Source organism: Azolla caroliniana, unplaced genomic scaffold (assembly GCF_043228905.1).
Source record: "Azolla caroliniana isolate FFs.n. ecotype wild unplaced genomic scaffold, voAzoCaro1.0.p SCAF_11, whole genome shotgun sequence".
Classification (NCBI taxonomy): Eukaryota; Viridiplantae; Streptophyta; class Polypodiopsida; order Salviniales; family Salviniaceae; genus Azolla; species Azolla caroliniana.
This window is the reverse complement of record NW_028230446.1, coordinates 11,863,541-11,935,629: the sequence shown is the minus strand read 5'-3', so window position 1 is coordinate 11,935,629 and position 72,089 is coordinate 11,863,541. Positions and strand designations below refer to the sequence as shown.

The 72,089-nt window shown below is 41.9% G+C and overlaps 2 protein-coding genes across 5 annotated transcripts; both read right to left on the bottom strand.

The window, feature by feature from the left end:
- Positions 1-14,837: 14,837 nt before the first annotated feature.
- LOC147857795 (uncharacterized) lies at positions 14,838-17,738 on the bottom strand. The gene is made up of 3 exons (XM_087327755.1): positions 16,182-17,738; positions 15,494-15,619; positions 14,838-15,391 (listed from the first exon to the last, which is right to left on the bottom strand). The coding sequence occupies exons 1-3, from the start codon at positions 17,699-17,701 to the stop codon at positions 15,262-15,264; spliced, it is 1,776 nt and encodes a 591-aa protein (XP_087183881.1). The 5' UTR covers positions 17,702-17,738; the 3' UTR covers positions 14,838-15,261.
- A 14,119-nt stretch (positions 17,739-31,857) lies between these two features.
- Positions 31,858-43,629, bottom strand: SBI1 (Leucine carboxyl methyltransferase). 4 transcript variants are annotated; one of them, XM_087326888.1, is made up of 13 exons: positions 43,466-43,629; positions 42,562-42,650; positions 42,304-42,452; positions 38,280-38,327; positions 35,909-35,990; positions 35,321-35,423; positions 35,061-35,181; positions 34,916-34,963; positions 33,779-33,862; positions 32,618-32,682; positions 32,442-32,493; positions 32,276-32,339; positions 31,858-32,182 (listed from the first exon to the last, which is right to left on the bottom strand). In XM_087326888.1, exons 1-12 carry the CDS (start codon positions 43,546-43,548, stop codon positions 32,286-32,288), a joined length of 978 nt encoding a protein of 325 aa, XP_087183014.1. In that variant the 5' UTR covers positions 43,549-43,629; the 3' UTR covers positions 31,858-32,182; positions 32,276-32,285. The 4 variants fall into 4 exon arrangements, 2 of the variants coding, with proteins under 2 accessions (XP_087183014.1, XP_087183013.1); XM_087326887.1 differs by having other exon boundaries at positions 32,276-32,314; positions 43,466-43,628; XR_015530444.1 differs by lacking the exon at positions 31,858-32,182 and having other exon boundaries at positions 32,276-32,314; positions 32,618-32,693.
- Positions 43,630-72,089: the final 28,460 nt, after the last annotated feature.

Here is a 72,089-nt window from a genome sequence, read left to right as displayed (position 1 = left end):
GGCACAGCCGAACAATCCGCTTTCGGACCATCCGACCTCGATACCTGATGCGACCAGTCCAATCATGCCTCGACGATCCGAGAGACTGTCGCAACCTCCGGAGAGGTATTCTCCTGGAATTTTCTTCACCGACGCCGGCGAACCGACGTCTTACGAAGAAGCATCGACATCTGTCGATTCAGCCACCTAGCATCTGGCGATGGAGTCGGAAATGCACTCCATTCGGGCAAACAAGACTTGGGATCTGGTCGAATTACCTAGGAACCGACGTGCTCTTCCTTGCAAGTGGGTTTATCGACTAAAAGAGACGTCTGATTCGACCACCCCAAAGTACAAGGCCAGATTAGTTGCGAAGGGCTTCCGACAAGAATATGGCGTCGACTTCGACGAGATTTTTTCACCAGTGGTGAAAATGACAACCCTTCGTTTCCTACTCGGCGTAGTGGCAGCCGACAACTTGGAGCTGATTCAGCTAGATGTCAAAACAGCCTTCCTCCATGGTGATCTTGACGAGGAAATTTATATGGAGCAGCCAAAAGGCTTCGTGGCGACTGGCCAAGAACATCTAGTCTGCCGACTCAGGAAGAGTCTATACGGCCTCAAACAGGCACCGCGACAATGGTACAAGAAGTTCGACGACTTCATCCAATCGATCGGCTTCTCAAAAAGCGATGAGGACCATTGTCTTTTCACTAACACAGCTCAAGATGGATCACCCATCTTCCTCATCATTTACGTGGACGACATGCTACTTTCTGGACGCTACGCGGGCGAACTTGCCGATCTCATTCGGCAACTGCGGTTGAAGTTTGCCATGAAGGACCTCGGTCCGGCACGACACATACTCGGCATGAAGATTAGTCGGCATCGCGATAAACGACATCTTTTTCTGTCTCAGACCGACTATATCCGACGTGTCTTAGAACGCTTCAACATGCAATCAGCCAAATCTGCTTCAACCCCGCTCCCTATGAATCTTCGGCTCTCTCAGCGAGACTGCCCGACATCCGGTCCGGAGGGGGAAGATATGAAGTCGGTACCGTATGCACCGGCAGTCGGCTCCCTTATGTACCTGATGGTCGCGACACGGCCTGATATTTCTCACGCCGTAGGAGTCGTTAGCAGATTTATGCACAATCCTGGCCGATCGCATTGGAACGCAGTCAAGCATGTGTTCAGATATCTGGCTGGCACAAAAGACCACGGCATTCTTTTCGGTCCGAACCGAACCTCAGGCGTAGTCGGTTACACCGACTCGGATTTCGCCGGCTGTATAGACAGTCGGAAATCAACAACCGGATACTGCTTCAAATTCGGCAATGGAGCAATCTCGTGGAAGTCGAAACTTCAGGAGTGCACAGCGACCTCAACGACCGAAGCAGAATATGTAGCTGCGTCCGACGCAGCAAAAGAAGCTTTGTGGCTCGGTCGGCTGGCGCACACGTTTCGACAAGTCGACCATGACTCGGCTCCAGTTGTCTACAGCGACAGTCAAGGTGTTGTTGCCTTGTCGAAAAATCCGGTTCACCACAACGCCTCCAAACATATCGACGTTCGATATCACTTCGTTCGGGACTGCGTCATTTCAGGGAAAGTCGGTCTAGAGAAAATATCCACAACCGACAATGTCGCAGATGGAATGACCAAGTGTCTTTCGGCAGACCGCTTTCGGTCCCTTCGGCATCAGATGGGCGTAACGACAAACCAGTCCGGTTAGAGCCGGACACAGCACAGGATGGTTTCCGAAAACCGACATCAGTTCCTTAATGATCGACTTCAACACGTCCGACCCGACCAGTTCGGTCTTCTGCCTTCGGACCCTACCGACTCGAACAAAAACTGATATGTCCGAGAACCTAGGCTTATACCTGTAATCTTAGATAACCCATGTATACGCCCATTACGGGGGAGTGTCGAATACAAGTGTATAATGGACGTATTCACACTATCCCTTTGTATAGCCCAAGTTTGGGGCATTTGTGTAATTAGCATAAAGGGTAGTTGCCCTAAGTCGGTCACTATATATAGTGACCTTGTAACCCTTTTGTAAGGTTGGGTGTTGTATTATTGCTTTGAGAAATAGAAAGTCGTTTTGTGCCTCTCTCTCTCTCTCTCTCTCTCTCTCTCTCTCTCTCTCTCTCTCTCTCTCTCTCTCTCTCTCTCTCTCTGTGCACTATCTCAGAAACTGTAATACGCAGGTATTCAAACCTAATCGAATGCTTCTTGATCTTCCGCATTGACGACCTCTGTCATCAACACACGGTTCGGAAGTACAACAGTTTGGTGAAACACAGAAATCACAGAGAAAGAGAGGGAGAGACAGAGAGGGAGAGAGCGAGAGAGCAAAAAATACAAAACTATATTCAAAATAATTCTCTATATGTTCTCTGGTACATATTTCGTGCTCAATGGCACCTTTTATACAATCCCCGACAATTGGGCTGACACAAGTACTGACAATACTTGACCGCTCATAAATGAGCCTCCGACACTAACTCCCAAAACTATTCCTTACGAGGAATATCGTTCTAACGGCCTTATTTTGCGTACGGTTTTACGCACCTAGTCTACTTACTGGGTTACGCACCCGTTTACGCACCCAATGTTGAGCTTGTCTCTCAACAAGAAGGAGGGGATAATAGATCAAGCACAATGATTGTACAACAACATGGTTGAAAATACTTAATGGAAATATTACACTTAAATTTTCTCATTCTTCATGTGCTCAACACTTGGTTGTCTCATGGCATGAAGCACTCTCCATTTTTAGTTGTGTATCATCAACTAGTAGAGATCATGTAATTCATTGCTAAAGGAGTTACTCGTGTCTTCTATATTATTATCTTGGCATGCAAAAGAGGGATTGCACTCTCAATTTAATCTCTTGTTTCATTTGGGATGAAAGAGGTGGAGATGTAATTGATGTTTTATCTAAGAGAGTGTTGGAGTTTGTTAAGCTAACACAACACTTACTCATCTTACACAATTATGGGTTTATTTGGAAACAACTATAGAGTATTACATTGGTGAAAGGTCCTCTAGCTATAAAATTCAAAGAGAAACCATGGGTTGATTTGCATTTACAGGATGGGACTTAGCTTTTGCAAGTGACGACTAGTCTCTTATACCATTCCTCCAGTGAGTCTCTTTAGTACCTATCATCAAAGGTTGAAAAAGAATGGAAGGTATGTAGCCCTAACAATAGGTGGTGGCAAATCTTAAACATAGTTGGCATTCTATTTTCCATTTTTAGAAAAGGTATTGATTGGAAAGGTATTGATCAAGGGTTTACCTTTGGGATTACAATTAAAGAGACAAGAAGTAGCAACAGGAAATTGCGTCTTTTGCGTTGTTTAAGTAGGAAGATAGTATAGTATTGATTGATTCATACAATGTGACACAATAGGATTGTGTGATAATTGAGATATATGCAATGCATTTGTATTCAATGGTAGACAGAGTTAGAGGAGCTCTCTTAAAGTTGGAGTATTGATATGGTAGTTTTGTTTATTGGAAAGTCGAAATTCCTTCCTTCTTGGAGCATTCTTGCCTATTGTGGCGGTGACATCACCCAATTGTGGTACCATTGTTGTGTTTTCCACATACATGTATTAATATAATTGTGTGTTTTCACCAGAGAGAGAGAGAGAGAGATCATCAACATAATTTTGAGAGGAAGAGGATGAGGCACGATTACATCAACATAATTTGGAGAGGAAAAGGAGGAGGCACAACTACATCAACATAATTTGGAGAGTGTTGCAACATTTTTCTTCTACCAACAATTCGGATGTCATATTGTCGATTCCAGGTTAATTATCATCCTACTATTTTTCTTTTTGTTCTAATTGGAACATAGAATCTATGGAAGAGATGGATACATGTATAAATGCAAGGCAAATACAGAGCCAAAGGGAAGAAGGAGAAGATGATATTATTGTGAAGAAACAAAAGATTGGAACTAATAATATGCATGAGGAGGATATAGATATGTTATCAAAACCATCCTATGCACATGTTATGGGAAAAGGTGAGGAGAAGAGGAATGATCATTACTGGGAAGTGATGCATGTAGTTGCCAATGAAGCTCTCCATGAGATTTTACCAGATGATATAGAGATGGTGGCCAACATAGAAGAGGATGAGATCGTAGAGGTGGAGATGCCACGTAGGGAAATTTTAAAGGCGTTTTCCATGTTTCATGAGAGAGGCATTATTTGTTTCTTTACGGGAAAAATTCCTTTGGTACATTGGGTGGCTCAATGGTTAAATGCAATGGTAGGTAGGACCAGCGTGGAAGATGTGTATAAAGGTCCACGAGGTTTTTTTGAGGTGGTGTTTCGAACCGAAGAACAACGAGATAGATTATTATTACGTGAGCCAGTTTTTTATAATAGTAATTTAGTGTATATTGTCCCTTGGCGACCGCTAGCTGAATTTCAAGAAATTTTAAAACAAGAGTGTCCAATATGGGTGGGAGTGTAAATTTTCTTTTTTGTGGCCTATAATTCAAGGTGTAATGGAACAATTGGGAAAGGTGATAGTAGCCCCAAATGCCAAAGCATATAATAGATATAAGTTATGTATGTTGTGGAATACAACTAAAAAGAGACCTTTGTGGCTAAACATAAAAATTGAGGAGATGAGATCATTCCATTGCCAATTGCGTTGGGGATCATTTGCCGGTCATTGCTTCCGATGTGGTGGTTTGGGTCATTTCATGGCAGAATGTCCACAAACACCGGTAGTAGAGATGACTAATACTTCCCATGGTGATGTGTTGATTCCAAAGTATGTCACAAAGGACAATGAGGTGCCAAAAACTAAGGAACCAAATGTTGACAAAGGTAAAGGTGTCGCTATTTTGGAACATAAAGACAAATATATTGAAGAAACAAGACAAGAATTAATAGATGATGATGGGTCTTGGATTAAGGTGGCCTCTAAGGTCAATCATCCAAGGCACCAAAAAGAGAAGGTTCATGAACATTATGACCAAGAGAGGGGTAGCTCCTCTAAAGATCCTATGGGGGTGTCTATGCACCTAATTATGACCAATTGAGAAGAAGGTCAAAACCGTGGCAAGGTTCACTATATCAACAATCTAATCAAGGGACAAAACCTTTCAACCTTAGATTTGATAAGAATGGTAAAATCAATCTACCATTACACAAACAAAATTGGAAAAGAAATAGTTTGCGGGGTACAATGATATCCACCGATAGACATCAACCATTTGTGCAAAACGCATTTGCAGTTTTAAGTGATTATTTCGGGGATATACCCAACATATTGGCACAACGGGAACATGAACAGGCCAACAAACATCCTAATTAGTGATTGATGAAAATAGTCACATGGAATGTACGGGGAATTTGTTCTTCGTCTAAGGGATATAGTATGTGGAAAATTGTTTTTATTAGTCAATGGGATGTGTTGTGTGTAGTAGAACATAAGGAGCATGCTAGGTCCGGGTCTTCTCTTCAGTATAAGCAATATTGTGTGTTTTATGCTGGGGTCACTGGAGGGTTGTATTCATGCATAATGCTTATTGTAAGGGACAGCTTGAAACCAATAGTGGTTCAAAGAGATGTTCATGGTCGGTTCTTGGTGGTTGAAGTTAATTATGAAGGGAATAAGATTTTGGTGGTAGGTATCTATGCACCAAATGTTGTAGGACAACGTATCAATCTATGGAGAGCTTTACATCAAGTTTTACGCCATGGAAGAGCAGGTTTTTTGTTAGGTGATTTTAACATGTGTTCAGAGGTGGGTCAATCTACTTCGATGCATGGTCTCATGGATGCTCCTGAACGAGAGGTTTGGGATTTGTTTATGATGGAGTTCTTAAGGTATGATGCATGGACTTGGATTAATGGACATGAGGTTGGTTATACTTTTCAATCTGCACAATATAGATCGACTTGGAGTAGATTGGATCGAATCTACATTATGCATGATGAGACATTCTTGCCATCGCTTATGACTATGCAAGTGTATAGGGGGATTGGATTAATGGACATGAGGTTGGTTATACTTTTCAATCTGCACAATATAGATAGACTTGGAGTAGATTGGATCGAATCTACATTATGCATGATGAGACATTCTTGCCATCGCTTATGACTATGCAAGTGTATAGGGGGATTGGATTATCAGATCACTTCTCGATTGTGTTGGACTGCACACATCAAACTATGGATGATTTTAGATCATTATCGGGAAAACCACCATTGCGGTTTACTTCATCTTTTCTTGGACATAATAACTGTAAACATGCTATGGGACAATTGGTGGAAGAGTTAACTAGACAAGTCAATGTTCATGGTCTTTCATCATGGGATGTTTGTCTCTCTAATATTCAACGCTTTACACGATATTATGGAATTCATCAAGCTTCCATCTGTAAACAAAAGATGAGTTTAATCCAACAATTTCTAGACAGATGTAATGTGTTGTTGGTGAAATGTCCATTTGATGATGTGTTGTTGGATATTCAAGAGGCATTGTCACATGCTTTACATCAACAATCACGAGTGATGGCTATGAAAAGTGAAGTACATGATCACAATTGTCATTCACATAAGTTTTTCCATGGGTTGCATGCATCTCATGCTAGGATGAATGTGGTATGCGTAGAGATTGATGGAACTTTAAATACAAACCCAGAAGTGATTATTGATGAGTGTGTTAAGCATTTCAAGAATCTTTTTGGGCAAGAAGGTAATCTAAATGATGACATAACACAAGCGAGATCAATGTTCTTTAACTCAGTTACACATTTGGTGGGCAACATGACATGTGGACCATGGAGGAGGATATACAAGAGGAGGAGGTCGAAACTGTATTGTCACATCTCTCAGTTGATAAAAGCCCGGGTTGGGATGGCATTACGAATGAGTTTTTTAAACCGTTTGTACAAGAACTCAAAGGTCCTCTAACAATGTTATTCCAAGTGTGGAGTTCTAGTAAAATGCCTGATTCGTGGAAAATAGGCCTGGTTAAGCTTATATCAAAAGTGGCATCTCCTATGTCTTCTGCTCAATGGAGACCGATTCATTAATGGGTGGGTTGTATAAGATTTTTGCCAAAGTAATTGCAAATAGACTTCAAAAGGTATTGTCGTCTGTGGTTCATCCAATGCAATATGGGTTTATTAAAGGAAGGGATATCTTGCATAATATTTTGAATGTGCAAATGGCAGTGGATTATGCAAAAGATTCCAAACAGCAAATTGTAATGATACAACTAGATATCGAGAAGGCATATGATCATGTAAGTTGGTCTTTTATTCATCAACTCTTGTCCCATATGGGTTTTGGGGAAAGGATATCTTGCATCCCCTTGTTGGTGGGATTAGGTGCAGTGTCACACATTATGTTAAATGGTGGAGTAACTAAAGCAATACCATTGGCAAGATCACTTCGACCAGGATGCCCATTGAGTCCATTGTTATTTGCAATTGCTACACACCCGATTTTGGTGAAGATGCATGAGTTGGCAACATGTGGGGAAATAGTTGGACTAGCTCTGCAATCAGGAAAACAATTGATAGCACAAGCATTGGCCGATGATTCGTTGTTATTTCTCAAAGTGGTACTTGATAATATAACAAAAGCCATGGAGGTGTGGAATGTGTTTGCATTGGCGTCAGGATTACATATAAACATAGATTGACATATTCGCATTCGTCAGGTTTCCCATTCGAATGCAAATGAATACGAATACGAATGGGTGGTCAAGTATTCGTTTGAACCCCCCCCCCCCCCCCCCCCCAAAAAAAAAAGAGAACTCTTTCTTTTTTAATTTCCTAGGATAAAAAAAAAAGGAACTTGACAATAAACAGGGATAATAAAAGAGGAACTTGGGGACTTGACACTACTAAATATTTATAATAAATGTATAACTTATAAGTTATAAGTATTCATTTTATTTTTAATAAATAAATAAAATAAAATAAAGGCTCATTAATTTCTCACTTTTTATTCCCTCAAAATTTATGGATATTTTTATTTTGACATTAAAAATAGTACTTCAAACTAATCATGTCTTCAAAGTTCATACTAATCATATTTGTATAATAAATATAAAAATATTTGTATTTTAAAAATTAATTAATTGATTGATTAATTAAAATAAGTTTCATAAACTCTCTTGACACTATAATCTATTAATAAATAATTGTTCTTTTTTAGGCAAAATAAATTTATTTAAATACATAAATATTTTTTTTATATTTTTTTTGCAAAACGAATGGTTTTTTAATATTCTTGGGGCAATTTCGTATTCTCGAATATTGAGAATATTGCGCATGGAGAATATCACAAATATCGCGCATGTGTCAATCTATGCATATAAATATGTGAAAGTCGATGCTCATTAGATGCACTGAGAGTGATTTGGGGGATCTTGGATGGTGTGGCCAAATATTGGATCAAGGCAATGTGTGTCGGCACTTAGGTTACCCTATTGGTGTTGATATCTCAACATCTCAAAGTTTGAATTGGATATCGGGGACCATTTTAGACAAATTTATGTATTGGAAGTCTCAAGCATGGCCATTTAGTACTCGTCTCAAAGTGGTACAAGCTATAATGATTCCAATGATTTCTTATTTTTTGTCATTATTACCTTGGACAAAGAAATCACTTGATCAATTAGCTCATTCACTTAAATATACATTGTGGAAGAAAGAATCAAGATTGGGTATGAGTTGGGTATCATGGAACAATATTTGTACTCCAAAACGGTTAGGGGGAGTTGCATTACTAAATTTGGAGGATCATATGGTGGCTCAAAGATTCAATCTATTGAAAGGTATGTGCATAGGTACCCAACCTTGGGCAGAAATAATTCATTATTTTGTGGAAAAGGTTGGTATATACCATGGGAAAACTAGAATTAGAACATCGTGGTGGCATGTTGTTAATAGTACCCGTGCATTTAAATGTTCAAAATCTATTATGGTCCAACAATTAGTGCTTTATTGGCAGTGATGCTTGGAATTATTTCATTGGAGCCCCCCTAAGTGTAGAAAAGATATTAATTCCTTGGCAGCAGAGGTATTGGCATCTTAAAAGGCTACTACATTGGGATGGAAAAGAAAGCCTAAATACACAGTTTAATCGAATGGCTAGGCTGGGATTGGTAACGGTGGAAGATGGTATATTACAGTCATGTAAGAAAATGATGGCCTTTAGGACAGTTAGATATAAGTTTCATATACCATGGGGATATGGGTACATTTGGGAATCAATATTGGCATTGCCTAGATTAGTTTTCCCGATTCCAATGTTGCTGGTTGCGGACCCATGGAAAAATTGGTCGTTTGGTATTGGACAATCAATTTTTGTGGTGAACACTAATGGTGTATACCATAAGTTGGTTGAAGATAGAGCTTGGTTAGCAACCAAGGTTGCAAAGACATGGTATATTACTCGACATGCAAAGTGGTGGACTAGAGTTTTGGATGCAGGATGGCAGTCGCATCTTCCGTTTCATGCTAAGGTGTTTCTTTGGCGTGTGATTGTTAGTGGGTTGCCTTTGACGATCGCTTTAAAACGGAGAAATATTTCAAATGGGACATGTTTTTTTTGCACGGTGGTTGAGGAAGATTCCAGACATAGGTTCATTACATGTCCAATTGCTAAAGCCATTTGGGTGGTTATATCACAAATTTGGGAATCGATAACATGCAATATTTTGTCACCTTTTAACTGGGTTTTTATTGATGACGATAAAGGCATGCCTGCACCATCATATAAGGTCGTGTTTGACTACCTTAGGTATTGGGGGATGTGGTTTAATTGGACCACGAGAAATGGATTCTTGTTTGATGGACTTCATGGGATAACACAACAACTTCGTCGGATGAAAGGGAAATTGATGTGGCAATTTTCGCAACTATGTTGTTTGGGGACATTGTCCCGAGAGGAGATAGAGGTATGCCATCTAGTTTTGCAACACTTGAGAGGGTTTCCCATGCATTATTACTACTCATGATGTAGTGAAGGTAGCAAGGATTGTATTATCATCTTGTTTTAATAACAAAACATTGATTTACATGAAAAGAGAGAGAGAGAGAGAGAACACATTTATTATTGTTTACTAGAGGCCGAAATTGACCTATGAAATAAATCATGATTATGTTTATGGTTGTCTCATGTTATATATGTATATGGAGAAAAATAAAACCACACAATTTAGTAAATAAATAAGAATATATGAGAGAGAGAGAGAGAAATAATTAAATGAAATCATTGAATGCATATTTAAAACAAGACGCTACAAATGTCTAGAGAGCGAGATGAGGATGGAATAGTATGTATGGAGTTGAGAAGTGACTCTTGATGACCAAGAATTTTACTAACAAACATTACAATCAAGAGTGCACATTGTGATTGGAAGAGGAATGTTGTATAGTGAGAAAGAGTGAGGATCAAATCATTACATGAGTGGACTTCTGACATGGATCTTCAAAAGAGAAATAAAGAAAATATGAACTCCTACTTTTCATTATGAGAAATAATGGACTGCTTGTCAAACAGCCCTAGTCAAAGACTTGGGCATTGCCAAAAAATTAATAATGCATCAACAAATGAGGGGAAAAGCTTGCAAATGCATGTCCAACACTAAAGACACACATAATAAAATAGTCTTTTGGAATAAGAACGAGAATTTTAAATAAAGAATGGTAAATACTACATAGTACAAAAAATTACTATATCTTCAAGTGGCTCTCGTCTTTGGTCAAAAATAAATGAAGCCGTTGAAATATTTATGTAGTTAATGTTCATGTGTACTCTAGCATATTATTAAGGTAAGGGTGTATGCCTTTACTTTAAAATTATCGATTCAATGGACAATTACAAAGACATGATTACAATGAGTCATGATGGGCTTGAACAAAATTCAATGATTGCAAAAAGCAATAGTTGGCGCATAGGTCTTGAATTTCAGAGCAAAGGACAAATGGAGGCGTTTGGCATTATATATAACATTGAGAGCATTACAATATATATAACACAAACATGTGATTACTGAGACAAATGCCTAACATTGTACCAAAAAGTACAAAATAATACCATAGTTTTCTTCTTCAACCAATAGTCATAGAAATGAACCTTGTTGAGATCAGGACAATTATGTTTTAAAGAGGGGATTTCCTACTTTGGTGGATTTTATAAAAGCTTCATGATAAAGATTACTCGCAACTCATCGTAATGAGGTTCAAAGATACAAAATGGTCGCTTACAAGTGTTTATTTATGGGGATTTCCTTCTCCAGGGCATCTTTTAATACGTTGACGATAAATACTGACTATAATATCCAGCAATAGTGTCAAAAATTACAAGAGTTTCCCATATAAGTGTTCATCCATTAACTATATTTACAAATGTATGCAGTAAGCAATCATTAAATTAATAGAAATGTAAATTGTTCAACTTCTCATTCCACATCAATATGTAGCTAAATCACACTTCTTTCACATTGTAACTAAAGGCTAGTTGTGCCTCAACGCTTATAATTCATCTTGATATTATTGCCCATATTTATAGTCTTGCATCACATTTAATGGTGATGTTCAATGGCAATATAAGTACGGTCTTGGATCTTATGAGTTCACCTGCCCATGCATGAACCTTTGTTTATAGGTATGGTGAAGGAGTATATAGCAAAATCCAAAACATTAATGGTTAAACTTGGAATTTGTTAATGGGCAACGCGTTTTTCCCTTGTATTGGTAAACATTTTGATTGTCACAATGAATTTTTAATATTTAATTAACAAGACATTACATCCAAAACCACAAGATGAAATCATTACCTTTATACATCATATAATATAGTTTAGATTATAGAATGAACTATACGTATCATACGTGCATTCGCATTCGAGAATGATTCAATCAAACGTGTATGGTAAATCATTTCAAAGTTGGATTGGATTGACTATGGTCTATATTATATATTGATTCACTCTCATTCCCAATAAGTGGACTCTAATCCATTGTGAACCACCAACATAAGTATGGTTGCAACTTGCAATATTTGCATTGTATCACATGCATACTTTTGGGATGCTTCTTAAGAATCAAGACATCTCTATCATCCTCACTTTAGAACTTTACAAAAAATGAGTATGAATTATAGAGATTGAATCAAAATATATCATTATAAATTATAATCAAACGTTTAAAAACTCATAAAACGTATATTCGAGAATATGAAGAAAACATGACATAGGCAATAGTAGCATAACAACTTACCACTAGGGTGAGCTAATTTCTAATAACAAAGAAAGAAAGAAAAAGAAGAAAAAGGAACATGACACTAACATAAAATTTTGCCATGACACTAACAAGAGGATATGAGAAAGTTGGGAATTGAACCCAAGACACAAGTAATAGTAGCAAAGCAACTTACCACTAGATTGTGCTTAGTTCTAATAAAATAAAAAATAAAAAAACTATTATAAAACTAATAAGAGAAAGAGATGAGAAAATTCGAAATCGAACCCAAGACATAGACAACAATAGCATGACTCCCTACCACTAAGGTGAGCTGAATTGTAATGATTATAAATCCCATTTCAAATCTCTTCCTTTCTAAACATTTGAATGCTTGCACGAACACGAATATTACGTTCTATGGTTTAGATGGTCCTATGAATTCACACTTAACTATTAAGAAGTTAGCTTATTGAAGCTCTAAAATTCAAATAGCCATTGTCATCAGCAATGCAAGCAAGAGAAAAGCTTGTGCTTTGCAACGTTAAGCTTTTATGTTTGAACCCGTACAATAAATGTAATGTTGCATGTGTTGTAAAAACATTTTCATAATTTTCTAGTTTAAACAAAAATAAATTGCCCCTTAAGATCAGCCTTACAACATTGACATTGCTAAAAACATATTGAATAACAGGAGAATAGTGTGAATATACTATTATTGATTGAGATGTTTATCACGTAAAGATGTGAATAAGAAGAAAATAATATGCTCACTTGTGAGAACAAACTTAAGGTATTAGTTCAATAAATGAAAAGGTATAATTAAGATGCGATGAAGATTAGGATATAAATAGGGTAAACTAGAAAAATCAACTACAAAACAATCATTAAACTTTGAGATTCACAAAAGCTAACCCCTTGATGTAAATGACACTTGATACAAATTATGTGTTCACCAAATTAAAGCACGAGTGACATAAATGAGAACCTAGAGGGGTCCATATCGATTGTATGCTCTAACATGGGTTGTGCAAGGACAACCTAATGTATCTCGAATTTTGTTAACACTTTGTTGTTTTTGTCCCAAGGTGAGGCTTGACCTAAAAAGAGTTTAATGTTTGGAAAGGAAATCTACCCCCTCTTGATGACTTTGTACATATATTAAAGAATGTGCATGCATCACTCTAGCAAGAACTTCATCAAGTTGTTTCCTTTCCTAATTTTTGTAATAAATGAAACGAACTTGATCAATTTGTTGTTTTCGATAGGCATGAACTTTATGCTTCCTTTATGGCAGTTACAAGGAAAGGATTTGAGCAAGGAATTCTAAATCGTTTCTTATAGCTACTTAATGTTTTACTATATTGGATGTTATGAGTACAAGTATGCATGTAATTAAATGAAATAAGGACCTCCGGACTACCACAATACTAACCCAATCTAAAGCAATAACAATTGTCAACCGCTAAATATATATCGACCTGTCCAACACTTCCAAGTTGAGTACCACTCTATATGACTTGAAGCAAATGTAATACTAAGAAGACAACACTATTCAACCCATTTTGACAAATCTCCACAACCAACCATAAGATTCAAACAATTGACCTTTCCCATCATTGTAATCACAAGATTTTCTCATAAAGAAACTCGCAATAAAGTATCTTATGCACAGTTCCTAGGGTTTAGAGTTATATAAAGGTTGGCTAGATACCCTTGTGCAAAACATACTTTTAAAAAAAAGGAACATTTCCTATAGGATGTTTCACCTATGTTTAAGACTTTGTCGTAACCAGTATATGTATTTAATTTGTTATTACCAAACAAATCAAGACTTGAGATAGGCCCATGAACATTTAGGTAACCTTATGACCACCTACACTATCTAAACAAGAAAAAAACATAGTTTGTACACAACTATACTATATAGAAAACATGTCACAACCCATAGACATTACATCGACATTCCTTCCAAGTAGTGACCAACATATAGTTTTCCCCCTTCCCATGCCCTTCTTATGGGTTCCCTCCTCCTAGTACCTTACGTGATCTCTTAATAGGAGACAACATATTGACCCCTATGTTCCCTTACACACACGATGTGTTATGGTTGCATAAGCATGGCCTAATCCCCTTGTCATCTTCGCAAAATCCCAAGACCATGACTACTCACAAATGGGATTGCTTTCTTAGAGAGATGGTTGTAAACATGAAGAGTTCCAACCATTCCCTTATGCAATTAGAAAAAACTAACTAGTTGGACTACAATATGCATACATGTCAATATAGAAAAAGAAATATGCATTCCAATGTATTCTTTAGGCTACCACCCTATCCTAATGTATTCAAAATTCACTTAGAGACAAAATCATTACTCTCCCACAATAGAAACCCAAATGTCAAAAATAAAAGATCTATAAGTTACAAAATGGTCATAACGGCCATTTCGAAAATTTGATATTGAGTTACTTTTATCTTGTAATGAAGTATGGATCCAAGTTCATGAGAACATTCCATAATAGGAGCATTTAACTTGGCTACATGGAATTGATACAATTCATCCCATGGGCATGAGCAATATCCATCATTACCACAAGACTAATTGACGTAATCAATGGATTTATACATTAAATCCACTAGGGTAAATTGCACATGAAGTTCGAAAATCATACGATTATGAGAATCAAAAGACAATGAGAAATTTGGACAATGTGGTGTGGCACATGTAACATACTCTTCACCTAGCATAGGTACCTAGTGTTGAGCATCAAATCTTTTCCTTTAGGGTTTCCAAAACAAACCCTTCTTAGAATTTTACACACCTCGATGATGCCATTGAGAACAACAGTCAAGGAGGACGGAAGATTTACACTTATCACACTAGGCCCTTTGGAGAGATCACATTTTATAGTGTAAAGTTGATGGACCATGTATCAAAGACTAATATAATGTTGGTCATTATCATAAGAAAAAGGCTCAAATGTTGGCACTTGTTGACTCCCATCATTGTGCATTCACAATGTGGCCAAGCTTTATTTGAGGGTTTGTGAGTGATTGTGCTCGCCATCATAGGTGACAATCAACATGTTGGGATCATCGAGGGCGCGCTCCACATGTTTTCGTGCAGGGCATCCCCTAATTGTGCTACACCTATAATAACCCCTGAATCATCCAAGATACATCTATATATCATGATTATGATCATATTTTCAAAAGAACTATATCTCGTGACAATGAAGGTACTAAAACTATATTGTATAATACCTAGGATGCGGTGAACCCTTGATTGGTTTTTGTCCATACTTCCTCCACGAGTACTCATCCGTAGGTATATCGGCCATCTTTAGACTTATTGCTGGAACCCGCACTATGGTTATGTTCTTCAATTTCCTGGAAGGACATAGATACATAGATACAACACAATGTGTAAGCCATCTTGTATTGTAATTGCCTCTCATAGTAATAGGGACACAACACATAAAATCTGAAATGTACAATGTGGACATCATATAAGAGGACATAAATCCATGAGCCAAAATTCATTCACATAACATACTGAATCTATTAATGAGGACCATACATCCTAACGCCACTCAACCCATGTGTGAACATCATATAAGAGGACATAAATCCTTGAGTCAAAATGCATCACATAACATACTGGGTATATTAATGAGCACCATACATTCTACGGTTGCCCAACCCAGAAGCCAAAATCCATAGCACTATGTACATTATAATGAGGCCACCATCAGCTTAAGCTGGCAAGAATCCATTGGATATCCTAAAATGAAGGCATAACCCATGACCCAAAGTAAATGCAATGATTGGTCATAGGGATTTGGCAAAAGGTAAGCATAACAAACTGCAAAATGGGGTGTGTGTGTGTGTGTGTGTGTGTGTGTGTGTGTGTGGTTGGGTGATTTTTCTTCAAGGTCTCACTCCAACTAACCTTCTTTTGGGGCAATGGCATTTTCTGGGGCTATTGCATTCCGTTCCATCTACCAACTTTCCTCGACATTTCTTACCACCCAATGAAGCTGGAGGAGGTCGTCCACTCTCAAGACCGTAGTGATTATGTTGTTGGTGCCTTGCAACACTAGCATCCACACTAAGGGATGAGATGATGGAGTTGGTTGTTGTAGTGGCAATATTGGGAGGGATAGGGCTCAATGAAATGGTGGCTCCATTTGCTGTGGCCATATGTTTGGAGACCAGCCCTGAAGCTTTGGGCACCTTAATGGGCATGGGCACGGGCACTACTAGAGGGGATGTTGTTATAACAGATGGGTCCTGGCAATACAAGGATGGTTTGATATGAACACCTTGAGATGTATTATTGTTGGGCCTTATGACACCTGGACCACTAGAGAGTTGTGGTGTGGATGGTACCACACACTTCGATATGGGTTCACGCACATCGGTGCCATTCTTACTCTTAGTGGTGGCAAACATGCTTTGTGAGGCATTGGGATGTATTGAAGAAGACAATGGTGTTGATGATATGGGCATGCCCATTATTTGAGGCTGATGAGATGATGGTGATGACGATGATGTCCCGCGCCCTTGAAGACGATCATGTGGATGTGATGACACAACCGGGGAGAAAGTAGTGTTAGGCGAGGACCCGCTAGTGGGAGAAGAAGATGAAGAAGGGCTAGGCAATTGCTTGATGAAGGTGTGAGGAGGGGCCATGGATGTGGGTTGTGGACGGAATGTCAAGGTGTTTGGCATGGCGGCATGTGAACCGCTCCCAATCTCGTGGGACACATCCATAATTGCATTCGGTTGTGGTGGATCGACATGTCTACTACCACGAGAACCATCCCCGACACAATGTGAATTGTCCCTAATGGAACCATATGAATAATCCCCAACACTGTGAGGATTACTATGCCTTGTGACACAATCCCGGAGACCATGAGAACCATGTCTAGTGACACCATGTGAATCATCATCTTTCATAGGATCATGTGAGTCCCTATTCGTATGAATAACACCATGTGAGCTAGCCCTAAGGGTAGAAGGGTACTCTAGGAGATGATGGTCATGATAAGCCTCGGCAATGGGCGGCGAATAATCATCCGGCACCGGATTTGAAGCCGGAAGCGGAAGCGGCGACGGCTTGTGGCCTCGTCTGAAACGGGCATGCCCCAATCGGCCCCTCCTCATGAGACAAGTAATTTTCTGGAACTCGCATATAGTTGCATCCACCATAGGGGAGCATTCTAATCTGTCGCCTTCGCCTTCGTCTTGGTGTGAAGGATTCATGTTGCAGCCCTGTTTGCTCTCCTTGTCATGTGAGAGGAATCGGATGAGCCGATTCATGCTCTCAAGCCCGGCCATGGCGGCAACATGTACATCTCTGTCTCTGCCCACCATGATGCCGCTGGGAGAGTGGATGGACAAGGGGGCATGGGGCCGGTGGTGGTGGTGCTCAGGGTTGTTGAGTAGCTCTACTTCCATCACCATAGCTAAGTATGTGGAGGAATGTGGAGCAGCAGAGAACACAGAGAGAGAGAGAGAGAGAGAGAGAGAGAGAAGGAAGAAATGAGAGGGGGTTGGGAACGTAGAGCAAGGAAGAAGAAGAAGAAGAAGAAGAAGCAGAAGAAGGAGGAGGAGGTATGGAGACCTCGAGGGCTTTGAGGTAGAGAGAGAGAGAGAGAGACATGGCTGGCGTCCGTAGACCCAAATGCAATAAAATAAGAAGTCAACAATGTCACGCCACCAAAAATAAGTAAAAACACGGAAACTATTTAGTTCGTTCATTCATAAAATAAATTATGTAATTTGGGAACTTTTGACCTTTGTGATATCCGAAAGAGAGAGAGAGAGAGAGAGAGAGAGAGAGAGAGAGAGAGAGTGTGTGTGTGTGTGTGTGTGTGTGTGTGTGTGTGTGTGTGTGTGAAAGAGAGAGAGAGAGAGAGAGGGGAGGGCCCTAGGAATACGGGTCAACTTTGTCAGAGTAAAATTAGGCAGAGAGAAAGAATGAGAGAGAGAGAGAGAGAAGCTAGAGAGAGGAGGGAGGAGTCCTGTCAGCCTAGAGAGAGAGTGTGTGTGTGTGTGGATAGTGAGAGCCTTTGACTCATGGTTTAGGTCTCGTTGCCTCATCTCATTTGTTGTTGTTCGTCCGGCGTGCCCCACACCAGACAAAGAAGAACCACCCCCCCCCCCCCCCCCCCTCCTTGATAGACGTTCTTTCCGATCGGAACGGCACAAGGACACACACACAATGGACAATTGGACTGACGATGGAGGGACGAGTGCGGATGGAAAGAGAGAAGATTCTATTGAGAGAGTGCGCGTGTGTGTGATATGGGAAGGTGTGCATTGTGTAGAGAGAGAGAGAGAGAGACAGAGCTCAAATTCAAAGAGGACTATAGAGAGAGAGAAGGGGGGGGGATAGGGAAGGGCACCCGATTCATGGATAACCGTCCGATCTCCTCCCCCCCTCCAATCCAACGCCTCCCATTTACCCTTCCTCGTTGACCTCTACTCCTTTAATTATATAGTATACTCAATGATTAATAATAATAAAACTCCCTTTTCTCTCTCTTGCTTCTTTTCCTCTCTCATTGACATTTTGTTTTTTCTGTTAGTCTCTCTTCTCCCTTTTACTGTAACAACTTTGCTTTTAACACTTTTAACACGCATCCAGGTGTTCCTTTTAGACCACACATGTATGTATATATCATATATGTATCTAATGTATGTAAGTGTGTGTGTGTACGTATATAAATAATGTATGTATGTATGTAATGTGTGCTATATGGCACAAAGGCATCTACCCTTCTGGGCTCACATACACTCAAAGAACACATGAGGTAAACGATGGAGCTAAAACATATTCAATTAACTCATGACCTAGAGTTGTCCTGACTCCATATAGGCAACTAAGGTTGGGCACACAATTTCAACACAAAGCAATTGATTAACCATTCAAAATGTGGAGAATATGTCTTGAGTACATAGTTCGGGGTTGTGGCTATTGTCTCCATTTGCATTACAGGCAAATGAGGGCTGAGTTCACTTGCGTATTGAGATTTTGAATTGTCTGGGTTCCTAAAAATATGGGTAAAGAGGTCATGATCGAGGATGAAACGATGGACAATGGTTTGGCAAGCAAACAAAAACTCATGTAGGATGTTACCCTTCAAAACTTTGTGAACATTCATTCAAGTTATTGTTGGGATTACGGTCCCTTCGGATGGGATGGTCGGATCCGGTTTCGGTTCCGGATCCGGATGACGAAGACCCCGGTTTCGGTATCGGATGACGAATGTACCCGGAGAGCGATCCGGATGCAGGGACATATCCGTGAATATGTTCGCTATGGGCCCCTGAGGCTACAGTTGTAAATAGCCCAAAGTCATATGAGTATAAATATGACTTAGGGCAAACTGTTTTAGTGTTGCTTCTCATTTTTCTGTTTTTTCCACTCAAGAGGAGTGAAGTGTAAGCAGCCGTGAGAGAGAGAGAGAGTGAGATAGAGCGCGAGAGAGGAAGAGGACGACGCCTCTGTGTATTTCCGCCGCCTGTGGCGAGGACAGCGAGCTCAAGGTCATCGCCTTGGAGCTCGTCATTGTATACTTCTCTTTGTATAGTGTTGTTTGGAGTCTTGTACTCCCGTGGTTTTTCCCATCTAGGGTTTTCCACGTTAATCACTGTGTACTCGTGTATTTCTCTCTTTGGTTCCTATTTTCTGCTCCATTGATCCGCGATTACTCGGTTGTGGCCGGGTTGAAGAAGGTAAATCGAAGCGTTGATTCTCAACAAACTGGTATCAGAGCGACTGTTGCAGAAAATGGAAGGCGGCGGCAGCGGGCAGCCGGGGATGATGGTGCTGAATGCACAGAATTACGCCGACTGGAAGATCAAGATGGAGGATCTTCTGATTGTTCGGGACCTGTACGAACCGATTGACAGGTCGGAAATACCGAAGGGGGTACTTGAGTCGGAGTGGAAGCTCCTGAACCGGAAAGCCGTAGCGACGATCCGACAATATGTCGATGTAAGCGTCCTACAACATGTGGCGAACGACACCAACGCATATGAAATGTGGAAGAAGCTGTCGGGCCTCTACGAGAGGAAGAATGCGTTGAACCGGACCTCCCTGATGAGGAAGATTGTGAATCTCAAGTACCGGGACGGCGAGAGTATGGTGGAACACGTAAGCACGTTCATGGGATTCGTGAATCAGCTTGCGGCGATCAAGTTCCCGCTGGAGGATGCAATGCAAGCCATCATCCTGATGTGTACATTGCCGGACAACTGGGAGAACTTGGTGGTGACTCTCAGCACCTCCTGCACCGAAGATAACTTGTCCTTGCAAACGGTAAAGACAAGTATCTTGAACGAAGAAGCGTGTCGGAGAGACAAGGAACCGGCCTCCGAACCGAAGATGCTATTTACCGAATCGGATCGGGGAAGACAATGGAACCGGAGTCCGCAAAGACGGGAGAAGTCGGGGACCCGGTCGCAGTCAAGAGGAAGGCCCACATGCTTCCACTGTGGGAAGCCGGGGCACTTCCGAAAGAATTGTCGGCATTACCGAAAAGACAACGGAGCCGACGACACCGATTCGAAGAAGTCACCGGAGAGAAACGGTGCATACCGGGGAGCCACGGACCGTAGAGGTTCGGATCGGCGAGGGCAGGACCGGAAAGGAACGACGGCACTCGCGGCAAGTGAAGAAGAAATCATGCTCATCACAGAAGAAGGTGAGCTAAACATTGCCGGCGATGAGACGACCTGGGTGGTCGATTCCGGAGCATCGTTCCACCTGACCCCGGAGAGAAGATACTTCTCATCCTACACAGCCGGGGAGCATGGCTGCGTTCGGATGGGAAACGAAGGTACGTGCCGGATTGCCGGCATAGGAGACGTGTGGTTGACAACCCCGACCGGATGCAAAATGCTGCTGAAGAATGTCCGACACGTTCCGGAGGTCCGACTGAACCTGATTTCGGCCGGGAGGCTAGATGATGAAGGCTACACGGGTAGCATCCGGAACGGTGTCATGAAGTTCAGCAAGGGGAGCTTGATAGTGGCTCGGGCCCGGAAGGTCAACACACTGTACCTGATGAATGCCTGGTTGTGTCCGGAAGAGCTGAATGTGGCAGCCGACACTGCCGGTGAGCTGTGGCACAAAAGACTGTGCCACATGAGTGAGAAGGGGATGAAGAGGCTTGCAGAAGACAACCTTATCCCAGTGAAGCATGTGCACCTGGAGAAGTGCACCGATTGCCTGGCCGGTAAGCAGAACCGAACTTCCTTCCACTCAAGGCCACCGACGAGACGTAGCGCACCATTGGAGTTGGTGCACACTGATGTGTGTCAGGTAGAAACGAAGTCACATGGCGGAGCCCAGTACTTCGTAACATTCATCGATGATCATAGCCGAAAACTGTGGACGGCACCGATGAAGACAAAGGACCAAGTGTTGTGCGTCTTCAAAGAACTCCACGCGAGAGTGGAAAGGGAATCCGGCAAGAAGCTGAAAGCGATACGAGCGGATAACGGAGGGGAATACCGGGGGCAGTTCCAGGAGTACTGTCGCTCGAAGGGAATCCGACTCGAGTTTACTGTGCCGAAGACGCCGGAACTGAACGGGCTGGCCGAGAGGATGAACCGGACCATAATGGAGAGGGTCCGGAGTATGCTGGCGCATGCGAAATTACCCAAGGGATTTTGGGCTGAGGCAATGTCGACGGCGACGTATGTGATAAATAGATCACCCTCAGTACCTTTGGATGGAGACACGCCACAGAAAGTGTGGACCGGTAGGGAAGTGTCCTACCGGCATCTGAAGGTGTTCGGGTGTCTCGCATACGTGCATGTGGCGAAGGACCGGAGAGGAAAGCTAGATCCGAAGACCCGGCCATGCATATTCCTCGGTTACGGCGACGACGAGTTCGGCTACCGAGTATGGGACCCGGTCGACAAGAAGATATTCAGGAGTCGAGATATCGTCTTTATGGAGGACAAGACACTCGCCGACTGGGAGTCGGAGAAGAAGATGAAGAGCTCCAAGTCGACTGGTGAGGATAAACTCTACGAGGAGCAGTCCCGACCGGCAAGGGACCGGTTAGCACTCGAGGATCCGGCCGAAGACGGTGAAGAAAGAGAACCGGCCGAGGAAGATGAAAATGATACCGGAACCGTTCCCGATCCCGAAATGGATTCGGATGAAGAAGAAGAATCGGGAGAACCGGTTACCGAAGCTCCGGAACGGAGATATCCTCTAAGAGAGAGAAGGGCCCCCCGGAGATTTCCGGAACCAGAGCACGTGCTGCTAACCGACGAGGGGGAGCCGGAGAGCTTTGAAGAAGCAAAGCATGACACCCAGAGCCGCAGGTGGTTGAGTGCCATGCAGGACGAGATGGATTCCCTGCATGAGAACCACACATTTGAACTTGTGGAGTTGCCGAAAGGAAAACGGGCACTCCGTAACAAGTGGGTGTTCAAGCTGAAACCGGGAGATGCCGGAAACCCCCCGAGATACAAAGCCAGGATCGTGGTGAAGGGGTTTCAGCAGAAGAAGGGCGTCGACTTCGACGAGATATTTGCCCCGGTAGTGAAGATGACCTCCATCCGGACGGTGCTGAGCATAGCGGCAAGCATGGACCTCGAGGTAGAACAGATGGACGTGAAGACGGCATTCCTTCACGGTGACCTCGAAGAAGAGATCTACATGCAGCAACCGGAAGGATTCGAGAAGAAAGGGAAGGAGCACCTGGTATGCCGGTTGAAGAAGAGCCTTTACGGACTGAAGCAGGCTCCCCGGCAATGGTACCGGAAGTTCGACTCCTTCATGACCGACGAAGGGTACCTCAAAACGCAGTCCGACCACTGCGTGTTTGTGAAGAAGTTCGAAGGAGGAGACTCTCTAATACTTCTCCTGTACGTGGACGACATGTTGATCGTCGGACGGGACCAGGTCAAGATACGGATGCTGAAGAAGGCTCTTCACCGAACCTTCTCAATGAAGGACCTGGGTCCGGCGAGGCAAATACTAGGGATACACATCATCCGAGACCGGAAGAAGAAGCAGTTGTGGCTGTCACAGGAGAAGTACGTGACGAAGGTGCTTCGCCGGTTCAACATGTCGGAAGCGAGACCGGTCGGATCGTCCCTCCCGACAAACTGCAAGCTGTCCAGCAAGCAAAGTCCCAAGACAAAGGCTGAAAAGGAGGATATGATGAAAGTGCCGTATGCCTCAGCCGTCGGGAGCTTGATGTACGCCATGGTGTGTACGAGACCGGACATCGGATATGCAGTCGGAGTGGTGAGCCGGTACATGAGCAATCCCGGCAAAGAGCATTGGAACGCGGCTAAATGGATACTCCGATACCTGAAGGGCACAGCAAACGTGTGCCTCCGATTCGGCTCCGGAAAGCCCGAACTCGACGGCTTTACCGATTCGGATATGTCGGCTGATGCAGATACCAGCCGGTCCACATCAGGGTATGTGATGACGTATGCAGGGGGAGCTGTTTCATGGCAGTCGAGGCTGCAGAAGACGGTTGCGCTGTCAACCACGGAGGCGGAGTACATGGCGGCTGTCGAAGCCGGCAAGGAAATAATATGGATGAAGGACTTCATTAGAGAGCTCGGTATCCGGCAGGAGGAGTACCGACTCTACTGTGACAGTCAGAGTGCAATCCACCTTGCTAAGAACGCGGCCTATCACTCCCGGACGAAGCACATCCAGCGAAGATATCACTGGATCCGGGAAAGGATAGAAGACAAGGAGTTCGTGCTCACGAAGATCCACACGGACGAGAACGGGTCGGATATGCTGACCAAGGTGCTCACACCGGACAAGCTGGAAGCATGCCGGAAGAGGATCGGATTGGAGAGACATCCCATGCCGAAGTGAAGGGGGAGTTTGTTGGGATTACGGTCCCTTCGGATGGGATGGTCGGATCCGGTTTCGGTTCCGGATCCGGATGACGAAGACCCCGGTTTCGGTATCGGATGACGAATGTACCCGGAGAGCGATCCGGATGCAGGGACATATCCGTGAATATGTTCGCTATGGGCCCCTGAGGCTACAGTTGTAAATAGCCCAAAGTCATATGAGTATAAATATGACTTAGGGCAAACTGTTTTAGTGTTGCTTCTCATTTTTCTGTTTTTTCCACTCAAGAGGAGTGAAGTGTAAGCAGCCGTGAGAGAGAGAGAGAGTGAGATAGAGCGCGAGAGAGGAAGAGGACGACGCCTCTGTGTATTTCCGCCGCCTGTGGCGAGGACAGCGAGCTCAAGGTCATCGCCTTGGAGCTCGTCATTGTATACTTCTCTTTGTATAGTGTTGTTTGGAGTCTTGTACTCCCGTGGTTTTTCCCATCTAGGGTTTTCCACGTTAATCACTGTGTACTCGTGTATTTCTCTCTTTGGTTCCTATTTTCTGCTCCATTGATCCGCGATTACTCGGTTGTGGCCGGGTTGAAGAAGGTAAATCGAAGCGTTGATTCTCAACAGTTATAACACAGTTTTTTGTTTGTTGGGGGCTAAGGTTTCTAGTCATCATTGTTACAAGATTATATTGATTGTGTTATAAAGTAAGGTATATTTTCATTGGGGAGAGGTGGTGGAAGAAGAAATTTGGATTGAAGGGGCATACTTTTAATGTCTCCTTTCCAATGGAATTTTGTGGCAACAAAAATCCAAGCTCAAGTTGCCATGTTGATACAACACTTTATTGGTGATGCTCTAATTTGGAAGTACACTAAGATAAGAGTGTAGAATCTAGATAATAACACACTTTCCTTAACATGTTGGCCCATGTTTGAGCTTCATATATTGTGTCATAGACCCATCCAATTATCTTTGTTCAATGATCATGTGCAAATCCTCATATATGTATAGGTTTGACCCCAAATTTCTAAACTACTCTTTAATTACTGGAGCAACTCTTCACATATCACTAAAATGGCAACACTTTATGATGGGTGGGAATATAAAACTAGTTTTGAGAATAATCTTGTAAATAAATCTAGTCGGATCTCGTATGATGAATATATCATTTTACATCTTAATCCACTATAATTTTCCTAAGCAAAAGTATGATGGCTTAACTACAGGTATCATCCCTTTTACTTTACTGTGCATGTTCACATGTGTTTTCGTGTATTTCCCTTTTGACAAATTCCAAGAAAGTTGGACAATTGCTTAAGAAAAGCTTCTTTCACCATGTCTTGTCCATGTGGCAAATATAATTTATTTGAAATTCCATTTAGTATTCATCAACGTTGTAACATTTAAAATCACCATGTCATTTGCTCACTTGATGTTTATGAATATTATAGAGTTTTGGGGAAAAAAAATATCCGTAAGAGATCTAAGTTGTTGGGGAAAACATATAGAACATGCAACATCAACAATATAGATGAGTTATGCCATAGTGTCTTTAGCATTTGACACGAAACAAAGACATTCGAAGAAAGTAAGTTGTTGGAACTTCATAGACAACAACATAAACAATGGGGTAACTATTGCCGCTAAGAAATTGTGTGCCTCCATACTTATACATACGAAGACTTCACAATGAGTCAATTATTATTGCATTGAAAATTTGGCATATGACACTCGAGGAAATGTAAAATGCTTTGTCTGAGTTTTTTCAGCGAAATGACTTCTCAACACTACTTCTAGGAGTAGAAATGCGAATGACAGGTTAAAGCTTCCACTTGAAAATCAGACCTTTATCACATGCGCTTGGACTCTTCTTTATTCAAAAGAATAGCAAGAAATTAACAATACTTTATCTCGAGGGATGTTGAAGATTTATTATTGCTTCTACAACAATTCATCCATGGTGAGAGGAATATATATACATCCATGCATAAGTAAGGAAATTTACCTTTTCCATCAAATCCAAAAAGCCATTTCTATACAAAGTCACAAGAAAAATGCCTTTTTATTCATATGTGACAATCTTGTTTTTTTAACATCACATAACAAGACTAACAATGTGAAATATCCTTCAAGAGAGAGGAAGAAAGAGACCCGCCTATCAACTTCATACATGCCATATTAAAATGTTTTCACTTTGGTCCCACTAGTCATATTCAACTTCCCGTAACAAAAATAAAATTTGTCTATCTCTACCCTTAATATCTCTCTCGACCCCTACCCCCCAAAAAACCCAAATCTCTAATAACATTACACATCTAACTCCACAAGAGGGATACAACTAGAGTTGCAACAGAATATAGGCAACACATTGCACAAAGACGCGAGGGAAATTTTGTAGGGTGGTTTAACTTGAAGGTTCAAGTGTCATAATTTGTTATAGTTTCAAAAACTAGGAAACTTCCAATTTCAGGGGGAGTCTTGTAAGGTTCAACTCCCATTGTCATTAACCCTCTCTTTGTTAACTTGCATTGGGTCCTAAAATTCAAGTTGTGGAGTTGAATAACGAGGAAAATCAAATCAATAAATGATTTCTTCTACAAGATCTCCTAAATATACAAAACCCAAAAGTGTGGATTGCTTCTAGACTCATCTTTTAGATGTGTTTGAATTGTCCATTGACAAATTGTGAGACAAACAAATCGTTTATTTTAATTACGACCGGTGAGGCAATGATTTTTCAATTGCCATCTTGTAGTTTAATAATTAGAAAATTTCCGTACGATGCATCTTTTGTTGTGTGGTCCACTTAAGAAGGTTCTTTCATACAATTATGTAATTGAACATTATCCTCATCGATTTTCCATGGTAATGTTTTGCATGAAACATAGGCATGCCGCATTGGATTAGGGTATCCATAGCACAAACAAGTTCATTTTTATAGTAACTTTTAATTATGCTTTCATTTTAACAAGGATACAAAGTTTCACGTTGCCACAAATTGAATTGGTTGGAATATGCAAACATAACATGGCACACTTCCTTTAGCACAATAAAGTTTTAAGAAAAGAATGCATTCTACATACACACTATCTCTTGTGATGAATTCTTTAAAGGCTTTCTATATGAAGATGCAATTTAATTTTGGTTATAACCAATAAATGTTGCCATTAGTAATTACCCCCATCATTGTCAATGTGTGTGTCATATAATGGTTAGTTTTCCAAGGTCAAATGCTAGAAATTACTTGTTCTATTATATAATATATATACATAGAGTTGTTTATATAGTCAACTATATGCAAACACGATTTCGGTTATTGAAATGTAAACCTATAATAAAATATGAGTCAACTCATAGAAGATTATGGCTTGTGGAACACTTAACTTGCAAAGTCAAATTTGATTTCATGCAATTCAAAATGGAAAAAAATATAGTATTGTTTGTTAAACGTGTAATAAGATGGTATCAATTTTAAATGTTGCAAAGTTATATTCAAATCATGTTAAATTTCAAACAATTTCATTGTCTAGAATGCATGTATTGCTTAAGTTTGAAACAATGTTCTCATGGCCAGCCACTTCATATCCATGATATGCGCATTTGAGAAATTTACGGCTATTTTGTATAATATTATTATGTTTATTGGATGATCACACAAGATATAGGATACGTTTGGGTATTACTATGTATCCATGTCACATGAGTAGCAATTTTAGTTCATCTTTCAGGGATGTTTCATTTACAAATGTTAGATGTTTGTGTGTGTGTGTGTGTTCTACATGATGCTCTCATTTTTCAAATGTAATTATCTAGCAACTTCTTGTTCACGCCTATATAACAACCAACATTTTCATCGGAACCTAAGGTCTAACGATTACCTAGGATGCCTCCCACCACCACACACACACACCCCCAATAATCTCTTAAAAATACAACAATCGAGAACCAAATTCTCGCTATTGCTCATATTGGGACAATGCAATTCATGTCCCTCATTAAAAATGAATACTACAACTCTCCACATTTTTCCACACAACGGTGAATTTAGTTGATTCTATTCATTGTGAATAATAAGGTATCCTGAGTTCATATTGATGGTAGTGTTCATAGTGCAAAGTGCACACTATGATGGATATCTCTTGTTTTCAGGAGCATCAACACTCTAATTCAATTGTCTCTTACATGATAATTCGAATAATCGTAAATCCCCATTCCCTTGTTTACAAGATTATATTCCTTTATACCCCCTAATATTTCTCATAATATCAAAGCTACCCTTGGTCAAAATTGTTTTGAACATAATAAATTATTCTTGAGTTGTAAACATGAAACGTGTTGAAAACTAAAGGTGGCGTGTGTGAGTAAGGTTGGAACTCAAAACCATTATTGGAAAATAAAAAGCCTTAACAAAGTCTGAGAAAAATGAAGTTTTCTTATCATGAATTGGTTTGACCTAATAGATTGCTTGATAATCTCATTAGGTTGCATCGTAATTAATCCATTTCAACTATTTAGATGGCATCATAATTAGTTAGTTTGATCTGATTTAGTTACATTATAGATCAATTAGACTGCACAATGATTTCATCATGTTTCCGAAATTCAATTTAAATTTCTTTGCGCTTTTAAGGTATGTGTTTAAGAAAGTATCATTTAGTACAATATTTCTATGTGTACTTTGAACAAAGGGTTTATTTAATGTTTTTGAAATATCCTAGAGTATAATCGATATTACCTCGTTTTCTAGGGGTGTTTACACAACATGCAAACACGCATATACATATATAATCATGCATGCATATGTCGTTCAAGGCTCAAGCATTGACCTTTTTTTGTGTTCTTGTCATAACTCATGTGTTATAATTTATATATTCTCTCTCATCATGATTAACCTCTCATTGGAATTTGGGACCCTTACAAGCTCTTACTTTGTATACATATTTATGCATGCGTACTCACATAAATGTGTGTCATCTCCGCGCTTGTGCATGTTTTTAGAGCAAGAGCAAAGTAATGGGATTGTGCTTAGGCATATTGTTGTTCAGATATGAAAATTGTATTGCTTTCGATACATATAAGGGGTCATTTTACTAGTTATTGCTGCAACTACACGTTTCACACACATGTCCGACAATTTTGACACTATGTATTTTTGTTTTTCTTCATTGTTTGCAAGCAAGCAATGCCAAAACTTGATCAGCTTCATTTCATCAAAACATGTTCTCAAACTTATGCGCATCTATTGACATGTAGTATGTAATTTTACCTTGTTAATGAAGTTTGGTAAAGTGATGCCACTCTTTTTGGTATTGGCTTTTGATTATATATTCCAAGGAGTGATAATGACAATCTTAACATCGAGATCGAAGCTCAATGTACATGGCTTATTTCTTAGAGTTGAAATAATCTAGGGGTACGTGCCAATAACATCCATGGAAAGTCATGTGATCTTTATCATGTTGTGCTATAGTTTAATTTTGATACCATCTTTTTGTAAGTGTCGCATATCTAACTACAATATTATGCATTATCATGGCATGAGACCTATAACATTGCAATATGGGGTCCTCAATTAAAATAGTCATCCAATGGTCCTAGGTCCATATATCCATAAACCCTTCTTTAGTGCAAACTTCACCATGTTATAAAGTCAATCAATCTCTCGCTTTTTATTGTAATTACCTTGCCCCAACTAATAAATTGTAAGATTACTAGCCCTAGGTCTTGGGTTTGAGACCTAATTTCCTCAAATACTAGCACTACGTTTTGGGTTCAAAACCCAAATTTTCTCGCCTCTCTATTATTACTCCACACATATCTCTTAATTTACTTGATGCCACTATTGAAGCCATGATCCTCTTGTCTCCATTGAACAACCTTACCAGCTGAGCTACATCCATCTCAATAACTCTCTCTCTCTAACGTAATTACCTTATCCCTAAGATAAACTCTTAGATTACTAGCCCCAGGTCTTGGGTTTGAGACCTAAATTTCTCACCTCTCTATTACTCCAATCTCCATACTTATCCTCTAGCTTTTCTTTGGGTTGACCTTTTGGAAGTTGACAACAAAAAGAATTTCATACCAATATAATGATTGAAGTGTAGAATGAATCTTTACAAAAGCATTCCACATACACTAGTTGAATCATAACCTCTAGTAAAATAGAAAAACAAACACAAATTGAAACTCCGAATGTGGCATTCCAACAAACCACAAAACCTACCAAATCTCAAATAGAGTACAATGATACTCCATTTTGCTCCCAAAGTCTCAAATTCGGCCAACATGGGAGAAGAATGAGGCTTGTGCTCAACAATCGATAAGATATTGGGAAGCATTAAAGGCTAGAGTCAAGACATCTCGAGCACAACAAAATATTTGAGATTAGGGAACTCATGTCCAGATACGTTTTGGGTCAGAAACTAACTTGACAATCTGCACAAAAATTCATTGGCCACATTCAACTTTATTTGTTCCTAAAAGAGAGGAAAAAGATGAACAAAATCTTTCAAATATTGTTGCTATCTAATCCAATATACATATATACATAATACCCCATATAGGATATAGCCATACTAACCTTCCAATCCAATCCTCATACATAATATCCCATATAGGATATAGCCATTTGCCCTCTAACATTACAATTCTAAGAACTATCACATGTGAGTAGATTGCATAATATTAATAAGCAATGATGCATGATATTGAAACTAAACTTGTTTTGTTTACTATAATGACATCCAAACCATAATATACACCTTGCTTTTTTGTTTGACTATACACATATTTTGTCTATTATAAGAGCCAAACATAAGGCAACTTCTACCACATGGTACTCTTGCCAAACCACACCATAACAACTTATTATAATGTCTCTCAAGAAAATATCTCCCAATTTGCAATTCTCCATCTTCTATAGTGTAAGGTCGTAACAAGATGATCAGTTATATGAACTAAAATGCATTAATTTGTCCTCCTAATGAAGAATATAGGTCTTGCTGCTTACATATATGAAAGCATTCATTCTTTCAATAAGTTTGAGAAAGTAGCAATAAGTCATGAATATTATATGGTTAAGATACAAGAGTTGATTGAGATCTTCAAGGATTAAACAAAGCACTTATACCTTGTATGAAATAGCCAGTATTTAAGCATAAATTGATATAGAGTGGGAAGGGAAGAAATAAAGCAAAGGTAAGGGTACAGTAAAGAAAATCAAGAGTTACAACTCCTAGGTCTAAACCACTTCCCTATTGTGTTACAAGGTTGAGAGCTTGATTAAAAGCCATTTTAAGTTGGAGAGCAAAGCAATAAAAGAAATGAAGAGCAGCTGAACTTACTCACCCATAGTATGATTCTCTTAAAGAGGTGGTAGGTATCAAATTATAAATCATATGCATACCAAAACTTATCCTAATGCTACAGCACAATGTCTTGAGATTTATTCAAAATAAAAAAAAAGTAATCATGGCCGATGAAGTTTCATGTCACACATTTGTTTTTGAAAATTATCCATCCTCATCAAATCCCAAAAGAGAATGTCTTTTAAGGTTGTTGGTACATGAAAGATAAATCAAGTAAATATTTTTGTTCATAATTATGCCTTGCCCTGATATATCAACATCTCTTCTTCCTCTCCTTTGGAAAAAGCATTTGGCCATGGACACAATTAGACTGTCATTACATATGACTTGTAACAGTGATAACATAGGAAAGACATAGTAAGATGAGGCTGAGCACTTCCACAAGGAAAACATAGGTAAAAACATCAATAAAGTGAGCTAGAGCGCTTTTAGTTTTCCCTCGTAAAATAAGGAGCATATTTTATAGCCATGAAATTAATACAGATCCCATCTTGTATCTCACTAGAATTTGACATCTCTATTTCATACATTTTACTTAACATACACAAAAAAACTTCAACGTTCATAGAGGAAAAAGACCGTATCGTTTAATCCCAAATATCGGAAAGAAAATGTTGCAGTATTCCCATGTCTATATTTTCTTTGAGCAAAGGGTTATAAAATCCTATGAACTCTTCCCACCTTTCACAATTTCATCATGAAACCCAAAGTTTCCAAACATTCCCTGCATGGATATATTTGATAAAAAGTAACATTCTTAGAGTGCATACATACTTACAAGCATCGTGAGTTATAATCTGGATAACCATTTTCTTACCAGTTTGTCATTAATGCCATAAGAAATACAATAATGCTCCTGCAAAGAGAAAGGATGCAATAAACTACAAGATGACAAACTAAGTTATGAATTAAGAATTCCATACTATCCAGGAAGGTTTTTTCTCTATTTGCCCAAATCCAATAAGAGAATATAGTATAAATACCTGCAACATATGCCATTCTTCGAACTCATCAAATAACTCCAATCTCTCAATCCTGCCAAAGATAGTCATTTTCTGGATATTCTTATTGAAGAGCATCTCAAATCTTCCAAATAACAAAAGAAGGGAGAACTCAAGCACTTGAAAGTGATTTAAGTAAAAAAAAAGATAATACACACCTTTTCCGATCGTTTAGATCAACATGTTTATTGTAAATGACATCCATGTCTAGAGCTTCAGCTCTCTGTAAAAGCCCTTCAAAGCACATCAACTAGTCAAAGCCTAATAAATAAATCATGCTACTAATGCAACTTTAAATCCATATGACCTACGCTATATATGCACTATGGTATTCAAGAGGGATGCAATTAAGGATGATTCAAAATTTAACTGCTTTAACAAGGATTTGAGGAGCCTGAATAGAGGATATGTCTCATTTCATGCTTTTCAAGGACATTATATAGTGCTCTTTAAAGAAAAAAAGTATAAGCACTGGATAATTTACAGAAATGTGAGCACTACACATGAATGTGTAACTAGGAAAAGGTGGAGATAAATCACTGAAGTCTAACATCAACATAACATAAATTGTAATCTAGAAGACGCTATAAGGTGTACTTCTGACAAATGTCTCATAGGCCAACTTCAGCCTCTAGTAGATGTTAAAGTAACTTTCTTTCTCAGTAATCCTCTGCACCATATCAAGGAGTATATAAATCATTACCACCTGAGTAATTAAATCTTCTCAGAAATCTGGTCCATGACTGTAGCCATTCTACCCTATGGGCAAACAATATGGGTGAATTGAATTAATACACGTGAGAATTTGTTATAAATGAAAGTTGTGAACTTTTTATGAAATGGTGCATTCCCCATAAAATTATTTCCTACAAATGAGAATGGAGAATGTAGCCTAGGTTTATTCTGATCAAGCATTGGAACACCAGAACTGCAATATCTGGATTCTGTACAACATTGATGCAGTTTTCACTATTGTCTTAGAAAACACATTTCTCCGTCCCATTTACTGCATTTTTTAGGAAATATGAAATAACAGATTGTTCACACTGATTAAACAAATAGGCTCACATAAAATTAGTGCTATTCTAAACCACACGTCCAAGACTTAGAAAGTTTTCTATATGTGTTCATTTCTATATATGTGCTACCAACCAAAATGTGATTACTCTCATCAAAAATGCATTTGCTGGCAATTCACGATACTGAAGCAATGTTGCCCAGTCAAATAAATCATGGTTCTTAACGTGTTTGCAGGACATGCATTTTAGAATTCACGATTTAGAAGAAAAAAACAATGTTTCACATTTTAAGACACAAACCTGCCAACCAAAATCTGAAAATCTTCGCCTTTTAGCCTCTAATGTTGGCGTATCTTCAAGGCCTAGTAGAGGACATCCTCTCCTCTGCACAGAATATATAAACATAGAATTCCAATATATAGGCTATTTTTCACATAAGCAAAATTGCAATCCTATTCTCTCTGAATTATACTAAAAATGGAGTTGACAGATCTAATGTGGAATTTGTAAACTACACTCATAGGTACCATTCACAGTGCAAACAGAAAGATGTGAGCATAGGGTTCAAATCCCTATGACATCATAGAAAATCATACCATGATAAAGTTCAAATCCCTACTGCGACCTATTAATGCATTCTTATATATGCAATATGGACAAAATCCAAAACAGAAACAGTAGTCTAGGGGGAACCCCAAAAATTTGCAAAATGAATGTCACATTGGCAAAAACATCCCTTAACTAATATGAGTTTGCCTTGCATTAACTACTGATTTTCCAAATTTTGCATGATCTGATCACATTTCCCTGAAAGTTTTACCATTACAGGCGGCTCTAAATTTTCCAAAAAAAGCCTTATCCAATGGATCTTGCACACACGCCATCACAAGTACAGAAACAATTATTATCCTACTGTGTCATGGAAAAAACATTCTCCAGTTCTATCCTCATATTCGTAGTAAAATGCAATACTTAAAGTTTCTGAGTTAACTAGAGGTTGCATTAACTCATTTTCAGATCACCATCTTTTTAGAAATTCTAATACATAAGAATGCAACTGGAAACTATCCTTTGGACTAACTTGGACTCATGGGCTTAAAGTGCTTGGGCACAAATTTATAGGCTAAAGGTGTTCTATATGAAACCAATTACATTCATTGCCAGTCCTCTAATAGCTTCAAAATTCAACATGTTATGCTAGAAAGAAAAAGTTTACACAGTCTAAACAAGTCAGATTGTCATTGTATCCTAAAAGCAAATATGTGCATGATGAGGAAGTCAAAGTTTAGCATAAAGCGTCAAAAAAAACCCAAAAACATTCAAGATAAGAAACCTTCAGCCATGCATCACCCACACAAATAAGATGAAGGAAAGATCTACCCCAATTGTTGTTAATATAACTAGAAAAAAAGGCTTTACTTAGTAATTTGAGACAACCTCAAGGTTCCTCAGCATTTGCTGTCCAAACGCATCATCTGGGTGAATCTGTTGTGCAACATAAACTTGTGATATTCAATTAATCAATTGTTAATAGAGCATTGCCTAGAACTCCAGAGCTCAAGAGAATATAGCACAGCCCAACCTGCTCATACACCACAAAAATGGATGTAGGGAATTTGTGGCCTGTCCAGTCAATAACAGCACGGCTCACTTCAGGATCAAGGTAAATTAGCACACATTCTGCAAGGATCAGAGTTGGCAAACTGATAACCCAACAGAGGTCAGCAACTGTTACTAAAATCTTTTGATTTTTCTTTGCTTTTCTTTCCCAAGAAAAATATCCTTCCCATCAGATAAGATATTGCCCTGAGATATTTTTTCAGGAATATCACCTTTTCGTACCTGAGATCGACGTTTGCCTGCTCCAATATCATATTCAGTGAGTTAATATCACGTAGGTCTGCAGGTAGAAGCTTGTAATGGTCACTGAATACTTGCCCTTTTTCTGCATCCAGTGCATGTAGAAAGACCTTCAGTAGTTGTTTAGTAGGACAACCATGTACGTATATAATAAGCAGCTGCCCAAAGAAAGGATAATAGAATTATAATAAGAGTCTAAATATGTAGTTCCAAATCTTCAGAGGGTACTACAACCCCAATATTTTGGCATACTAAGGTGGAAACTCTTCATTTGTGAGTATTTTCCAATACCAGAACATTATGTTGCCTGAATAATCAATTATTCATCAGGGGAAGGAAAGAAGTATAATTTTCTAGAAATATATTTATACTGATTTATTCTTGTTCGTCAACCAGCATCCCACATGTATGTAATATATTTTTTAACCTTAACGCAATTGAACTAATAGATGTATGACAGAGCTTTAAATCCAAACTTTTGAACTTGATACTTTCACCAAATTTACTCAAGCTAGATATGTAATTATCATCAGTAAACAAACTAATGCACTGTAAGGATCGTTTGATTACCTTTACATATGATGGCGCCAGAACCAAGCTTACTATGCATTGCCTCATAAGCATCAATAATTGTTGCCTTCTTGCTCGTTACCTATTACAAGGTAGATAAATGCATATAGAGAGGTAAACACAATATGAACAATAAACAATAAGCAACATAAAAAATCACGATATGTTTTACATATGCTCTATATAATTCCAGATTAAAATATAGGATCCATAAACATAGACATATCATAACCAGCCTCTAGAGTCTTTGATAGATAAGTTTAGAAAGTTTGATCTAGCTTTATTATACAATCCACAATTGATTGATAGAGAAATAACATTGCTGTGTTATACTAATTAACTAACATTTGCCAAATACTAAATATTACAGAATGAGAGAATTTTACATAAAGTCAAATGAATTCCATGTGATAATCTCTAACAGCACATATAACCCAAAGAACAATAAACAAGGACTTCTCAAACACACAATCCACTTGACAAACCCATTGAGCTGTGTCAAGAAGAAGAGATTAAAAGAATTGTAAATGAAGATCCCTAATCAATCAAAAGCAGCCCAACCAACTATTTGAACAGGAAACAATTTCCAACTGAGATGCAAAAAACCTAGAGACACCATTTGCAAGCCCCTTTTCCCTGCAAAAGTTTCCTCTCCAGTTGCGACTTTCTTGCACACCCACTTGAGCCCATTGAACTATATTATGAACAAGAGATTAAAAGAACTGTTGGCGAAGTCCCCTAATCAATCAAAAACAGCCCAACTGTTTGAACAGGAAACACCTAATAATTGAGATGCCCAAAACCTAGAGACTCCATTTCCAAGACCGTTTCTCTGCAAACTTTAAACATGAGTTTCTTGCAATGATAAAATTAATTGCTTTTGCTCAACACAATTTGACTCCACCAAACATAATTAACTGGTCTGATTCTTAAACAAACTCAAATTAATTCTCATTTTAACATGCCAGATCGACACAGCCCCATAGAGTCCACATATTAAAAACATCCATTGTCCAACTGATCAGCGCACATTCTCTCGTTATATCTACCCAGCCTGCTTCTGCTTCTCTGTAACAGAGTTTGTCTTCACAATCTTATATTCTTTGAGCTGTAAGCCCAAATAGGTATTTCTGATTCAGCCCATAGATGGAATTTCTGATACATATTGCTTGAGTCAGTCTGAAACCCCATTCAGCAAGCTTTAAATTCAAAAACAATCATGCAAATCTAATGTGTTTCTGTGCTGCCCAATATTTAATAAATCTACCATGTTATCAATTTCTAATTCTTTTTGCACAAGTAGCAAAGTCCGCCAGCCTGTTCTATTGTTAATTTATCTATCTCACACTAAAATACCTACCAGCTGTTAAGTACAAAACCTAGAGCACTTCAGAAGAAACAAAACTTTTGTATGATATGATCATTTCTCTTGTGCTTTAGGTTTAGGATACAGTCTTGTTGCCCCTTTGTTCTACACCTGAAATTGTCCAATATAGCCAAACTAACCAATGGACAAACTCTTATATACCAAGTCTATTAGAATATCTGAATATAAAGCATGGAGAAGTATTTTGTTCTTTGGTAGCCTACTATCTATAGCTTGTAATGGGAGCTGTAGTTATTATAAGAAGATTAATAGTTTGCACAAGAATATCAAAAGTTTCACTTGGTCTTATATCTATTTCACATGTGTCACAAACTGAAGTTTCTATTAGACATTTATTTGACCTATAAAACACTTTTGAAAGAAAAAACATAATAAACAAGGAGATCAGGAACTCAATATCATGTTCCTATCTCAAAACAGTAATATTATCATAGAATTTCTATAAGCTGACACACTTGAGTCCTTCAAAAATCACTGTTAACAAGCATTGAATCCAATCCTCTCAAGGGGTTTTAAAGATTTGTAGACCAAGTTCAAATCATAAACAGAATTTGATGCAACTCCACCAAATACAAATTATATGAAACGGTTCAGCTTACCAGGTTCACAAGATTCATTTAAAGCTTTCGTTGTCTTGACATGCTGCAGGGGATTTATTTAAAATTCTAGGCATGTGCATTGTAGGAAGAGAATCTTATAGGGCTTCCCATGGCATAGGAGCTCTATCATCTATGTCAAGTCTCTGACTAAGGTTCATTCAAGATAAAATGATTGGAAGATTGTGATACCCTGATGCAAATCAGAAGAAGTCTCCTACATAATAGCAAATAAAAATACAAGTGCATGTGTATATTGCAATAAAATGTACTGATGTAACTGCCTATGACATAGAAAATCTATGCAAAAGTCTTAGACCCCCCATATCTAGCAAAAATATGAGATTTTTTCTTCGTGTTGGTATGACACACTAAAATCAGAAATTACCTCCTTGAAATCCAGCTCCACAAATAAATGAGGTGCCCTCCCCTCATCCTGCAAAAAGGTAGCAATTAGGCTCAATAGACTTTATTCTGTAGAAGAAAAAACCAACAGATGAGGTAACCAATTATTGAACAGCTAGAAAACATAAATAGACTCGGGCATGCATGAAATCCGAATTTTTACCTTCAAATATCTTGTCCTAAATAATGCATGGCCATTTCAGTCCTTCCTTTTGGAAGGTTGCAAGAAAATAATGATATGGAGTGCTGTGTACCAGTCAACTACAGGTCAGAAGAGTGAAAAAATTATTGCTACAGCAGAATTGAATTGGAAACAGAACACAAAATAAACTTTATGGCACACCCATACCATATTCCAAAGGGAACGTCACCGTGACAAACAAAACAATAGCTTGGAACAAGAAAAGATTCTCCAGCTTTGTTAAATGACATGATATAAAAGCCTCTTAGACCACTGACAATCCTTCCATTTCAAACTTACAAGTTTGAACATTAGTTTTTCTCTAATAACCAAAAAAACCTTGCATTCGACTATACCATACCCATAAATATTCCAAAGGGAACATCCCTGAGACAAACAAAACAATAGTTTGGAGCAAGAAAAGATTCCCCGGCTTTGTTAAATAACACACAAAGATACAAAATCCTTCTAGACCACCAAAAACTCTTCCATTTCAAAGTTCAAAGTTTGAACAATAGTTTTCCTCTAATGCCAAAAAATACTCGCGTTCAACTATCGAAGTAATTTTGTTTCTTCTAATTATTAATTGAAAGAAAACTTGTGTTAAGCAATCAAATGTGAGCTTCAAAAGTTTCAGAAAACACCACTTCTTTTTTACCAAAATACCACTACTTCTGTCATTAAGTCAAATTAACACTATTTTTTTATCTACACTTACACTTGGATTAACACTAATAATAAGATTATTATTACCTGTATTATGATCAATGATTAACAACCACAATAATAACACTTCTACTTTTATTTAGATCCCATAATACAACTTATCATCATATCATTGTAAGAGTTAAATAACGTTTATTTTGATGGGTGTTATTCAGGGCTCCAATTAACACTCATAATCTGGCAGTTGTCATGACAGCCAAGAGCTGCCACTCATAATGAGTGGCATCTGGGCTCTAATGAGCACTAATCAAGTTAATCTAACTAGTTAATAGCGTTGATTTGATATAATTGGAAAGTAGGGGTATTTGGTAATTTCTCAACAGCTATCAGCATTTTCATAATTTTAAGAAAAGTTGTGGAATTCTGATAGGCTATAAGCTAGGGGTGAGTCGGTGTTTTCTCTTTGTTTCCAAGAGTAAATAACAAGGGGGGGAAAAGACCTGCTGCTTTATCAGCATCGAAATTCAGAGTTTCGTTCATGATTGAGGAATATATACGTAGATGATGCCTGTGTGATCATGGATGCATCTATGCATGAATTATGGCGCAGTTATGCAAAAAAAAAAAAAATTGCTTTAACTTTCTCTTTATGACACTTCCTCTTTGTCTCTTTCTTCTGTTGTAGCTTATGATCTGTGTATGCTTCAAGCTAACAAAGCATTTGGCTTTTGGAGAACATGAACTGTCTTTAAGCCATTTTCCTCTCATGTTATGCATCAGATCCAGATTCCAGTGATGATGGTTGGATAGACGTTGAATTTTCAGTTTTTTTTATTTGACTCTCCTTTTCTTGTAGTTTTATGTGTATTTTTTATCTTTATTTGATGCTATTTTATGCCTATATGAACTCCATTTGATGATATCTTATGGCTAATTTATCTTTGTTTGATGTTATTTTATGTCCACCATATCTCCACTTGATGTTATATAATGTCTACTTGTTATTCATCTGATGTTATCTGGATGTAGTTGTATGTATATTTCTTTCATATGAATCTCACATTATTTCTTCTGCATTCTTCATTTGATGTTGTGCAAGCAATCCCTATGAACTAGTTTTCCAATGGAGAGTAACGACCTGTCCAGGGATTTAGGTTTGGAATAAGTATGAGGAGAATTGGATAATATATCCACTGTAGTCTACTTTATTTCATCTGATGTTATCTGGTTGTAGTTGTATGTCTATTTCTTTCATCACGAATCTCACATTATTGCAACCTGCACTATTCGTTTGATGTTGTGTGAGCAATCCCTATGGAATAATTGTGAGATGGAGTGTAAGAACTGTATAGGGATTTCGTCTGGAATGAGTATGAGAAAAATTGGCTAATATGTCTCCTGTAAGGGGAAGATACAATCTAGTTTCTGAGACACACTTTAGATTTTGAGATTTTGATTCAGTGATTCACAATAAATGAGATGTGTTTCATGCTCAATAATGTGAATAATATCTTGGTCCACTCATGCAAATGTATAATATCATGCCCGTGACACTTGTGTCACATTCCTTGACTTTTTGCATAGTTGTTGCCGAGTTTTATAGATATGTTCTGCATGTTCTACCACTCCTTCATTTGTTTCTCTCCTCCACATGCATGGGAGTTACGGTCCTTCGACATGTCATACTACAACCCTTACAGTGGGTGGGATCATTTTTGCATTTTAAGAACATATGGAGATTATAGATTAACATGTAAGCCAGGTGTACTAAGGATTAATGTTATTTTGGGTCTCCTTTATTTTTTAGTCTCCTTTGTCTTCTCACTTCTAGCATAAATATGGTATGAATACACCCTATTATAGGATTTCTTTTGGTTCATGCAATAAATGGGGAAGATGCACCAAATGGCTTGTGCTCAACTATTTTTGTCTCCATTAATCTTCACATTATAATTATCACTTTAATTCCCTGCACTCACTCATATGTATGAGTTTTGACCCATATACGAGTTTTGCCCCAAGAGGACATTAACACAATTTTCTCTGTCTCTCTTTCTCCTCTTGTTATAACCATTAAGTTATTGAGTTCCTTAATTGTGGTGATTGAAAAGTTATTCATCATCGGTGACTCTCATTCCATCAATATTTGCCCGATGCATACAGTTTTTGCTGCTTACTTATCCGAGTTTGGTGATTTTCAATTCTATTATGTTAAAGCCAAGAGAAAGCATATATATGGTCCTGGCTTCACCTTACCACAAGCAACTGTGTTTCCATGCAGTATTTGTAGAGGAGTTTCTGTACATTAACCGGAAACTATATGATGCAATTGCCTTGATGTCCTCATTGAGAATGTGTGATGCATTATCTGTACACTTAAGATTTGGTTTCTTTTTTTATAAAGCAAAACAGAAAATGTCCTTTGTTGTTCAGGGATGATGGTACTTTAAGATTGTGACGACTTCACTCAGTTTGCCTACATATGAATGGTTATGGAGAAGCTACTGAGAGTTATCCATAGACCTACATGAGTAATCTTTTCTGAGTGAATGACACACATGCAACCGCTGTACTGTTTTGCACATCATCGATATGGATTTTGGAGAGATGGCCCATTGGAACCAGATTTGAGAAGATCATGACAGATGCATGTCTTTTTTTTTTGCGAATAGGTATGAATGGTACAATTCTCTACATCTTTAAGCCTTAAGCTTACACTGCTCTACATTCTCAATATTTAAGTTTGAGGTTTAGACCTGTGTTATTACATTTTTGTAACTGAGGTTCTACGTTTTCAAATCTCATATTTAAATGTGGAGGTGCAGCCTTGCTCTCCAACTGAATGTTTGTATAATAGGGAATCTAGCTCAATTAACTCTGAAATTTATTTCTCATTAGTGACTACAAATTCATGTGGCAAAAAATATCATCTTCTGCCAGAGGCAAAATAAGTCAGGTATAGTATTCGTAAGCTTCATAGTGACCATGTATATATACATACACATTGCAAAATAAGCTGGGTACACTGTTTCTAAGCTTTATACAGAGGGAAAGATGCATTCATACATACATAAATGCATATATATCTACACACACATACACGGCCATGACTTTGGTATTATATATCTGCATATGTATCCAGGCCAAATACTCAACTTACCTGTAGTGTGAAGAAAGTTGTATCAAATCCTGCACCAAGAGATAAAATTTGTTTCTTGGAATGGATGGAGATTCCTTCAGAAGAAGATGGTTCAGCCTCTAGGAATTGTAATAAAAGCTTCCTGATGGCAGCCCACCGTGCATAATAACCTTTTGAAACAAAGAACATTTACAGGTTGATATTATTCTTTCAACATCTAATTCTTTGACATTGTCATTTTTACAAATTCTTCATTCGCAAGATCAAAACAGAACCTACCTCGATTTATGATCGGAGATCTTCTTGTCAAGCGACGAACAAAAAACTGTACATAATTATCTTCCATATAGCCTTTTTTTACACATGATCTGCTCAATAAGGATCAGATCAATTACAATAGCATATTGTGCATAAGTGCATATACCTCAATGACACTAGAAAAGGAAACTGGAAATATGTGAAATGGGAATCAATCATCCTTAAATCCAATGAATAATTCATTGCATTGACATAATTATATTCCAATGAAAATGCCTTCCCCACAGGTAATCTTGAAGTGGCTACATTCATTTATCATATACTCAAGTTAATCCAATAAAAAAGAAAAGGTTGACTTTCGAGCGTATCACTCATGTTACTGATACATCATTGATATATATGTTGGAATGAAAAGCTTTGTTTGATATATATGTTAGAATGAAAAGCCTTATCAGAAGCAATCCTGAATTATATGGCTGCCCATTCAAAACAGAAAACTAAAAATTGGTCCTCTGAATAATACCAGCAGTTGTCGCTCAAAGCCTCCCCCGATATTTTATTTATTTATTTATTCATTCATTCCTTTGTTATTTATTTATTGATTGATTTATTCATGATTTTATTGAGTTATTTATAATTTACTAATTTATGCTTATATAAATTTGTATGTAACCTGGAAATGCTTATTCTTCATATTATCCAAGAAAAACAAAAGAAATGAGCACGAACTCAAGTCTTTGGAACGCATCAGTACCCTATGAATAATAAAACATCATCATTGATGCGGCAGCTATAAAAGAAAGTCTCATTGTATGTAGGTATGTAGGTATGTATGTATGTATGTATGTATGTAGAGTTTCTAAACTGAGTAGAACGAGGAAAGCAAACCAGTGGAAGCAAAAGAAAAGATGAGCAGAAGACTCACAGTTTGCTGGAGGAGGCTTCATCGTTTGTAGATTGGACTGCTGCATCTGCGTTGAAGCTGCTCTGAGGAAGAGGATGTTCCATTAGAGCGCCCAGAACAGTGTGGTTACTCTCTCTCTCTCTCTCTCTCTCTCTCTCTCTCTCTCTGTATCTCTGTGTCTCCCTCTCTCTGTTTTCGACACCGCTGCTCTGCTGCTGCAGCTGCTGCGGTCACCATTTTCTGTAATTACTGCAATGCCCCTAACCCTAACCTTCCTCTTCTCACTTTCTGCAATTACCGGAATGCCCCTTAACCCTAAAACCCATCCTTCCCTCTACAACGTTTTCTATAATTTGCCGGAATGCCCCTAAACCCTAACCCCGATCTTCCTCCTCTGCAATCACCACCAGACCGCTCTATTGCTTCATCGACATTACACAATTTGATTAGCAATTTGTGTTGATAATACGAATTTGTGATAACTAACTTTTGTCAATCGTGACATTCCTTTCTCTATAGGCAGCATCCTCACACAAAAAGTCGTGACCATATGTGTAGCATTCGTCATCCATGCACATTCATAACCGACAACAAGTAGTCTAGCAAACTAGTAGAGCAACAGACAAAAAACAAGATGGTTACACATAGAGAGAGAGAGAGAGAGAGAGAGAGAGAGAGAAAGAGAGATGTGCTCAAAGAAGATTGTCTTTCATTAACCTTCAAACTCTTTTTATAAGAACAATTACCTACTTATATAGTTAGGTTAATTGTGTTCACACTAGAGATACAGAGTGGGTGGAGTGGGACTTTTATCCCAACACTTCCTAACGGAATTCAAAAAGACGATTGTCACAATGGATTGCTTGTGAGATCGCTTGGGATAATGAGGTGGGCTCCAGAAAGTTCAAGAGAAGATTCTTGACATTGCTCTGAAGGCCCCGCTGAAAGTGATAAGCTAAAGCTTGATCATCCCAATTGACGTTGCATGCTAGTTGTCGGAATTCTGAACCATAGACAGAAGTTGTGCGCAAACCTTGTTCTAGTGCATAAAGCTTGGTGAGGGTTGCACGTCACCGGTCTATCTCTCCAAACGTGGCCTCTAACTCACCGAGGAAGGTGGGAAAGTTCTCTAATAGAGATGATGAAGTTTCTACTAATGGTGCAAACCAATCTTGGGCCGGACCGGAGAGGAGGGTGCCCACAAGGCCGACTTTGTCGACGACCATTTGCATAACGTTGAGGTTGTAGTTGAATGATAAGTCGAATCTAGTTGATGAACCCTCAAAAACGTGACCTCGTTCCATCAAATTTTTCTAGGTGGCTAACCTTAGGCTCAAGAAAATGAGAAGAAGCTACGCTAGATGTCAGTAGAATATTGGGCTCTGTGCTAGGTTGCATTGGACAACTAGGCTCCGCAGGCTATGAGTATAGTGAGGTGTTGACTTGAAGTTCTCATAAAGAATGCCGAAGAGCTTCATTTTCAAACTGGAGTTGTTGTGAGGCTACCATTATCTAGGTTAATTCACTGGTTGGGTCGGACATGGCTACAACTAGAGGGAGAGCTACGAGAATGGGAAGGTGAGCAAATTGTCACAAGTAGATAATATGCACAAGAGACTAGAAGAAAATTGAATGGATGAGTTGATGAATTGAAAGACTCTGTAACTAGTGTTGTTTCACCTTGATTGTAATCTAGGTGAACACACGTATTTATACAAGTTCCGAGATTGAATATCTATGGAATATACTGGAGAAAAATCTCTAGAATATACTCGTCTAGAACCATAGAATATTTCTAGAATATACTAAAGACTAGAATATTCTGGAATGTATTGTATGTTAGACTTTACAATCTGAACCATATATAAATTCACATATAACTCAATAGTTTCCATATGGTTTATCTAACACAACACTATGTATTGGTTGTGTGATAGGTCAGAGGTTCGAGTTTAGAATGTGACAATGGTGCTGATAGCTGGAAAGAGAGTTGAGTGAACGTTTGACTCGACCTTTCGACTTCTAGGAGTATTGGACTCACGGGAGCCTTTGAGTTCCCAAACGTCCACACCCTCTTAGTCATTGCGTCCTTCGTAGTTCAAGACCCCCATGGTTCCATACACGGGAGCCTTTGAGTTCCCAAACGTCCACACCCTCTTAGTCATTGAGTCCTTCGTAGTCCAAGACCCCCATGGTTCCATACAGTAGCACGCACATGCATATACGATAACAAGGTCGTGATGGATACCTATAAAAGTGTGATGTGGAAGCTTACAAACAAAATGGTTTAGCCGACAACAGTAGACTATCAGGAATACACAGAGAATGGAAGTCGAGAGCAAGTACATAGTGAGAGAGAGTAAGTAGATAAAACAAATTCAATTATAAAACAACAACACTCAGTACATACAATGAGCACTAGGCTGACTCGAGTACTGACAAGTACTAAATGCTCACTTAAACATTTGAATAATATAGTTACACAGTTCAACTTTAATTTGTTCATCTTGTTAATCTATCATCAACTTCTTGATCTTCAACACCTAAGTGTTGTTTCTATTTTTGTTCATCTTGTTAATCTATCTTCATGTTGTATTCTGATTAAGTTGTCTTGCCACTCTCGACTTTAATCTGTTCATCTTGTTAATCTATCATCAACTTCTTGTTCTTCAACACCTAAGTGCTATTTCTATTTTTGTTCATCTTGTTAATCTATCATCAACTTCTTGTTGGGTGTTGTTTGTCTCTCTCTCTCTCTCTCTCTCTCTCTCTCTACAACCGTCGTGTGCCACACTGTCGTCGTTGTCGTCTGCGACGTTTGTCGCCGCCTGCTACCGAGCTGCACTCCCCCCCCCATCGTGTTGCTGTCATCTGTTGGCGCGCTGCCGCCTCTGACGTCCGTCGCCGTTTGTTGCCGTTTGTTGCCGTCCGTCGCCGTCTACTGCCGTCCGTCGCCGTCAACTGTCGTCAGCGTGCTGGACGACCTGCTGCAGTTCGCCATCATCCGTTGTAGTCGCCATTGCCGTTGCCGTGCTCTTCTCCTCCTTGTTTCTTGAGGTTGCCGAGTGTCGCGTTTCTTCTCTTGGCGGCGCATCCTTGTTCTTTTAGCGTGCTCGTCGTGTGCAAAATGCAGATGTGACTACGACATAACACAAACTCGGCTAAGTCTCGAACCCATTTATTTTATCCTTTTTTTCTTTCTACAATGTCTAAACGAAAGGAACACAAGGATACACAAGACGAGGCTATAAGTAAGGAGGACTTTTTGGATATGTTTAACCGTTTAACAAAAATAGAGATGGATATGAAAAAATGGGTGAAAGACGCCGAAACCCACAAGAAAAAAGATAGAGAGGAAAAAGACACCCTCAAGGCCGAAATAGAAAAACTTAAAGAGGAAAACACAAACCTCAAACAACAACTTAATGACATCAAGGTATCCCGAGAGGACGGTGAAATATCCTCCATTGAGGATATAAAAGATGAGATCAAAAAAGTTAAAGAGGAGGTTAAAAATAACATAGAGTTAGCAAAAACGGGTTGGGTAGATGTGGTTAAAAGAAACATTAAAAAAGAAATAAAGGATGAAAATATTGTTAATACCACCCTCGAAGAGGAGAAAATGCGTCAGGCCCGACGCCTAAATGTGCGTGTCACTGGGCTCAAGGAAGGTGCATCCCCAGACGAGGATGCACAAACACTCGGGAAAATGTTAGGGTACACAACGACCCTACCTATCTGTTGGGAAACAGGTCCCTCCGGATGGGAAGGAAGAAGAACAGTGCCGATGAACAAACTCGACCGAGGCCGAAACCGTATGAGGAGGACCCGGCTACGGAGAGCCGGATGGTACAGACCCGGTATGAACCGGATGAGGAGTACCCGGCTACGGAGAGCCGGATGGTGCAGGCCCGGTATGAACCGGATGAGGAGTACCCGGCTACGGAGAGCCGGATGGTGCAGGCCCGGTATGAACCGGATGAGGAGTACCCGGCTACGGAGAGCTGGATGGTACAGACCCGATGAGAACCGGATGAAGAGACATATTCGTAAATATGTTTCTGAGAGCCCATCGAGGCTATATTTGTAAATAGCCGAAAAGTCATATTAGTATAAATATGACTTAGGGCAAACTTTTAGTAACTGTTGTTGTTGTCATTCTTTTTCTTTGTTGGTGCAAGAAGAAGAGTGAGCACGTAATAGTGTACAGAGAGAGAGAGAAAGAGGTTGTTGCCTCAGTGAACTCACTGTTGTACATTCTCACATAATGACAGTTTGCAGCCTGTGGGCTGCCGTGGTTTTTCCCTTAGTTTGGGGTTTTCCACGTAAACCTCCTGTGTACTATTATTTTTCTTCTCCACTGTGTCGTGCATTTGTTTCCCGTTTTCTGCGTATGAAAAGAAGCTCGGTTGTGGCCGAGTGTTGGACATAAGGAGCCTTGAGTTCCCGTCACTATCACCAAAGCTTGGAGGGCCGGACGCGACACAACTAGGAAGAGAGCCTTAGTTCTTCAATTTAAAGACTTAGACTCTAGAATCACTTTCTTTAAGAAGAGACCAATTCTTCGAGGATTGGGTGGGGACCCTATCTATCTCGATGAAGACCTCACCAAGATGCAAATTGAGCATCGCAAGAGTTGTATGCCAAAGGTTATGCAAGCTCGCAAAGATGGGCATCACGCCTTTTATCGAGATGGGCGAGTGATCATAAATGATCGCACTACTAATTGACGGCGTGTGGCCCATGTGACAAAAAACACACTTAGGATGACCTTATGGAATTGTAACGGCGCACTCTGGACACACCCCGGCCGCCTAGAGGGGATATTAAAGGAATCAGATATAGTTTGCCTAGTAGAAACACACCAAAGCCCAAATAGGGGACTCCCACGAGTCGAAGGATTTCGTTGGGAGTTGGCTTTTAGACAAACCTCATGTCGATGCATTACCAGGGGATCTGGAGGTGTCGCAATATTGTTTCGGAGGGAGCTACATAATAGGATAGAAATACTGAGCACAGACCTAGAAGCTCGTTTTATGTGGGTGAAAGTCTCCACAAGCAAGGACAAGGCAGTAATTTTCGCCATTTGTTACTTCCCCCCGAAAGGCTCTCGTTATAATCTGGCTGGCGAGGCGAGATTAGTTGATGACGGAGTGCCACATGGGCCTTCCCCATATGAACCTCTATCGGATGACATAATCCGATATTCTTCCCAAGGCGAAGTATTCCTTGTAGGAGACTTTAATGCGAGAACCCAATCTCGACAATGCACAATATTTCAAATGAATAGAAACCTAGAAATGGTAAATGTCGATCCTTCAGACATAGACACCACACGTAGATCAAAGGATCAAGGTGCAGACGCCACGAGCTTTGGCCATCATTTGCTCGAACTCGGTAGTCGGCACCAGATGGTCATATATAATGGTTTAGCCAAGTGGCCAGATTCGGAAGAGCTCACATGTTTCCCACATGGAGGAGGGGAAAGCACAGTCGATTATCTAATAGGACGCCCTGAAGCTACCCACATGATTAACTCCTTCCGAGTGGCCCCATGTCCTATTGGCACGGACCATAGTTTCTTATACTTCGAGATAAAATGCGATATCTCTAACGTCACCAACTCTAGTCAACCACGCCATGACATCACAATACATTTCACACATGAGCTCTCTGACATATATGCTCGACATGTTCAAGCCCATCTCTCCTCCCTTGATCCCTCCCTACCTTTAGAGAGCCTTAGTACGAAACTCACACACATCCTTCATTCTGCAGCGGTTAGCAGTTTCCCATACACGAAACACTCCAATCAAGGTAAAGTAGGATCTATGCCACAAAATAGATGGTATGATGAGGATTGTAGGTGCTTACATCGACAACTTACAATATCGCAACTCAGTGGTAGTATTACCTCAGTACAAGCTCGTAAAGAAATGCGCAAGATGACACGTCGTAAGAGACGAGCATGGGAGGCATCCCAATATTGGGAACTCTACCACATGCTCATGAGTAGCGATTGTGCCACTGCATGGAAGAGATTACGGGAACCAAGACCACAAACACCCATCGAAGATCCCGAAACTTGGCACACTTATACAGAGAGACTTTACCACATCCCAAACCAACCACCCATTCCAATGCCTTCTACACCCCGACCTACTGTGGGGACACTCTTCACGACCTCTAGGGTCACGAAGGTCATAAAGAAATTACAACATAGGAAGTCCATGGACCACACAGGATTGCGAGCAGAACACATCATATATGCGAGAGTGCCTAGCTCCCTTGTTAACTCTAATCTTCAATCGTGCCCTTGCAGAGGGTTTTCCATCACAATGGACCATGAACACAGTGGCCCCCATACATAAGGGGGGGGACCCCATGGACCCAAATACTTATAGGACCATTATGATAGGTCATACCCTTGCTAAATTATATGGTGCAGTAATGGAGGCAGAGCTTAGCGAGTATATGGAGACCTTAAATCTTCGTGCACCTGAACAGGCTGGCTTTAGACGAGCCTTCTCCACTATTGACCATATCTTCACACTTAGATGCTTAATTGACCAGACTAAGGCTCGCAAGAAGAAACTATATCCGCAAAGCCTTTGACACGGTCCTTAGAGAGCGGTTGTTTGATAGGCTTAAGAGCTTGAGGATACCAGATGACATGGTTTGGGCCATCTACGCACTATATGAACAAGTGTCCGGGTGTGTTCGATGCCCAGGTGGCATATCTGATAGTTTCACTAGCACTATTGGTGTAAAACAAGGTTGCCCCTTATCTCCGACTCTTTTTGGGATCTACATTGATGAGATCACAGATTTTATTGCTCGTAAGGGAGGCAATGGAGTAGTCCTGGGGGATACGCAGGTGCGTATCTTGCTCTATGCAGACGACATAGTTTTGCTCTCTGAATCCGAACACGACCTACAAAGGCACCTTAATGCCTTAGATGACTTTTGCACACAACGAGGATTGGTAGTGAATCTAGGGAAAACTAAAGTCCTTATCTTCCACACGTCGGCCCAAGTTAGAGCTAAGTGTCACCTAACTATCTCCCATAGCCCAGTTGAGGTGGTTGGATCATATGTCTATCTCGGAGTCACTTTCAGTGCCCGCTCAGGTAAATTTTCGATGACACAAGCAGCGAAGGATAGACTTACAAGAGGACATGCATCCCTCTCACTCCTCGAGAGACAATGCCACTAAGCATACTTCCAAGAGCCACAAACTAAAGGGTGGCTCTTTGACTCATTAGTGACTCCCTCTCTCATGTATGCATCAGCGGTTTGGGCCCCAGGACTACCATCTTTCATGTGGACGCAATTAGAGAGACCATTGGTGATGATGTTATCACGCCAACTCCGAAGCAAATCGTCGGTCCCACATTATTAGGGCTGAGTTCACTCTACCCCCTATGTTAGTAGAAGCACTTTTTCAACTGGTAGTCTTTATACACAGGATACATAACCAACCACTTGATAGAATATCCCACCAAGCCTTTAAGGCTTCTCGAGCACTGTATGAGTCCGGCTATACTAGCTCATGGTATGGCATGATGGTGAGTTGGCTTCTTGCCAACGGTCTAGACATTACTAACCTCCCCCCCCTTAAGTACGACCACACGACTGATAACACTTTAATCTCTCATGAGGACCGTAATAAAGTAATACGCCAAGAAATATGGCAAATTTATACTCGGTATAAATGGATCACCCCACTAGAGCCACTCCCATCTAAAATGTCGTACTATAAGGAACACTTTATGTACTTCTCTGAGTTAGGTTTTATCACGCGCCCAAAATATCTAGATGTATTCTTACCACATGCACTAAGGGTTGCCATTGGTCAACTTAGAATATCATCTCACCAACTTGAGATTGAGAATGGACGTACTAATGGAGTCCCTAGGGAGGAAAGGATATGTAGGTTATGCCACATAGAGATAGAGGATGAGTACCATTTTACATGCAAATGCCCCACCTATGCCGAGATAAGGGCAAAATACCAAGACATACTTGGTTCCTCTCCCACCCTCCCTAAACTATTAGATACAATAGATATGAAGAAATTAGGTAGATACATCTTAGAATTGAAACAACACAGAGAGAATAAATTACAAAACGTTGATAATAATGTTGCTAATGTTTACCAACATATAACAAATGAAGTTTTTCAGGAACAGGGGGAGACAATGAATGTCGACACACCTGCACCACTCGGACTTCTCCTTGATGAAGCAGAAAATCAAAGAAGAACCAAACGCCCTCGGATGCCGGGTTTCAAAGCAACTCGATGAGATGTAGAAGCAATAAAGAAAATAAGGGAACGTGAACTACACCGCCTAGAAGCCATGGCTAGGGCACTCTATGCATCGGGACCATGGGTCACACCCACACCAAAAACTTTTGACCTCCCACTTCTTTTTGAGAGACTTGGGTGGAAATGAGATTAGACTTAGTGCAAAGTTTTGTACACTACTAGAACTTTCTTAGCTTAAGCTATTTTCTTTTATTTTTAGTTTTGATGATTGGATAAACACTCATTTTTGTTGTAACCTATTTGTCTCATGGGCCAAATTTGGCCTTAGAAGACGTTAATATATCTTTCTTTCTTTCTTTCTTTCTTTCTTTCTATCTTGATGTTGTATTCTGATTAAGTTGTCTTGCCACTCTCAACTTTAATCTGTTCATCTTGTTAATCTATCATCAACTTCTTGTTCTTCAACACCTAAGTGTTGTTTCTGTTTCTGTTCATCTTGTTAATCTATCATCAACTTCTTGTTCTTCAACACCTAAGTGTTGTTTCTATTTCTGCAGTGATGGCCTCATCTCCAACATTTGTGATAGAAATTTGCAAATCCCAAGAAACGATGTACATCATGAACTGAATATGGTGTCTTCCAATCTAGAATTGTTTATACTTTCTTTGAGTTTCCGGACACCGATTCGGATACCTATCTAGTTCTCCGATCTAGATACCGATCCGGCTCTGGCTTATTCAGCCGATCCGGATCCGATTGAGCTTGTTTGCTCAAAACTCCCCCTCAAGCTCAACTTGAGGTCGGATTGTTGTGTGTGTGTGTGTGTGTCTGCTGGTTCTTTCCTCTGACTCCTCCTGGCGTCTTCCCTCCTAGCTCGCGCTCCTTGTCTGGTTCGGTTCCTCTTCCCATGACCCGTCCGGTTCCGCGCACCCTTACCTTCTCGATCGACTCGTCTGCTTCCTTGGCCCTTATCAGCTCCCTCGTTGTCGCGGTGTTGGCTCCCTCGACCCGTTGGTTCCTCGTCGGGGTTGGTTCCGGCTGCCTCATTGACCGCTTGGCCAACCGATTTGGCTCCTCCAAATCGAACATTTTGATTGAATCGGGTGCTTCTGATTCACTTTGACTCTTGACCAAATCGATTGTCTCCAATTCTTCCCACTCTTGTCTGAGTTACCTGTCTCCAACTCGTCCTCGATATTCAGACCCTTCATGACATCAAATCACGTTCGTGTCTTGGTCTTCTTGGCCTTGTTGGCTTTACCTCCCCCTTTTTCGGTTGGCTTCAACTCCGGCTTCCCTTTGTGGTTGCTCCCCCTGCGTTTGACAAGTCTCCACTTGTCTGTTCTATCTAGACATGTCCATTTGTCCTCGATTTCTTCAGCCGACTCAAACATTTCGACTTCTCCAGTCAGTCTGAAATCGAATTCGTCATTGGATTCGGCTTTCCGAACATCATCATCATCTCTCTCCTCCTTTTCGGATTCACCGCCCCCCCTCAAGTTCGGCATATCGAGGTGTTGGAGACCAAGCAACTTGTCCAAGCTGAGAGATTTGGTGATGATGTCGACAGTCTGTCGATCCATTGGAACATACACTAGTTCAACTTCACGGGAGAGGACTCGCTCTCAGACAAAATGGTAAATTGTAATGCACCTCAATGTGCTTTGTTCGGGCATGGAAGACGGGGCTCTTCACCAATTGGATGTTGTTGAGGTTGTCACAGTAGATCGTCGTCGGATCGGACACCTCCACATGCATATCCTTTAATAGCCTCTTGAGCTATATGGCTTCGCATGTCACGACAACAACTCCTCGGTACACGGCCTCGGTGCTCGATAATGCAATTGTCGCTACTTCTTGTTGTTCCAGGCAACCGCAACACTTCCAAGTGAGAAGGTGAACCCGGAAGTTGACGTCAATCGCAGATGTTTCTGACCCAATCGCCATCCGTATATCCAACAAGTTGTCTAACTATACCGACCCGATACAGCAAAGCCCGATCCTTAGTGCCGTTGACATACTGCATTATTCGATGCACGCACTACAGATGTTCAATGGTCGGCTACGACATGAACTGACTTATTAGTCCAACCGGATAATTGAGGTACGAACGAATGATCATCAGATAGATAAGGCTCCCGACAATTTGTCGGAACCGTGTTGCGTCGCATGTTGTTCCCGATCCTTAGTGAAGCTTAACATTTCGGTCTAGAGGAGTCGAGATGGACTTGCATCCGTCATACCGAATTTGAAGAGCATACTCAACACGTAGTGGCGTTGACTGATCAGGATGTCTTCTGAGGTGCGGATCACTTCGATCCCGAGGAAGTAATGAAGGTCCCCGAGATCCTTCATTTCAAACGATGCCATGAGTTCGGACTTGGCACGGCCAATTTCTTCCAGGTCGGGGTCGGCGATTACCAGATCATCCACATAGAGAAAAATGCTTACCATCCCGTCCTGATCTTGCCAAGCGAAGAGTGAAGAGTCCAATTTCAACGACGCAAACCCCATCTGACGCAGTCACTACATGATCTTTGCGTTCCAAGCACGTGGGGCTTGCTTGAGTCCATATAGGGACTTCTTCAGTCGGCAAACAACCGACGTGTTCATTCCGGACTGAAATCTGGGGGGCTAAACCATATATACATAATCCTCAAGGTCGCCTTGCAAGAATGCATTTTTAACATCCATCTGATGTAAGTGCCAGCCCTTCGCCATAGCCACCACAAGCAAGACACATATGGTCTTCATCTTCAAAACTGATGCAAACATCTCATCGTAGTCAATGTCGTGCTGTTGCGCATACCCCTTTGCCACAAGTCGGGCCTTGTACTGGTTAACAGGGCCGTCGACATTGTATTTAACTTTATACAACCACCAACAATCGATCGACTTCACTCCTTCTAGTACATCCACCAAGTCCCACATCTCATTTTCCTCCATGGCCTTCTGCTAGTTCGGATCCTTAGCTGCTTTGGCATACCTCTCTAGCACACGCACGACTGCCACCTTCACCATGTACGCTTAATGATGTGCCAGTGTTGGGCAAAGTCTCTAGCCCATATCGGAAATTTTGCTGCTTCTCATGAACCTAACTAGAATTTTCAAATTTCAGTCGGCCACGTTCCTACCAGCGACAATGTCAACCGGAACATGTTGAAAAAAAAAATGGGCCACATACCAAATCAAAAACAATATCTAGCGCAATACGAAATCAAATCATCACAAATATTTGGATCCCAAAAATTAAAGATATATATATTTACCAAAAAAGAAATCTAACTTTTTAAACAAATTTCACTTTTCAAAACTTTGTAAACTAGCATTAACAACATATTAGATCAACTTAGATCTAGTATATAGAAAGTTCCAAAACAAAATCGATCAAATTTATAAAGTTTCAATCTATATCTTCTATGAAGTTCTCAATGTCATCATCATGCTCATGAGAAGTTCCTGTAAAAATATGACGATATGCCTTGCTCTCTCGCCACAACAAAATGTTGGCACTAAAGTCATGTTCTTCTAGTTCAGATCTTTCAATAGAGATTCATATCAATGCATCAACCGCATTTCTTTTTTACCTATTTCTAAACTTATTTTTTATTAGATTTAGACGACTAAAGCCTCTCTCACATGTTGCCGTAGAAGAACATTGAATTAATCCTGTCAATGAAAGATTTAGAAGTTCGGGTAGCTTTTCTTTCCACACATCATTACAATTTATCATACCCCAAATATCTAAGAAATCTCTTCCAAGCCATTCCGTAGTGCCTTGCCTTTTGAAAATTGCATATTCATCATACAGTTTATCATTATCAATTATGGGAGAAAACGCTTTCCCATCTATCATTTTTTGAATGCCATAAAAATTTCCAAGTGTTTTCAACTCATTAAGACCCATAGTTTTTCGTACTAAAATGCTTGTAGATGCGGTAGACATGTTCATTGGTGATAACATTTTCAACGCAGAAAGAGTCACCGGATCTTGAAGCCTTTTTTTTATTGTCTCTATTAATGCCTTAGAAAACAAAGTTTGGAATTGTATGGCTTCAATTAAGTCCTCACCATTAATGCCTTTATACATATTACCTTTTATAGCATCTCGTAAAACTGAAAGCATTCCTTTTTCTCTACCATATTCTGGAATAATTGGATAATTATAGCTATCCTTCTCAAAACCATTGAGATCCATCATAACATGATGTAGAAATTGTTATTCTATCTCCCCAATGGCTATCATAGCCAAACCTCCAATGCATGTCACATCCACATATTCCTTTTGGAATTCCATACTTAACGTAGACATGATCTTAAGTACATCTGCAAGGAAGTGAAACATATACACTACTTTGAAGTTTCTTAAACTTAAGAATACATTGTATGCATCACTTTGCGATTGCAAAGTCTTCATCAAGGGTTCATACACATCGCATACCCTCATGATAGCACCATGTCGACTAAGTCATCGTGTCTTCACAATCCCAAGAATATGCAAATGTGTGTATTCTAATGGATCTTGCATCTTAGTTAATTCACCTTGGCGCATTGAGCTCCTCGAGAAATGTGCATCCACCCGATTCACAAGGGCATCTAACTACTTGCATGTTTCTTTGACTTCAATGTTCTTTGAAGCCTCTTGCACACACAAGTTTGTTTGATGTGCACAACAATGTAAAGAAGTCATAAATGGATTATATGACTTCAATCTTGTGGCAACACCTGTAGACATACCTACCATAACAGATCCTCCATCACTTCCAAATCCCATGATTTTTCTAACATCTAGGTTCCACTTTTTAAACAATGCTAAAATGCTTTCTATTATTGTGTTGGTTGTACCATCCTCTACTTCAAGTACCCCCAAATAAGAGGTTCTTACTTGCCTTCCTTCCACAAATGTAGCGTAAAGGATCAAGTTCTTGGTTATGCTTACATCGATAGCTTCATCTATCATAAGCCCAAACCAAGGACTTGTCCTCACCCTATCTTATATCTCAGCTTCAAGAGCCTTGCTAATGTGCAAGATAAAGCTTGCACAAGCCTTATTTGTTGACGTATTTTGGTAGTGATGTGTGTGAACACATTTAGGACAATAATGTGTGAACACACTTAGGACAGTGATGTGTGTGAACATACTTAGGACTATAGGGGCGTTTTTTCCCTCTTTAGGAGGTTTTTTCCCCCTGTCTAAAAATACTCTTGTAACCCTAAAGTGAAGTAAGCTTTGTGGGATTCAAAGCAAGAACCCAACAGTGGTATCAGAGCTACAAAGCCACATTTGAGTAGCAACACGACTCTCATACACAGTCCGTCTGTGCCATCTGTGGTGATGTTTTTCTACTGTTGAAAAAACAAATTTCAGCGTGTTTTCTTTCTCTATGCAGTTTCAGTTGTGTTTTTTTTCTGCTTCCAAGTCGATTCAATCCTAGAAAAAGCCTCCTTGAGTCTTCCAAGACATTCCTATAACCCTCAGAAATCAGATTTGCTTCGCTTTTCTCTTCACTTGTTCATCTTTCAAGTCAAAGAGGTACGTTATTCCCTTCAGCAGTCCATTTTTTACATCAAAACGTGTTCAGTCCACGACCATGGCTGAGAAGAATGATGTATTTCGAATGCTTGTTGTTGAGGATAAACTGGTTGGAACAAATTACCCTCTTTGGGCTTATATGATGCGTCATGTATTGGTAGCAAAGGGGTTGTGGAATGTGGTTCAAGGGGCTGAAAAACGTCTTGTTGTTGAGAACACTAATGCTGATGGTACTGATTCTATTGAGGATGTTGATCATCCTGCTCATGCCCATGCTACAGTTTCTATTGTACCAACTACAGAGCAACTTCGTTGGGATGGCAGAGATGCTCAAGCACATGCTTTGATAGCTTTGTCTGTGAAACATGCCATTATTCCCCATATTCGCTCTTGTAAGACAGTAAAGGATGCTTGGGATACTCTTACCACTTTGTACCAAGCGAGAAATGAGGCTCGTGTCGATTATCTTCGAAAACAATTGGAGAGCGAGCACATGAATGAAGGTGATTCTATGGACAGTTTTCTTACAAAAATCAAAGATTTGAAGGAACAATTAATTTCTGCTGATGAAATGATATCAGATAGTTCACTTGTGCAGACCATTCTAAATGGTCTTCCTGATTCATATCAGAGTTTTGCTTCTACTCTTCGTTTAATGATGAAAGGCAATCCCAATGCCTTATCATTCGAGGAGATAGTCTCTGTTTTGTTACATGAAGATCAATCTAGGCAAAACAGGTCTATTATGCGTGTTGCAGATCAAGCTTTCCTAGCTAGTCAGAAGGGCAAAGGTAAATGAAACTCTTCTGCTAGCAAGCAAAGATTTGCTAATAATTCACAAGTGAATGAAAAAAAACAAGAGCAAAAACAAAAACTATTTAGCAAATATTGTAAAGGAATTGAACATATTATAAAGAACTGTCCAAAATTGGTTGCAAAAGAGGCAAAGAAAAAAGAGGCAGGACTCGTTGCAGAAGTCTCTACACCAAAAACAGAGTCTACAAATCTTGTGTAGAATGAAGAATGGGCATTTACTACTGTTTGCAGTTTTGACCCATCTTCACTTGAACAATGCATGTTTGTTGTACAATCAGATGTTTGGTACTTCGACAGTGGGGCAACCAAACATATTACCTCGCAGTGCAATTTCTTCACTTCATTGGAGCCTGCCCCTATAGGGAATACTGTCACATGCGCCAACAACTCATCTTATCTAGTTATGGGTGTTGGTAAGTGAAAAGAATGGCATGCAGAAACAATATAGGAACCCGAACAACAGAAAAAGAAGGTTTAATGGAAAGCTTAGGTTTGCATAGTATGCACGGGAGAGACAGAGAGAGAGTAAACACAAGAACTTAATTCAAAAATAATATTCGATCTATACATCGTGTGTGTTCAATGAACACTTTTATACAAGTCCTTTTTGGACTGACAAAAGTACTGACAGTAGTTCAATGCTCATTGAGGAGCCCCTACACTAACTCCCAAATATATTCCTTGCGGAATATCTTTCCGATGGCCTCCCGGTTTTCGCACCGATCCGGCCTTCCTACGCACCGGTCTGCGTATCGGTTTCCAACCGATCCAGCCTAACCGATCGGTCCCAACCGATCCGGTCCTCGGCTTGCTCAGCCGATACGGCTGATGTTGAGCTTGTCTCTCAACACTCCCCCTCAAGCCCAACTTGAGGCTCTTCCGGATCTTCCAGATCTTCCGGATCACCGCTTCGATTCCTCCTGGCTCCACGCCTCCCTCGCGCTCCTCGACCTATTCGACTCCGCACGCTTCGACCCTTCCGGTCAGCTTGTCTACTCCCACGGCCCTTCACAGCTCCCTCGTTGTCGCAGTGTTGGCGCTTCTCCTCCTGCCTTCTTTTCCACTTGGCCCTTAGTTGATTCAATGTATCCGATTCAAACATCCGAACCGGCTCGGCTACCTCCGATCGGTTTTCGCTCTTGTCCGAGTTGGCTATCTCCAACTCGTCTTCGGTATTCTCTCCCTTGACGACATCATCTCCCCCATGCTTGGTTGACTTCGGCTCTTCCTTTCGGTTGCTCCCCTTATGTCCGCTTCAGGAATCTTCCGCGGGTCCGCCCTCGGCTTCTTCAGCCAATCCGAAATCGAATTCGTCATCCGACTTGGCGTCGCGGTCTTCTCTCCCCCTTCCGTGGTCATTCGAGACATCTCTCCCCCACAAGTCCGGCACATCGAGGTGACGCAACCCAAGTGCACCCGAGAATTGCCGCAACTTGTCCAGTCCAAGAGGCTTGGTGAAGATGTCGGCGGTCTGCCGATCCGTCGGAACATACTGAAGTTCGACTTCACCAAAGAGAACACACTCACAAACAAAATGGTAGTGCACCTCAATGTGCTTAGTCCGGGCGTGGAAAACGAGGTTCTTGGTGAGCTGGATGCTGTTGAGGTTGTCGCAGTAGATAGTCGTTGGATCGAACACCTCCACCTGCAGATCCTTAAGTAGCCGCTTCAACCATATGGCTTCGCATGTTGCGACAACTGCTCCTCTATACTCAGCTTTGGTGCTTGACAGTGGAACTGTCGGCTGCTTCTTACTGCTCCACGCTATCGCAGCACTCCAAGGAGAGAACGCGTATCTGGACGTGGATCGGCGATCGGCGGCATTGCTAGCCCAATTTGCATCGGTGTAGCCGACCAATTGCGAGGCTGTACCGGTCCGATATAGCAGTCCCCGGTCCTTAGTGCCGCTTACGTACCGCAATACCTGTTGCGCACACTGAAGGTGGTCCTCGGTAGGTCGCGCCATGAACTGACTGATCACCCCGACCGGATAACTAAGTTCGGGTCGGGTGGTTGTCAAGTAGATAAGGCTTCCGACAGTTTGTCGGAACCTCGTCGAGTCGCATACCTTTCCGGAATTGGGGCGAAGTTTGACAGTTCTATCCAAAGGAGTCGAGACAGACTTACAGTCTGCCATCCCCAATTTGACGAGCATATTCAGCGCGTAATGACGTTGGCTGATCAATATGCCTTCGGGGTTGCGGATCACTTCGATCCCGAGGAAGTATGAAGGTCCCTTAGATCCTTCATGTCGAATGATGCCGCAAGTTGGAGCTTCACGCGGTCGATTTCACCTAGGTCGGTGTCGGTGATGACCAAGTCATCAACATATAGTAAAATGTTGACCGGACCACGTCGACCTTTCCGGATGAATAGGGAAGAGTCCGATTTTGATGTTGCAAAGCCCATCCGATGCAGTTGCTGCGTGATCTTCGCGTTCCAAGCACACGGGGCTTGCTTCAGTCCGTAAAGGGACTTCTTCAATCGACACACTACCGAAGTGTTCGTTCCGGAGTGAAATCAGGGGGGCTGTACCATGTACACATGTTCCTCAAGCTCACCTTGCAGGAACGTATTCTTTACATCCATCTGATGTAAGTGCCACCCCTTTGCCGCAATTACCGCAAGCAAAACACGGATGATCGTCATCTTCGCAACCGGCGCAAATGTCTCATTGTAGTTGATGTTGTGTTTCTGCGCGTAACCTTTTGCCACTAACCAGGCCTTGTATCGGTTGATCGAGCCGTCGATGTTGTACTTGACCTTGTACACCCACCTACATCCGATCGGCTTCACACCCTTCGGTGCGTCAACCAGGTCCTAGGTTTCATTTTCTGCTAATGCGCGCATCTCCTCCTCCATTGTGGTGCGCCAATTCACGTCCTTCGCCGCTTCTGCGTAGCTCTCCGGCTCACGCACTTCCGCCACTCGCGTCATGTACGCGTAATGGTGCACCATGTACTCATTATAACCAAACCACACAACAGGGTTCTTTTGGCGGGTTGATCGGCGTAATTGCTCATTAGCTGATGCTGAGGCTTTCTTGGCCGACGCGGACTTCGGTTGCGAAGACCTGTTGTCACTTCCCTCGGAGTCGGACTCGCGTCGATCCGACTCGTTCCTATCCGTCCCGTAATCCGACACCTTCTTCTTCCCTTTTTCTTTGCGCATAAGCCGTCTCCTCGGCTTCTTGCGCGGGGAATGCACGGTTGAGTCTCCACTACTCGCCGACTCTTCTTCGGACTGGTCGAACCGACTCAGTCGTCCATTCGGTCCACTTAACCGAAACGAAATCAGACTCTCTTTGCGGGTCCCGATTTCAGGCTCATCCAGAGGCATCTCGGCCTCGCTGACCTCATCATCAGAACTCAGATTGGAGGTGAGGTCTGGAGTCGGAGGCAAGTACCAGGACGCGGACTCGTCAAACACAATGTCGCGGCTCACGTGCGCTTGTTTGGTGTGCGGGTTATAACACTTATAACCCTTCTGCTCGTCCGAGTAACCGACCAAGATACATTTCTCGGCCTTTGCGTCCAGCTTCCTCCGTTTCTCCTTCGGCACATGCACATACGCAATGCTACCGAAAACTCGTAAGTGTCGCAACTTCGGCTTCATTCCGAAATATAGCTCATGCGCTAACACTTTGTCTCTGATCCGGTTCTGGATGTATACCGCGGTTCGTACCGCCTCGGTCCAATAGAACTTGGGCAAGCTCTTTTCTTCTAGCATTGCCCGCGCCGCTTCCAGCGTGTATCTACAACTGAATTCGCGCGGAATTCCCATCTGTTGTAGATAACTGTTGAATTGACCGGAAAAGTATTATTTTCCGCCATCCGACCGCAGGCACTTGATCATCCTTCCTGTTTCCGTTTCCATGAACCCTTTGAGGTCCCGAAAACAGTCGAAGACTTCGCTCTTCCTCTCAATGAGGTAGATCCACGTGTGCCGCGTGTAGTCGTCGATGAAGGAGACGAAATATCGGCTCCTGCCAAGACTAACGTTTTGTGCCGGCCCCCACACATCAGAGTGTATCAAGTTGAGCTTGTTCCAGCTCCGGTTACACTCGTTTGGGGAAGGGAAGTTGGTGTTGCTTCCCAAGCTGGCAGGCTTCACAAATTTGTGCCTTCCGGCCACAAAATTTGGGCAATCCAAACACCACCTGTTTCGATTGCAGGTCCTAAAGCCGTTGATAGTTGACATGGCCTATCCGCTTGTGCCATAAGTCGATGTCCGACTCGACTTTTTGTCCTTTCGCGAACATTGCGGTGCCACCGTCACTAGAGTCGAAGATAAACATCCTCCTGTCTCTGCGCCCTTGCGCAATAACTCGGCCTTCTTCCTCGATGAAGCACCCGAGATGCGTAAACCGAACCGGCATCCCTTGGTCGACGATCTGCCCGACTGACACCAAGTTCTTTGTGATTGTCGGGACGTGTAACATGTTCATGGGTTTCCCTTTCTGCCCGACATGGCTCAGGGGAACTTCATCGACATTCGCGATCGGATGCAAAGTGTCGTCTCCGGTTGCGACTACTCCTTGTTGCGTCGGTTTCTCAAGGTATGAGAACCACTCCTCGTGGCACGTCATGTGGTTTGACGCGCCGGAGTCGATGTACCACACCTCCTCCGACTTCGGGGTGATCTTCTTCATTGAGTTTACTTTGTGTCTCGTCACGAAGACTGACCCTTTTTCGGCTTCTTCGGATCCTTCGGCATAGTGCAATCGTTGCCAATTTCCTTTGTCGGTCTGTCCGGAACCTGTTCCGGAGCCGGTTCTCTCGTGTTGAGCAGCAAGCTCAACTGGAGCCGGATCGGCTGAATAAGACTGAGCCGGCAAGTGAGACGGATTGGTAAGCCGTGAGCAACCGAGCCGGCAAGCAACAAAGCCGGTGAGCTGGGGAGCCGGTTACCCGGATCCAATCGGTAACCGGAAGCCTAGTATTAGTTTAGACTACTAGGCAATTATAGTCTCGTAGTAAGTGTCAGAAGCTCGTGTGAGCATTGAAGTATGCGGTACTTCTGTCAGTCCCATGAGGACTTGTATAAATAGTACTACTAAGCCCAGTTGTATGTAACAGAGTGATTATATCGTTTTGAATATAGCTCTTACGTTCTGCTCTCTTTGTCTCTCCCGTGTACTCCTTGTATTCCCTACTTTCTCTGTTTTCTAATGCTTTCGCAAGTAATCGTTCACATCTCCAAATCGGCACGCTTTTTCCAACACTCGCTCTCCCTGTGGCTTTTCTTGCCACAGTACCAGCATTTCGCGGCGGATTTCCCTTGCCGGTTCTCGTCGCCTCGACTCCCCCTGTTTCCGGAGGGTCCGGAATTGTAGTCGGCATCACTTCGGTGCCTTCTTCCTTGATCCCGTCGGCCACCTCCATTGAGTACCGACTCGCCTCGTACGCCACGACCACGGGGCCTCTCTCCCTCTGTGTAGAACATCTTGCTGTCGGCATGCGTGCTTGTCGACGCACCCGCGTGGTTCTCCTCTATAAGGAGCATCGACTATAAGTTGAAAAACGACGACATATTCTCCCGTGTACACACAATAGTTCGGAATGCTCCGAACTTTCACGCCAAACCCCCGAGACAAACCTGGACCATCTCGCTTTCCTCGATGTTCACATTGATGGAAGCGAAGGAGTCGCATATGTCCTTGATCTTCGAGGTATAGTCAGCCACCGACAAATCGCGTTGTCGTAGGTTGCTCAACTCCTGTCGGAGCTGAAGCTTCCTAGCTGTGGTGCTTGCGGCGAAGATCTTCTGCAGATTTTCCCACGCACCCTTCGGCGTTTTTGCATCCCGAACGTAGCTTAATAGCTGTTCGCCCACACAAGACGCGAAATAGTACAACACTCTGCTCGCCGATTGTTCCCACGTCGGGAAGTCTTTGTGTGTCGAATCAGGTGCTGTGTCATTTGCTCCATTGACATAGCTCCAGTAACCATGTCCGAGCAGGTACTGGTGCATCTTGTAGGACCAAGATGCGTAGTTGGTTCTGTCGAGCTTCTCCGTCGGAAGTGAGCCAGCCATTCATCTGTCCATCGGTTTTCTTATTCTTCTTCGTTGGTTTTTCCTTCAAGCAAAGTCGACTGCAGAGGTTCTCAACCCTCACACTCTAATACCATGAAAAGAATGGCGTGCGAAAGCAATATAGGAACTCGAAAAACAGAAAACGTAGGTTTAATGGAAAGCTTAGGTTTGCATAGTACGCACGGGAGAGAAAAAGAGAGTAAACACAAGAACTTAATTCAAAAATAATACTCGATCTGTATATCGTGTGTGTTCAATGAAAACTTTTATACAAGTCCTTTTCGGACTGATAGAAGTACTGACAGTACTTCAATACTCATTGAGGAGCCCCTACACTAACTCCCAAATATATTCCTTGCGGAATATCTTTCCGATGGCCTCCCGGTTTCCGCACCGATCCGGCCTTCCTACGCACCAGTCTACGTACCAATTTCCAACCGATCTGGCCTAACCGATCCGGTCCTCGGCTTGCTCAGCCGATCTGACCGATGTTGAGCTTGTCTCTCAACAGTAAGATCATTTTGACTACTGCTGATGGTAGTCCTTTCATCTTTGTCAGATGCTTTGTTTGTGCTAGGGATCAAGAAAAATCTGTTGTCAGTTTCAGCATTAGCCAAGGTTGGCTTGGTTGTTAAATTTGTTGATGACAGGTGTACAGTTCATGATCTGTCCAATGGGAATGTTATCATTGCTTCTGGCATTTTATGTCGTGGGCTGTATAAGCTCATAGATTATGAAAGATCTATAAATGATTCAGCCTGTGGAATACAGGATTCTCAAGCTATTTCAGATGCAAAGATTTGGCATGCACGCTTTGGTCATCTGAATTTTGCAAGTTTGCTTCGCTTGCAGAAATCTGAAATGGTGTCCTCCTTGCCCAAACATGAGGCACCTCGGAAGCATGTTTGTGAAGGCTGCATTTTGGGCAAAATGCACCGTTCATCCTTTCCAAATGATGGTTCAATTCAAGCTACGCAAAAATTGCAACTTGTTCATAGCGATGTCTGTGGTCCTATGCAGTCACATTCTCTTGGGAACTATCTTTATTTTGTGACTTTCATTGATGACTTTTCTAGGCATGCATGGGTATATCCATTGAAGGCAAAGTCCGAAGTGTTTCTGTGCTTCAAACAATTTCTAGCTTTGGCTAAGAATTTGTCATCATGTAAAATGGGCACCCTCCGTTCTGATCGAGGGGGGAGTATATGCCTTCTGAGTTTAATGCAAGAAGGAGTTGCTGAAAGAAAGAACAGGTCACTCATGGAAATGGCGAGGTGTATGGTCAAAAGTCAGGCCTTACCACATAGTTTATGGCTTGAGGTTGTCATGTGTGCAACATATGTACTTAACAGGTGTCCCATTAAAGCACTGCACTCTATCACTCCATATGAAGCTTGGTATGGCCAAAAGTGTTGGCCGGTCAGAAGAGCAAGGACAAGTGGGAAGGCGGAGTCGGATCGGATAATAGAAAGTAAATAATAGTAGAATTATTATTCGGAGGGACGGATCCGGTACAGTTGTACCGATCCGGATCCGGACCGATTCGAATGTCCGTTGCCTAAGCGCACCGATTGTAACCTTGCCGGATGCCTATAAAAGGATCCGATGAATTGTAAAGGGTGGGACGGAAGTAATACAAAAGTAATTATTGCGTGTTTATCTGTATCTTCGTATTGTTTACCGTCTGTGCTTAATTGTAATCATCTTACGCGTGTAACCTAGCATCCAATCCTTACCACCCCTTTGGAGAAGTGTCGGATAGACACCTGTGTTGAGGTTAGTCCGGCCAGGCAGACAACACTATTTTGGCGACCACGATTCCTGCAAAGTGCAAAGGACAACCGGGGGATGGATGTCTAGACCAAACGACGACCACATCACCGAACGAGGGAGACGATACACCGAACGCGAGCAACGACGGGAAGCCCTGCAGCAAGCCGTCGACGAGATCCGGCGGGATCGGTCATTCTCCAAAACTCTTCGGAGAGTCGCAGAAGAAGCACTGCAGTTCTGGGTTCTGCAAATCCCCGACGAAGGCAGTAGCATAACAAGCCTGCAAGAGGCGGAAACAATACTACAGACGCTCGCCGGGGGCGACGGGGACTCGGAAGCATTCGCAACACTTGAGGCGGAGTCGGAAAGCGACGGAAGCGTTGCGTCCCGGTATAAAAGCAGCCACGACACACCAAACGACCGGGGGGAAGAGGGGTCGGAAGACTCAGTAACACCGGAGCCAGAGGAAGAAATAACCTTGGAATTCGGTGACCGGCAATCGCCGAGGGAGGCTGACCGGATACCGACAACACCCGCGAAGGAACCGACGGAGCGGATACCGACAACAACCGCGAAGGAACCGAAGGAGCGGACACCGGCAACACCCGCGGAGGAACCAAAGGTTCTCACACCAACGCCAATAGCGGACAGAGAGCGGAGAAAGCAGGAGAGTCAGTTGGACGACACGATGTCGTACCCATACCCAAAGTACCGGGATGAGCCCGACGCGGAGGCACACGTGTACGCATTCCTCCAAACATGGGAAGCCAACCATGTCTCCCAAAGACTGACGGAGCCCGAAGCCGAACGATCCAAAGTCGCCGAATTTGGCATAACCTTAGAAGGACCGGCGGCCCGATGGCACGCAAAGCACTTACCGGGCAGCTTTGCCACATTCGATGCCTTGAAGGCCAGATTCCTCAGGCTTTTTCACAGACAAGTTGAGCAAAGGGAATTGGTCGGGCAGTTCTACACCACCCGGCAGGAAGAGAACGAGACTGTGCCACAATTCATCATTCGGTTTCAGACCCTGCACAGCCAACTAACGAGAGCACCACCCGAAGACGAAGCCAAAGCAGTCTTTTTGGCCGCGCTGAAAGAGCCACTTCGAACAATGTGCGGAGTCGTTGATTTCCACACCAGCACAATGGACCAAGTTATTGATCGGGTTTTAGAAATGGACAAGACTAGCCCCTTCTTGTCGATGGGGATGTTACACCGGGCACTCCCGAAGGAGGAAGACCTGAGGTTCCGACAAGCCTTACAATGCACAACATGCCTAAATTCGGGCCACTCAACAGTAGACTACACCCTGCGGACACAATGTATGATCTGCAACTCTCGAGCCCATACAACGGACCGATACGAATATAACCTGTTAAATCGGCAGGCAGCACCGGTTCGACACATAGAACCGCGCAATCAGAACCCGGATGAGGATCGATTCCGGAGAGACAACCGCTACCAACGCGAACGCGGTAACAGATACACTGATAGAAGACGCAATAACTATGACCGAGAGGAGAAACGCAGAGATAGCTACCCCTGGGACCGGTACGACCGAGACGAATCCCCGGAATACGAACGACGCAGAGAAGAGAGGCAACAAGGGAACCGAAATTTCCGACGGAATCAGAAGCGTGGATTTTTCCGAAGAGAGGAACGTCGGGAGGCAGCGAGGAATGACAACCCGGTATCGGTACCGGATAACCGAAAAACCGAAGACGACCACCAAAGCATACCCACCCTCCAAATCGGGGACAAAGGAGAAACGAGCAACAGTCACAAGGTGTACTGTTATTACTGCCGTAAGGAAGGCCACTATAGTAACCAATGCCCAAGCAAAACCAATGACAAGCAGCCGGAAGTCAACATGGTTACAGCCGAAATAACAGAAGTACAGCAGGTCACAACCCGGTCAAAGGGAAAGACCGCCGAGTGGGAAGCCCAGGAGGCAATCAGAAAACAAGCGGCACAATGGATCAAGGAGGCCAATGAACAGAATGCGGTAGAAGTAAGAGACCAAAATATGCCAAAAGACGAAGAAATCATACAGCCAGGAGAAAACCCGACGTGGCAAGCGCTACAGGACTGTCAAATCGTGTTGCCGTTAGCACGGCTACTACAGTTGGTGCCACGGTTTACGGCAGACTTACAGGCATCCGTGAGCAAACCGAAGCCGACGCCAGCACCGACATTCTTCTCCAATCCAGAAGAAGGACCAGCGGTGGTCGATACAAGTAGCCCGGCGATCACGGCAATCGTGAAAGGAAAGGAAATTGTTGGAACGATTATTGACGGAGGCTCCGGGGTAAATGTCATCAGCCGACAGACATGCGATAACCTGGGCATCCGGGAATGGGAACCATGCCCCTTCTGGTTACGCATGGCGGATACCAGCTCAGTCCGACCGACCGGGCTTATCCGGGATTTGGAAGTAACGATCGGAGGCCACGTATTCCGGATATCAGCCGTGGTGCTGCAGCTGAATGTACAAGGCGCGTACCCCCTACTGCTAGGACGACCATGGCTGCGAACGACGCATATCAAACAGAACTGGCAAAAGAACATGATCACATTCCGGCGAGGGAAAACAAAGTTACGAGTAACGACACAACCATGGGTGATCGCCAGTAAGGAAGCAACTCCATTGTATGCGGAAAGCATCAACATGTTGGAGGGATTACCGGACGAGGAAGTCGAGCGGTACCTCGAGGAACACCCATGAATCGTCCCACTATTTGAGGTGGATATCACGGCGGCAGTAGAACCGTACATTACGACGCCGGATGAACCGGACCAAGCGGCGATCCGGGAACTGCGACAAGCGCAGGAATCCCTAGAGAGGGAAATGACGATATCCCAGAGGGTAAAAGCATCCCAACTAGAGGAGGTGGACCTCGGCACAACAGACAAGCCCCGACCGATAAATGTCGCAAAGGAATTGCCGAAGGAAGAAAAGAAGGCAATGGTAGCATTATTAACAGACTTCAAGGATGTGTTCGCGTGGTCGTACGAAGACATGCGAGGGCTGGACCCCCAGCTCTATCAGCACCAAATTCACCTAAGTATGGACGCGAAACCGATCGCTCAACGCAGGTACCGGATGAATCAGAATTATGCGGCGAAGGTGAAGGAGGAAATTGATAAGCTCCTCCGGGTCGGATTTATCCGACCGGTCAAGCAGGCAACCTGACTAAGTCCGATAGTGGTGGTCCCGAAAAAGAACAGCAAAATCCGGGTATGTGTGGACTATCGCAAACTAAATGCCGCAACAGTGACCGATGCGTTTCCACTACCATTTACGGACAGGGTGTTAGATGCGGTAGCCGGCCACGAAGTTTACAGCTTCCTGGATGGATTTAGCGGCTACAACCAAATACGAATGAACCCGGCCGACCAGGAGAAGACATCGTTCGTTACGGAATGGGGAGTGTTCGTCGCGGTCGTGATGATGTTCGGACTAAAGACGGCTCCAGCGACCTTTCAAAGGATAATAATGGAAATTTTCGGGGAATATATCCCCGGTTTTATGCAGGTCTTCCTTGACGATTTCGCGGTCTACAGCCAGTACGGAGAGCATCTCGATCACCTCCGATTGTGCTTGGAGAAGTGCCGCGAGTACCGATTGAGCCTGAACCCGGCCAAGTGCGTCTTTGGAGTGGCAAGCGGCAACTTACTAGGGCACGTGGTGAGTAAGGAAGGAATCGCGGTAGATCCGGATAAAGACAAGGCGATTCTCGAGGCACCAGCACCAAATAACGCAAAGGCTTTAAGCCGGTTCCTGGGCCAAATAAGGTGGCATAGCCGGATGATACGGCACCTCGCAGACTTCGCTACACCATTACATACCGCCGTACACAGGGTACCCTTCCTATGGGCGGAGACGGAGGAGGAAGCCTACCAAGCGTTGAAGGTTATGTTGTCGCAAGCTCCGGTGGTGCAACCGCCGGATTGGAGTAAAAGCTTTCACGTCTTCGTCGACGCGTCGGACGTAGCAATCGGCAGCGTTCTGATGCAACTCACGGAGCCGAAATGGTACCGACCGGTGTACTACGCAAGCCGGAAACTCTCAAAAGCCGAACGAAATTACTCTACGACGGAACGCGAGGCATTGGGAATGGTGTATAGTGTCACAAAGTACAAGCACTATCTGCTCGGAAGGAAGTTTTCCTTCCATGTCGACCATTCGGCACTACACTACCTGGTCTCGAAGGCATCCCTGACGGGAAAAATTGCACGATGGACACTGCTGTTACAGGAATTTGAATTCGACATTTTCCACCGACCCGGGGCGCAGCATGCGGTAGCGGACTACCTAAGCAAACTCGAATCCGGAGAAGCAGGGGACGGCGTCCAGGATGAGTTCCCCGACGCCGAGTTGTTCCGGATCACGACGAAACCGGCAACGGATGCAACGGTAGCCGATGAAGACACGTGGCTAACTGAGATGCATCAGTTCCTGAGCACCGGAGTACCCCCGGAGAATATGGACCGCAATGAAAGGAAAAGGGTAGCAGTAAGAAGTAGACATTTCTGCTTGGTTGGAGACACCCTCTATCACAAGGGGGCAGATGGCATCTGGAGACGAGCAGTGCGGAGCGATGAGAAAGATTTAATCCTCAGGAAAGCCCACTATGGAATTGTCGGCGGGCATTATGCCGACGACGCAACCGCTCGGAAAATATGGCAGAGCGGACTATGGTGGCCCACCACCCTAAAAGATGCCGTGAAGTATAGCAGAGAATGCGATTTGTGTCAACGACTGGGCCAACCCAGGAGCAGGCCCGGATGCCACACCACCCGGTCTTGCCATTGGAACCGTTTCAAAAGTGGGGTTTGGACTTTGTCGGTCCCTTCAAGCCACCGGCAATGCGAACCGGAAATCGGTATGTCATAGTGGCGACCAACTATTGCACCAAATGGGTAGAAGCAAAGGCCTTACGGGACAACACGGCCGCATCCACGGCAAAGTTCCTGTACGAGTGCATATGGTGCCAGTATGGATGCCCGATCGAGCTTATAAGTGACCAAGGAGGACATTTTCTCGGGCAGGTAGTAGAAAGCCTGACGTCATTTTACGCAGTGGTACATAAAAGGAGTACTCCCTACTACCCTCAAGCCAATGGACTAGCGGAATCAACGAACAAAACTCTACAGAACATCCTACGAAAAATTGTCAACGAGAACCGGACCGACTGGGATACGAAATTGCAAAGCGCGCTATGGGCGTACCGAACGACGTACAAAACCAGCATCCGGACAACCCCGTTCCGACTAGCATTCGGTTTAGAAGCGGTCATGCCGGTAGAGTTCCAGATCCCCAACTTACGGATTCAGGTAAAGGAGCGCTTAAGTGAGAAGGAGTCCGAACGAATCCGGCTGGCGACGTTGTTGGAATTAGAAGAAAACCGAATAGCCAACTTACTACAACTCGAACTGGAGCAAAGGAGGAGAAAAGCTTTCGTGGACCGACACCGGCGTGGCAACGAAAAGGAGTTCGAAGTCGGGAAACCGGTGCTACTATTCCAGACACGGATGGGGAACATGCCGGGAAAGTTGCGGTTTCGGTGGACCAGACCGTTCTGGATCACCAAGGAGTACAATGGGTCGTATCAGCTCGGCACGTTGTCTGGAGATGTCATCGGCAAGTGGGCAAATGGGTTTCGGCTAAAGCCGTATAAGGGAAATATGCCAGCCAACCCGTTCAAGCAAAACCCGGAAATCCGGCAAGATGTGGAACCGACACCGACAGATGCTGCTGAAGATATTCGGACCGAGGAAGAACCGACACCGATACTGACAAAGACTATCCCGGAAAACCGACAGAAGGAACAGGTATCAACGCGAACCGACCCGAACAAATCGGGGGGGACCAGAAAATGACGTGGTCCAAACAAAGAGAGAAAAATAAAAATAAAAATAATAAAAATAAAAATAAAAATAAAAATGACGTGGGCCAAATCGGCGCGAATCATAGTAGTGATGGGGAGATCACAAGAGGTGGGAGCGCCACCATGCAACGAAGAGGCGCCATGCATTAAAGAAGGACGTGCGCGTACTTGCTATTTAAAGCATGGAACGTGGGCACTCACACGCGGCAAGCAAGAAAGGACATACTAATTATGGCGGGAGAGGAACATGCGCGGGAAACGAATAAGGGCGGCTCGAGGCAAAAGCTACTATATAAGACACAGGCCTGCGAAGGACTTACTTT

Bases quoted from the DNA above. Each gene is read 5' to 3' on its own strand.
- LOC147857795 (XM_087327755.1), bottom strand. From the start codon at position 17,701: ATGGTGATGGAAGTAGAGCTACTCAACAACCCTGAGCACCACCACCAC. The intron at 15,620-16,181 runs GTTAGTTGGAGT...ATGTCCTTCCAG, and splicing joins TGCCATTGCCCCAAAAGAAG to GAAATTGAAGAACATAACCA. The intron at 15,392-15,493 runs GTATTATACAAT...TGGATGATTCAG, and splicing joins AAGGGTTCACCGCATCCTAG to GGGTTATTATAGGTGTAGCA.
- SBI1 (XM_087326887.1), bottom strand. From the start codon at position 43,548: ATGGAACATCCTCTTCCTCAGAGCAGCTTCAACGCAGATGCAGCAGTC. The intron at 34,964-35,060 runs GTTGGGCTGTGC...GTTGCACAACAG, and splicing joins TTTTTGTGGTGTATGAGCAG to ATTCACCCAGATGATGCGTT. The intron at 33,863-34,915 runs GTTGTCTCAAAT...TATTCTGTGCAG, and splicing joins AAATGCTGAGGAACCTTGAG to AGGAGAGGATGTCCTCTACT.